The 72,089-nt window shown below is 34.5% G+C and overlaps 1 pseudogene; it reads left to right on the forward strand.

The window, feature by feature from the left end:
- The first annotated feature begins 25,172 nt into the window (after positions 1-25,172).
- LOC141548848 (cleavage stimulation factor subunit 3 pseudogene) lies at positions 25,173-27,317 on the forward strand (annotated as a pseudogene).
- Positions 27,318-72,089: the final 44,772 nt, after the last annotated feature.

Here is a 72,089-nt window from a genome sequence, read left to right on the forward strand (position 1 = left end):
CTCTCTCTGTTATTACTTGCTTGCATTTTTGTTTTCCTTATCAGGTTTTTTTTTCTTTCTTTCTGGATCCGATTTTTCTTGTGCAGCAAGGTAACTGTATAAATATATATACATATATTGGATTTAACATATACTTTAAGATATTTAACATGTATTGGACTACCTGCCATCTAGGGGAGGGAATGGGGAGGACTAGAAAAGTTGGAACAGAAGGTTTTGCAAGAGTCAATGTTGAAAAATTACCCATTCATATGTTTTGTAAATAAATAACTATAATAAAAAATACAAAAAAAGAAAAAATATGTAAAAGCATAAGAGAATGGGATAAAGAGAAATATATAACTAATTGTCCCAAATGTGAATATAAATGTGATAAATTCACTTATAAAAGGAAAAGGATAGAATAATGGATAAGAAACTAGAATCCAAAAATACGATATTTACAAGAAATACATTTGAAATAGAAAGACATTGAGCAAAATAAGGAGCTGGAGCAAAATCTTTTATGGTTCAGGTGAAGTAAAAAAGGCAAGAATGGCAACCATGATCTCAGACACAGCATTAGCAAAAAACCCATTGAATTAAAAGAGATAAACAGGGTAAATACATTTTGCTAGGAGGCATTATTGCTGTTTTTTAGTCATTTCAGTCATGTCTGACTATTCACAACCCCATTTGGAGGTTTTTTTTTTTTTTTAACAAAGATATAGCAGCGATTTGCCATTTTCTTCTCTAGCTCATGTTACAGATGAGAAAACTGAGATAAACAGGGTTGACTTGCCCAGAGTCACACAGCTAGTAAATATCTAAAGCCAGATTTGAACTCCCAGAGGTGAGTGTTCCTATCTCTAGGTCTGGCATTCAGTCCACCTAGTTGTACTCCAGAAAGCACTTCTATGAATATCAATAAGAAACATGCACTGAGCCAAAATGTTTGTGGCAAACCTTTTCATAGTGGCTAGAAACTGGAAAATGAATGGATGCCCATCAACTGGAGAATGATTGAGTAAATTATGGTATATGAATGTTATGGAATATTATTGTTCTGTAAGAAATGACCAGGAGGAGGAATACATAGAGGCTTGGAGAGACTTACATCAACTGATGCTGAGTGAAATGACTAGAACTAGGAGATCATTATACACTTCAACAATGATATTGTATGAGGATGTATTCTGATGGAAGTGGATATCTTCAACACAGAGAAGAGCTAATCCAATTCCAATTGATCAATGATGGACAGAATCAGCTACACCAAGAAAAGGAACACTGGGAAATGAGTGTAAACTGTGAGCATTTTTTGTTTTTCTCCCCAGGTTATTTTTACCTTCCGAATCCAATTCTTCCTTTGCCAACAACAACAACAACAAAATTCGGTTCTGCATATATATACTGTACCTAGGATATATACTATATACTATATACTATATACTATACTTATACTATAAGATATTTAACTTGTATGGGAATGCCTGCCATCTAGGTGAGGGGGTGGAGGGAAGGAGGGGAAAATTTGGAACAGAAGGGAATACAAGGGATAATGTTGAAAAAAAAAATTTACCTATGCATATGTACTGTCAAAAATGTTTAATTTACATGCACTGAATGCTAGGATATCTAAATGGTTAAAGGAAAAGAACTTTGAAGGACTTAAGAATCTGATCAAAACAATGACCAACCATGATGGTAGGGAACGCATGATGAAGCATCATATCTGCCTCTTGTGTGATGGACTCAGGGTGTTGAATTCAGAATTCAGAAACATTAAAAGAATGTTTGTTCTACTAGACATATTTGTCACAAGGTTTTTTTTCCTTTCTTTTTCATTAACGGTAGGAGAAGAGAGAAAGAAGATAGATTTTCATTGATTGAAAAAAATGAAACTAAATATATATATATATAAAACTTATTTATTATATATAGTCTAAATAAAATTTATTTATTTTAATTATATACTCATATGTATATGTATAAAGACATAGAGAAATAATCATTTTCCTATAAAAAATTCAAGTTTCTGCCCAAAAGACTATCAAAAATGTGCATACATTTTGATTCAGCAGTGTTTCTACTGGGCTTATATCTTAAGAGGTCATAAAGGAGGAAAAGGGACCCACATGTGCAAAAATGTTTGTGGCAAGAAACTGGAAACTGAGTGGATGCCCATCAGCTGGAGAATGGCTGAATACATTATGGTATATGAATGTTATGGAATATTATTGTTCTATAAGAAATGATCAGCAGGATAATTTCAAAGAAGTCTGGAGACACTTACATGAAACAATGCTAAGTAAAATGAGAGCAGAACCAGGGGAAGATTGTACATGCCAACAGCAAGATTATATGAAGATCAATTCTGATGGAATTGGCCCTTTTCAACAATGAGATGATTCAGGCCAGTTCCAATGATCTTGTGATGAAGAGAGCCATCTACACCCAGAGAGAGGACTGTGAGAACTGAGTGTGAATCACAACATAGTATTTTAATTCTTCGTGTTGTTTGCTTATATTTTGCTTTTTCTCATTTTTTTCCTCTTTGATCTGATTTTTCTTGTGTACCAAGATAACTGTATATATATATATATATATGTATGTATATATATATATATATATATATATATATATATATAGGATTTAATATATATTTTAACATGTTTAACATATATTGGACTACTTGCCATCTAGGGGAGGAGGAAGGAGGAAGGGGGAAGAAATTTGGAAGACAAGGTTTTATAAGGGTCATTGTTGAAAAATTATCCATGCATATGTTTTTACAATAAAAAGCTTTAATTAAAAAAATTCAAGTTTATAAACAGATTTCTAGAAAATAGCCAGTTTTTAATTATGATTCTAATATATGTTAGACTTCTCAGTCTGCAACATTTGGCAATATGTTTATTTTGTAGCTACAATGTCTATGCCCTTTTCCTTTAAATACATGCCTATATGGGGCAGCTAGGTGGCACAGTAGATAAAGCACCAGCCCTGAAGTCAGGAGGACCTGAGTTCAGACACTTAACACTTCCTAGCTGTGTGACCCTGGGCAAGTCACTTAACCCCAATTGCCTCAGCAAAAAAAAATACATGCATATACTTCTTTTAATTTTCATCTTGTTTATTTTCAAAAAAAAATTAGATACATAATGTTCTTAGCTTTTTTATTCAAACAAAATAAATATATTATTGCAATCCTTTTAATAACAAAAATCTTAAACACACAAGAAAATGTATATATTGTAGGAAAAGTATACAGAGTGTAGAAAAAATCTTACTGATAAAATCCAGCACAATTTTGCAATTTATAAAAATAATATGGTGAGAGGTGGGTTAATTTTTCAGCACAAAGTTCACAATAGTGGGGTCACTCACTGTAACTTTGTCACTTAGTTTTTAATATTGCTACTTATAATTCTTTTTCAACCACTAATCATCAATACTTTATTTTTGTAATAGAAACTTAACATGACATGTGTAGAATTGACCTCCATGCTTCTGGTCCACTACATATGAATATCTCAACATCAAAGGTCTGACACTTGTGAATATTAAACTCACCGATTGGTTCTTACCAACCAAGTATGTTTCAGCACTTTTTGAAAAGGTAAAGTGTCCCCTTACTGACTGACCACTGAGAAGGAAGAGCCAATGACTAAGAGAACATTTAAAAAGGCAAACCATACAGATGGAATCAAATAATGCTGAGACTTTTTAGAAGGCTAAGGGGATACCTGACTTCTATTCCAGAAGAAATAACAACGTGCAGGACTGATGGCAACTAAAGTACAAATCCTGTCTAGGCAAGCTAAGCCAGGGTTTTAGGTTGTCACTTTGGTGTTTCCTCTTTCTTGACCTTAGGTGAAAGACTGTTGATTTGAGATGGACATGTGCAGGCTTGAGGCCACTTTGTGAATTCCAGGGATCTGGTGGATCATCAAGCAGAACTGACTGGCAACAAAAGTTCCTACATTAGAGAGGATAACAGGAGAAGGAAGTTTTTGCTTCTGAGAGGATTCACAGATTATAAGAGCTTAATCCAGGGCCTGCCTTACCAGATAACATGGACTTTGATGGAGACAGTGCCGACCAGAGGCAAAATACCAATTGTTGATTGAAATTGGGTAACTTCTACATTTATGACGGGGGAAAGAATTTTTAACAAAATAAGAGCAAAAGACCATAAAGAATAAAATAGACCATTTTACTACAAATATAGCTATAGCATGAATCAAGTCAATTTAGACAGAATTAGAAAGAAAACAATAAGGGGGGAAAATTCATCAGACATCATTAAAAAATAATAGTTAAAATATGCAAGGAATTGACTCAAGTACTATTCCACAAGAATAGATATGAATATAAAAGAATATCATCATGCTATAAAAATGAAAAGATAACACAACTAGGGTAAAAACAGAAGCTGTCAACCAGAGGGAAAAAAATTTTAAGCCAAGCATAAGGTAATGATATTGAAGACATAAAGAACAAATACTAATATAACACCCATAGTCATTCTCCAGTGGGTAGGTGATCAAAAGATAAACAAACAGTTCTGATAAAAATGTCAAATTGTTACTATCAATACAAATGATTTCTCCAAATTACTAATAATCAGAGAAATTTGAATCAAAATACCTTAAAGATTTCATCTCACACTCAGCAACTTAGCAAAGATGACAAAAGATAGAAACAGCCAATGTTAGAATGGTTGTGTAAAGAAAGGCACACTAATGCATTGTTGGTGGAACTGTGAATTGATCTAATTGTTCCATTAAGCAATTTGAAACTATGCCCCCATAGTTACCTAACTGTGCATATCCTTTGATCTATCAAATACCTACTAGGATTATATCCTTGAGAAAAATAAAAAAAGGAAAGAAACCATATGTACAAAAATAATTATAGCAGTATATTTCGTTTTAGCAAGAAACTACAAACAAGTAGAGTGCCCAACAATCAGAGGATAGCTGAATAAATTATAGTATACTAATATAATGCAATATTATTATGCTATACAAATGACAAGAGGAATGTTTTCAGAGAAATATGAAAGGACTCATGTAAACTAGTAGTGAAATGAGTAGAACAAGGAGTACAATTTATACAATGGCTACAACATTGGAAAGGAAAACAACTGTGAAAGACTCTAATCAATGCAATGACCAATTAGTAGTCCAGAAGATTCATGATGACTCATGCCTCCCATCTCTTGATATAGAGGTAATGGATTAGATGTGTAAATGCTACACATTTTCATCAGAAGCAAATGTGGATTTGTTTTGCTTGATTAGATTTATTTGTTATAAGGCAGGGCTTTTGAAGGTCCAGGGAACAGAAAGGAATGGGAAGGCTAGAGATACCACGAAAAGTAGAAAAGAAAGAAAATGTTGTCACTAAAACATTTAAGGAATACAGGGTAGTGAGTAAAACAAGTTCCAAAAAGGATATAGACAAACAAGGTAGTGTTGAAACTACTGAGTTTAAGACACACTTTTAAAAAGCATATAATAAAGATTTATAGTGTCAAATTCTGTCCTCTTTTTCTACTTTATTTTGGGTAATGAAATGTTCATGTTTATACCTATCAAGTAAATAATAACTGACAAAAGTCAAAATATATAAAAATTTATCAAAAACCTATTAGACACTAGTCACTTGGTTAAAAAAGAAGACAACTAGATAGTATAGGACTGGAATATTGCTGTGGCATAGGAAATGATGAGTTAGTGGATTTAAAACAATATTTAAAACAATAAATCTTCTGAAGGAAGATGTTATCCCCTTTCGGAGAAACAGAGGAGAAACAAGGATAGTATAGTCTTACATAGATGTATGTGGAGGTATATGTGTATTAATGTGAATAACTATGTGTGTGTATATATATATATATATATATCTTTGTATATGTATATGCATGTATATATAAATATAGCTCTACCAAATTATGTCCTTCTTAGGGGTAAGGAAGGGGGAAGGGGAAAAAAAGAATTAAGTAAAAAGTATGCAGAGAAAACCTATAAGGAACTAAAGATAAGATGGACAATTCTGAACACAATTGTACTATTTATTATCTAATCTTTCTTGAAGGGAAATTTGAAATTGTTTTATATTTTTAAACTTCTTGTGATCTGCTGTGCATATAGCAATTTCTTTCTTTTGCTATTTTGTATTTAATTTTAAATAAATAAATGGGTAAAAATCAACAATCACCAAGTATTTTTAAAAAGAAGACAATTAAGAATTATTCCAAGAAAATGACTAAAATATTGATACCCTATGACCCAGAGATACCAAGCATATACTCTAAGAAAGTCAAATTTTTAAATACCCTATGGGTCCAAAATATTTAGAGTATTACTTTTTAGCGAAGATCTAGAAACAAAGTACATCACCATTCATTAGGGAATGACTAAATTATACTGTAACATAAGAAACAACATGAAGTACATATAGAATATCACCAAAAAAAGGATGAATTGAGGCAAATTAGTACTAGAATAAATTGGAAAAAAATATTCACAGTGACTCCAATGATGTATATGGAAAGAATAAAAACCAAAAAAAAAATTTAAACTGAATGCTGTGAAATTGTAATTGACCAAAATTGGTTCCAGAAAAGAGATAGGAGAATGTAACTTTTTCTCTTATTTGAAAAGAAAAAAGGGAGTACCTGTAGGTACTGATTTGTTGGTTTGTTGGTTTTGCTGAACAGTTTTTTAAAATTATTATTTGTACTTTTCACTGCTATTCACAAGTACTAATATTGATGGAGGAAAAAGACAACTATTTTTGCACTGTATGAGGGCTTTACTGCCAGTAGCATTCAATGTAATAAACTGAAATAACATCTTTAAAATATACATGAGTAAATAGCCAAGCAAGTAAATTTTTCCAGAGAATACTTGATGCTTTTAATAAACATTTTTTTCAAAAACCCCATTTATGAATCAGAAGTACTGCTTACACAATATAAAGATGCTTTAAAAATTACAAAGAATAAAATGCCTTACAGAATAAGAGAAACATTGATACTACCTGAAGTTAATGATAGAATTTAAATTCTTATCTTTGAATAGTTCCACTTAAATATAACAAAGTAGGAAGAAAAAATTTCCCATATATCTAAAAAGCTTTACCTTCCACTGAGAAAGTAAAATCATTCTATTTAGTGCTGCAAATAGATGAAGCAACAGATGTAGTTAAAATTGCTCAATGGATTAAACATGTTATAATAACAAATATATGTAACAATAAAAATAATAAAAGTTGATGCCATAGAAAGTTTATTATTTTGCATACCAAAAAAGTAGAAATTAGGAAAGATTTACAGATTTAAAGCACTCAGAAAATGAAATGAATTAAAAATCAACAGAAGAAAAGAAAAAGCCAACACATGATATAGTAGTATAGTTTAGGATTATCAAAAAAATGCTTTCTATTTAATAAAAACTACTAGGAAAACTGGACAGCAGTCTGGCACAAATTCAGCATAAAAAAACAATTTGCACCACTTCACCCTAATCCTAATTATATTCCAAAATAAACTACAAATGAATATATGACCTAAATATAAAATGCTATAAATCATAAACAAATTAGAGGAAAAGAGGAGGTCCCTTTCAAAGCTGTAGATAAGAACAAAGTTTTTAACCAGAAAAGAGAAAAAGATAAACACAAAAGATAAGGACAATTTTCATCATGTAAAATTAAAAATTACATGAACAAAATCACCATAATTAGAAAGGAAATGGTAAAGTAGAAGAAAAAATTGTAGCTAATATTTCTGACGAAGGGTAATTAGCAAAGAAATATTTTTAAAACTGATATAAATAACTAAGAATAATAGCCATTCTCCAATAAATGAATGGTCAAAGGGTATGAAGAGGTAGTTTTCCAAAAATAATGCAAGTTATCAACAAATGAAAAAGTAATTTATCATTAAAATTAAGAAAAATGCAAATTAAAATAACTCTGAGATTCTACCTTATACCTATCATATAGAAAAGATGATAAAAAGGAAAATGAGTATTAGAAGGACCACAGGAGGAAAGTAATACTAATTCACTGTTGGCAGAGTTGGTGAACTTAGCTTAACCATTCTAGATGCAACACGGGTGCTCGCTTCAGCAGCACATATACTACATGCAATACGGAACTATCAATAAGCAAATATTTATGAATGATCTATTATGTCCCAGACATTGAGCTAAGCACTGAGGTTATAGAAAATAAAACAATCCCTACTCTCAAGGAACTTACATTCTAATAGAAGAAAACAAGTACATATATAAGTGCATATAGAATAAAGAGAATAAATAACAAAGTATGGGAGGGAGGGAGAAAAAAAAGGGCAATTGAAGTTAAGGGCATCTGGAAAGGCTTACATGAGTTAGAGTTAAGTCTTAGATAAAGTAAGTATATCAGGAACAGTGCTAAATGCTGGATATAGAAATACAAATAACCAAAAATAGTCCATGTCCGAAATGGGCTTACATTATAATAAATGAAGACAATATATAAAAGGGAGTTAGAAGGTGAAGGTCAAAAGCACGGTGTGTGTCATCAAGGTCTGGAGTGGTCAAAATGCGCTGAAAACTCACTTACTAAAGCCTAGAGTCGTTCCAAGGGGAAAATACAAAATTCCTTAGATGAGGAAGTGGGAATGATGGCAGAGGTGCTGGCATTGATTCTTTTGTAAATGGTCAGGAATTTACTCCACGGGACATCAATGTCTAGTCGTAGCTTCTCTGAATTCTTTAAATTTACTTGAAATCTTCAGACCCTTATATCCTTTTTAATCTTTAGATAATTCTTGGTTCTTTTTACGACAGAGGTTACTCTCCATTTTAAATAAATAACCTCCAAGGTAAAATGACTTATTTCAATATTATTTATTTTTTCTCGATAATTAGACTTTTTAAAGTTGAGTTTCTATTGCTTGAGGTGTTTTCAAGTCAAATAATCAATTCAGGCATGTGAGTCTCATTCTTTCTCTTTTTTTTTTTATAGCTGAGATGACTTAAATACCTTTTGGTTAAAGTCCCTCATTTTCAAGGCTTACATATCAGCAATTTTTGTTATAACAAATAACTGGAAGCTAAGTAGGCCCTTGTCAATTGAGAAAACAGGTGACTAAATCATACTATGTGAATGTAATATAATATTACTATACCATAAGAAATGAAGAAAAGGACAGATTGAGAGAAATCTAGGAAGACATATGTGAACTGATGTAGAGAAAAGTGAACAGAACCAGAACAATTATACAGTGACAATACTCAACAATGACAATACTCATGGAAAGGGAGTAATGCAATGCCCAATTGTGATTCCAGAAAACTAGTGTTGAAACAGAACTCTGATCTTTTGGCAGAGAGCTGAAGGAATAGAAGTACAAAACTGAATGAGAGAAGTATGTTCAAGCATAGCCAGTGTATGAAGTTATTATGCTTGTCAATACCCATTTGTTTTAAGAGACGGCTTCTTTAAGGATGGGAGTAGGTACTAATAGTTATATAAAAACAAAAGAAAGCAAGAAAAGAGCATAAAGAATACATTTAAAATACACAAAAGAAAACAAGGAAATCCATAGTGGTACAGAGACAAGGAAAGCAAATTCATATTGTGATAAGATTAATATATGCTTAAAATACTTAACAAATTCAGTTTCTTATATAATACTTACTCTGTTCTTTGAATACTGAAATGCTCATGCTTGTGTGTCAAATTCAGGATAAAAGCAGCATTAATTTAAAAATACATGGATTATATAGAAGCTAAAGAAATGTATCTAGAAGATAGCATGTGCATAAGTAATAGCAAAGATCTCACAGAACATAACAATTTTTAAAAATTGAATACCAAAATACAAGAAATACCAAAAAAACTGTCTAAAACTTCTTAATAAGGATAACAAAACATCAACTGAATCTACAGATCACTACCAGAAAAAAAAATCCCTTGCTGAGTGAAATGAACAGAACCAGAAGATCGCTGTACACTTCAATGTTGTATGAAGATGTATTCTGATGGAAGTGGATATCTTCAACATAAAGAAGATCCAACTCACTTCCAGCTGATCAATGATGGACAGAAATAACTACACCCAGAGAAGGAACACTGGGAAGTGAATGTAAATTGTTAGCACTAATATCTGTCTGCCCAGGTTACATGTACCTTTGGAATCTAGTACTTAATGTGCAACAAGAAAATGGGATTTACACACATATATTGTATCTAGGTTATACTGTAACACATGTAAAATGTATGGGATTGCCTGTCATGGGGGGGGAGGGAGTAGAGGGAGGAAGGGGATAATTTGGAAAAATGAATACAAGAGATAATGTTATAAAAAAAATTACTCATGCATATATACTGTCAAAAAAACTTATAAAAAAAAGACCAGCATCCCAATTAAAAAAAAATCCCTGATATTCAAACTCATAAAAATGAGTGATTAAACTTAATATAGACGACTAATAATTTTAGACGCTGCCAAGAAAAAGACTTTCAATTATGAAAAAATGTTAATAACACAAGATCATTTTGCTTTCATGAGAATTCTCAGAGGGGAATTAAGTAGTACTATAAAAAGTTAAGGAACCTAAATTACAAACCAAAAATGACATACAAACCCAACCCTACAGGAAAAAGATGAATATTTTCATTGTGGTAGGTTTGATCTTGGCAAAGTCTGCACATTTGGGAAGCCACATTTGTCTGAGAATGTATTAGGCCTCCAAAGACTGCATTTGGCTCCAGAAAAAAAAGACTTATAATTTCCTAGGTGCAGAAGAATATAGTGCAGCTGAGAAGACATATGATTTGATGCTAGGTGAGTAGAATGAACTAAATTGAAAATTTATTGAAATATTTAAATTTATATATTAATTTATAAATTAAATTTATTTAAATATATTGGCAAATATATCAGAGACATTTCCTTCTTAGTCTCATTTTACGGATGAGAAAACTGAGGCAAATAGGGTTAAGTGACTTGCCAAGTGACACACAGCTAATCAGTATATGAGGCCACATCTGAACTCAGGGAGATGAATCTTTGTTCCTTCACACCCAGAATTCTATCCACTGGGCCACTTAGCTGCTCATTTCTTAAACCCTTACAACATATCAAACACTGTGCTAAATGCTGGGAATATAAATACAAATAGAAACTTTAAAAGGAATTGAAAAAGAGTGGAGCACATATCCTCCAATACAGAAGCATAATGACAAGAAGCACTATTTGAGGACTAAAAAAGACAAGGCAGAACTACTCCTACCCCTCAAAATGGAGATTCTAGGAAGAACTATCCATTATCAAAAACTTTATATGCTACCATATACACTTGCTTTGTTAGTTATCTATACTCAACCGCTTTTATTTTTCATTTTTCTATTTTATTCTTTATAATAAAGGTGGTGGGAGAAGGGAAAGGCAATATACTAACAAGATATCAATATAATTTAAAGGAACTGATGATAGGGGAAATTTGTTATTTTGCAAGCCCATCAATAGCTATTTCACATCAAAATAAAAATTTCAGTATAATTTACAGACTGTGGGAGCACTGAATTGAACTCTCCTACAAAAGAACTTAACCAATGCCAAGTTGAAACACAGCTCTGCAAGCTCTAGTGGCAGATGTGGCCTTTTGTTAAATCGGGTCACATTGCATGTTTCACAAATCACCATTCATAGTAGGAAAGATGACTGTTATAAGAATAATCAACTTTATTTTAAAAAACAGTCTATGAATGGGCAGATTTTTAAAATTTAACAAATTGCCTGATAATATCAGAGCTTTATTGTGTCTTTCTTGAACCAAAGTACTTAGATATTTGAAAATGTCATTTTTCTCAATGATGATAATAAGGATGCAGCAGAATCATTTTTTAAAAAACTCTTCCTGAAACCTGCATATCTAGTAGATATTTGTAAAAAAAAAAAAAAAAAAAAAAAAAAAACCCACCAACAACAAAGTATTCTAAATAAAGGAATATAAGATCTTCAAATTCATTACCTGATTAAGATTGATAAAGTGATTACACTTACCAAAGAGCTATAGATACTACATATTTGGGATACTTCCCAACTTTAAAGTGAAGGCAGGAAAAGCAGCATGGCATAGTAAGAGCTGGCCTTAGATAAATGAATGGATTAAAGTGCTACTAGTGATACATAAAAGCCATGTGATTCTTGTCAAGTCACTTAACTTCTCAGTGTTTTAGGCCAGAGATCCAAAACACACAACCATCAGCATACAGACCACAATACTCCCAAGTACAGGCCAAACCAAATTAAAATATAACTGGGAAATAGTTAACAAAATAAATTAAAATGTAGTAAAATACAGACATGCTACATTTTATTTTATTTTATTTATTTTTGCTTTGTTTTATTTTATTTTTAGACCCAGGAAAATAAAGTTTACATATGGCTTGAACCTCAGTTTCTCCAAATGCAAGTGATGAGGTCTTCAACTCATATTCAATATACAATATGGGAATTGCATTTGAGATAGACATGCTACATTTTAAAACTAAGACAATCTGTAGCCCACAGGGATCTTTATATGCTGTTTCATGACTCTTGTTTCTTTTTCAGTTTTATATCCCTTCTCTGGCCAATCCTCTAATATTTCAGAAAAAATCTCTGACTTTTACTCATGGATGATGTTTTCTTATCCTTATTCTAATAAAATCACTATTTAGTCCCTATCCCTTTACCAATTAAAAAAAAAAACCTGCTTTGCAAGTGAAATATAAAAAATTAACATACCAATTTTACATACAAGAAAATTAATAATGATAATATGATAATGTTATGATAATATTGAATCACTTGCCCATGATCAACCCCCAGCAAAGATTAGAGGCAGAATTTGCACCTAGGTCCTTCAAATCCAAGCAATTTCAAACTCTAGCTCCTGTTTAGCTCGATTCATATTACATGCCTTGAGACCTAAACTCCTGTATTTAACTGCTATTATCAAAACTCTCATGACAGTGAAAATGCAATACTACCTAAATGAATGGGAAATGACCCTATTATAAATCAAAGAAAGAAGTCTGAGTTATAGATTATATGTTAACATCATCTTTAAATTAGTTTATTTTGCATTCATTAGCTTGTTAAGAAATAAGAAGCAAAAAGGCAGGACCAATTTGAAACATGAAAATTAGCATCTTTTATTTCCATTGCACTAAGATTATAATTTCTTTTCCATACAAAAATTTACCTTCTGGGATTGGTATATTGTACTTAACTACAAAACGTCAGGCAAGAGAAAACACTATTAAGCATCGTCCTTTAATAATTTTTTCGACTGCAAATATCAAAATCATCTCTAAATAAACGTGTTACTAAATTACTGCTTATAAATTTCCAAGTTTTCTAGTCTCCCTAATATATACCCTTTTTTTCTTTATAGATTACACATTAACACTCGCATAGGAAAATTATAACATTACTGAAAGCAAACCAAAATACTCTGTCATTAAAAAAACAAACAAACAAACAAAAAAAACCTCAAAGGATTGTAGGTCATTATCTTCCACAGGTCCACAGGACAATTGCCTCTCAACTTAATTCCCTGCTCAGATAGAACAACAACTTGTCTATCTATGGCCACTCAAGAGGCAAAATTACTTGATAAAACTTCACAAACTTCTCCTTTTCTCTAGCTATAAATTTCAGTTTAACATAAAAATTTAATTATACCATAAATATTTTCTAAGGGCTCAACTCAACTGTAGTAAAAGTTTAGTCAGAGTTCATAAAATTATGCATCATCATAGAGATAAAGTGTTTCTTGAAAAAATTAAAATGTTCTTCACAAGATGGGAAGGGCTATTTTAAGGATGCAAATCTTACAATGTCTAAATTGATATATAAGCACACAAGCTAGAGTTAAATACCTTTTTTTTCAGCAAACTGAAGGATATTTTACAAAATCAATCAAAAATCTAAGAATCCACTAAAAATCACTTTTAGTAGAAGCATCCACTTTAACAATTTAATGCAATCAATAATTATGGAACACATATCCATACATCCAAAAACTTTCTGGACAGATTTAATCTGCTGAGTTAAAAAAAATTCCTATGAGTGATGACATCTAACATCTCTCCCACTGCAGGAATTTCAGTGATTTCATGTTATATTACAATGCATCTACAGACTGTTAGTATTTATAGTTAAGAAAACTGAGGCTTAAACAAATAACTCATGCAAAGATATGGAGCTTATTAAGTGTCTGAGCAGAAACATACACACATGGCTCTTGAGCCCAGAATGAGAGCTCTTTCTACTCTACCATACCAAATCATGCCTCTTCTCAAATGTAAAAGTGAGAAAGAGTAAAAAACATGCAAGACATTCCAGTATACAAATATAAGCATCATTTTTTTTCTACTAGTTTGCATTTACCAGTCTGGTGAATACAAACTAGTAGGAAAAAAAATTGCTCTTCATGTTTGCATAATATCTGGTAAATACTAACTAGTAGAAAAAATTGATTTTTTTGTATTTGCATAGCACCTGTTAAATACTATAGTAGAAAAAGTGATTTTTATATTTGCATACTAGAATCTGTTGCATGCTTTTCACTCTTTATTTTGTTTAAATTATTGTTCAAATATTTACAAATTCAGCTAACATCACTTATTTGTAGGCACTAAAATATTTTCATAGAGAAAAAAGACAATCCAGAAAAACAAGATTTTACATCCACAAGTATAATCCTTTTTGGATTCAGAAGTTCAATTCTTTTAATGTCTTATTTCTCATCTGAAGTGAGGTCTGTGTGCATCATACTTATACGGAAACAATATTTACAGAGACAAGTGTACAGAATTTGTCTTGCACTATCTTCTGTTTTCTCTCCTTTTCATCTCCCAATGCACCCTATAAAAATCTCTGAACTTTGAAAAACAAAATATATTCATCAAATTTTCAAGAGCAAAGAGATGTATTGGGGAAAATCCTTTAAAATAAACAAATTAAAAGTTCAGGAACAGAAATCCAAAGAGCTTTAAATTTGAATTAGCTTAACTACTTTTGACACTTTTACACATGAAAGACATCAAGATTGGATGTAGTACTTGCTGGCTTTAAGAAGTTTCATTCTGGCTAGCTATATAAGAAGTTTCAGCCAAACACTAGACAAATGCCCAGTTTTTTTTGTGTTTTTTTTTTTTTTTTGAACCCTGCTTTCAGCCTGACTTTCTCCCAATTGAAATTCAAGGCTCAATGGCTGGTTTTTCTTGGTTCTAAATGTAGATAAAAAAGGATTTTCTCCACTCCCTCAATTTGATGTGACAGCCTCCTGACATGAATAATGGAAGCGTTTCTTTCACAGGCAAATCAACTTAACTTAGCATGCCTTTATACTCTTAGTGGGCAAGCCCCAGTCCTGCAGATTCCACTGGAGCCTTTAAGGTGGAAGAAATCTTTAGAATTCACAGAAAACGGTCGAAAGTAAACAGTACTTATTTTGTCACAATACGAGAATAAGTCTGATGCCAGAGTCCCTGATGCCAGAGTTCCCGATGAATATATCACTTCCTAATCAGATCATGATTTACAAGCAATTTGGGATGAGCCCTGCCCCTCCCCCTCAGCCTAGGGGATGAAGAACGTGACTGGGGCACCCTGAAGCTCGATCTACGGCTAGGGGGTGTCAGACTGCCCGACCTCCCCTGGCAGAGTCGGGAAGGAAGTTCAGCACTGGAGGCTGCTCCCAGAAGCAGCGCCAGGTAGGAAGAGGAGCCTGGAAACAGTCATAGGTCCTTGAAACAGTCTTAGGCCCTAGATTCCAGGCTTGCTTCGGCTTCTTACCTCCACTGTGACTTTGGGCAAAGCCCAAAGAGAGGATTAGGAGTCCCTCCCTCCTAGTGCTTAAACTCCCTTCCAGCTATAAATCTCCATTCCGACTCCCTTCCTAGTGCAATCACCTTTCCGGGTAGCCAGTGACACCTGACACCTGACACCTGACCACCTGACACCTGACACCTGACACGGAAGCCTAGACCTCCGGGGAGAGAGATAGAACCTTCCCGCTTTCCCCCCTCCTCCTCCCCCTCTCTTTCCCCTTCCCCTTCCTTCCTCACACTTCCGGCTACCTGACATCCGTTCCCAGTTTGAGTGGGGGAGGGGTGGATGGCGACCAGCCAATGAGAAACGAGATAGCTCAGGTAAAACTCGCGAGACTTGGGTGGTGTTTTCACACCATTCCTATAACACACGTGAGTCTTCGAGGCAAAAGAATCTAGAAGGAAGGGGCTCGGGTAAGTTACCGGCCAAGAGGCGGGGGGAGGGGTCGAGAGGGAAAAGGGACGGGAAAAGGGAAGAAAACACCTCGCCCAAAGAATGTGGGCGGCTGCCAGTCTCTTAAGTGTCCAAAGAGCCTACAAATTTTTTTTCTCTGACCAAGGGTCTGCAAAATAAATACCTTTTTAGTCCCTCACAGCAGCCATCTTGGGAATGGTCGTAGGCCATCCACATCTGATCCACAAGGTAAAATTTGTAGTGACAAAAGGAAAAAGGGAAGGGACATGAGGAAACTATGTGATGCAGTAAAAGGGACATTGGATCTGGAGTGAGAAAGCATGGCTGTGAATTTTGGCCCCATTCTAAGTTTAGGACTGCCTAGGTTTTTCCTTTGGAATATGATAGCGAGGGAGGGCAGAATTAGTGACTGTGAAGAATACAGTAGCTTGCCCAGCCAACTAAATGATAAAGACTTGGGAAGCTCAAAAAACCCAGCATCCCATTAGAGTTAAACTTGAACTTCCCCAAACACCCTTTTTCTCTCTCCGCCCTTCCACCCTTCTGCCCTCCCTCCACCGTAACACCCCACAGTCCCCACTGCGGAAAATATAAATGTTGTCTAGTTACTGATTTTTTCCCATTTACTCCCTAGTGCCCATCCTGAATTTGACCCCTATCCCAGCCCTAAAGTCCACTACTACTTGACCTTAAAAAGACTACTATTAAAAACGCATTATTTTAATCATGTATTTAGTATGTTGTTCCCCACCCCCCATTACATGTAGAAAAAAAGGTTTACCTTTTTTTTTTTTTTTTCCAAATTTTTGCATTCTAAATTCTCTCCCTCATGTGCAGGTACGTAGTGCAGCTGGATAGAGTAGAAGGCCTTAGAGGCCATTAGTCCATGTTCAAATGTGATCTGGGACACCACCACTGTGATCTTGGGTGAGTCACTTTAATCCCAATTGACTACATAAATAAATGTAAATAAATATATGAATGAATGAATTAATGAATGAATAAAAGGCAAGCAATCTGATATAGGTTATACACGTGCAGTCATGCAAAACATATTTCCATATTGGTCATGTTGTAAAAGAAAACACAGATCAAAAAATAAATAAACCAAGCAAAAAAATGGAAAAAAGTATGCTTGTATTTGCATTCAGACTTCATCAGTTCTTTCTCTGGAGATGAATAGCATTTTATATCAAAAGTCCTTCAGAATTGTCTTATGTGGTTATGTTGCTCAGCATAGTTAAATCACAATTGGACATAGTATAGTCTTGCTGTTACTATGTACAGTGTTCTCTTGATTCTGCTAATTTCCCTTTGCATCAGTTCATGTAAATTTTTTTCAGGATTTTCTGAGAGTATCCTGCTCAGTATTTTTTATAATACAATAGTATTCCATCACAATTTGTTCAACCATTCCCCAAATGATGACCATCCCTTCAACTTCTAATTCTTTAACACCACTTAAAAGAACTGATATAAATTTTTGCACATGTATGTAGGCCCCTTCTCTTTTAGTTATGTTTTTTTTTTATCTCTTTGGAATATAAATTAAATAGTGGTATAACTGAGTGATGGTCTTACAGCCCTTTGGCCACAGTTCCAAATTGCTCTACTGAATGATTGAATCAATTCACAATTCCAGAAACAGTGCATTAGTGTTCCATTTCCCTACAACCCTCTCCAACATTTGTCATTGTCCTTTTTGGTTATATTAACTTCCCATAAATGTAAGGTAATTCCTCAGAGTTGTATTACTTTGCATTTTTCTAATCAAAAGTGATTTAGAGCATTTTTTCCATATAACTATAGATAGCTTTAATTATTCTGTATAAAAACTGCCTGTTCATATTCTCTGGCACATCAATTAGGGAATAGTTCTTATTTTTTATTAATTTGACTAAATTCTATATGTGTTTGAGAAATGAGTCCTTTATCAGAGCAACTTGATGTAAAATTTTTTTCATGGTTATAATCATATCATATTAATATATTCTCTATTATGTGACATATGATATATGATATTTTATATTACCATATTATATAATAAACTGATATAATGATGAATTAACAATGCGTTATAATATTATAATGTGTTATATTTAAATATAATAGAAATATGATTTTATACAAATATACATATAAAACTTATAATACAGTTGTATTTACTTCTATCATTTTCTCCCATTTATCTTTTTCTCTCCCTCTTTTCACCCTGTCCATTCTCAAAAGTGTTCTGCTTTAGACTTTTACTTTTCCCAATCTACTCCCCCTACTCTTATCTCTCTTTCCTCCTACTGTCCTGCATAAGATAGACTCCTGTACCTTACTGTGTATGTTAACACCTTCTCTGAGCCACTTCCAATAAGAGTAAGGTTCATGTACTGCTCCCCACTTCCTCCATCTTCCTCTCCACTGTAAAAACTCTTGCTCACTTCTTTTATTTGAGATAATTAATGCCACCTCTTCCTCTCATAACTTTACACACCCTCATGCCACTTGAAGAATTATACTCAGCTTTGGTAGTGTAATCCTGACTCCTTTGCCCTTGAGAATATCATAGTACAAGTTCCCCAGTCCTTTAATATAGAAGCTGCTAAATCTTGCGTTATCCTGACTATGGTTCCATGACTTTTAATTTTTTTCTTTCTGGCTCTTGCAATATTTTCTTGTTGACCTGGGAGTTCTGGAATTTGACTACAATATTCCTGGTAGTTTTTCATTTTGAGTTATTTTTCAGGAAGTGATCAGTGGATTCTTTCAATTTTAATTTTATCCTCTAATTTTAGAATCTGGGCAATTTTCTTTGATATTTTCTTAAAAGATATGTGTTAGCACTTGTTTTTTATCATGCGTTTTAGGTAGTCCAATAATTTTTTTGTAAAGTCATTTCATTTTTAAACAAATTATTTTTAAAAATTGTTTTCTTATATTTTAAGTTTTGAACTATCATCTTCTTTCTTCTCTACCCAGCACCAGAGAGGGTCACCATTTGACACAGATAGAGAAGTAGATAGATAGATGTAAAACTATACTATGCATCCATCTATTCGTCAGTTCTTTCTCTGGAAGTGGATAGCATCTTCCTTCATAGGTCCTTTGTGATTGATTTGATTATTTATAATACTCAAAAGAATTTAGTTGTTCTTCAAACAATATTAATATTAGTACATATTCTCTTGGTTCTGCTCATTGCACTCTGCAGTATTTCATGCAAGTTTTTTCATGTTTTTCTAAAATCAACCAGCTCATTTTTTACATTGCAATAATGCAATCTCTATATCATAACTTCTTTAACCATTCCCAAATTGATAGACATAACCTCCATTTCCATTTTTTTTTGCTACCACAAAGAGAACTACAATTAATAATTAGGAACAAATAGGTTCTTTTCCTTTTTCCTTGATCACCTTGGGAAACAGACCTAATAGTGGTATTGTTGGGTCAAAGAGTATACACAGTTTTATAACTCTTTGGGTACAATCCCAGATCGCTCTCTACAATTTTTGGATCAGTCCACATTTCCACCAACAGTGTATTTAGTGTCCCAGTTTTTCCAAATCCCCTCCAGTATTTATTATTGTCCTCTTCTATCATTTTATTCAGTCTGATAGTAAATCTTAAAGTTGCTTTAATTTGCATTTCTCTAATCAATAATTATGTAGAGCATTTTTTCAAATGACTGTATACAGTTCTGGTTTCTTCTCCTAAGAACTGCCTATTCATATCTTTTGAACATTTATCAGTTGGGGAATGACACATATTTTTATTAATTTGAAAATGTTCTCTATATATTTGAGACATGAATCTTTTAGCTGAGAAACTAATTATAAAAATCCCCCTATCAAAGTTCAGGTCCAGCCCCTTATAATAAAAAAAAATCTCTCTCTGGCCTTCATTTTCTTAAATATGTATTGTCTTCCCCACTACCTCCTACATTCTCTTATTTATTCATAATCAAGTACCTGCCTGCTATAAGTTCCTACTCTTATTGTTAGCCTATCATGCCATTCCTCTTTTAAAAGGTATAAAAACTGTGAGCTTACCACCATAATTGTCTTTGGTCTAAGAGAGAGACAGCCAAATGATCATCTTTTAATTAAATTGCTGGCATTGTTAATAAATGATTAAATTGCCCAGAAATTATGTCTTCTCAAACCATTTCAAACATCACAGGGCTTAGAATACTCTGTGTCAATCATTGTCAGTAAGCATCATGTTTAACAAATGTTTGTTGACTTATTGACAGATCTCTGATTTGTAAAATTTAGCAGTTGAACCCTTAAAAAAATCCCCCCTGGTTTTCTGCTTTCCTTCCAGTCTTTGCGACATTGCTTTTATTTGTACAAATAAACCCTTTTTAATTTAATTTAATCAAAAGTAATCATTTTACATCTCACTGTTGTCTTTATTTCTTCTTTATTCATAAATGCTTCTCCTATCCATAAGCCTGATAAGTAATATGTTCCATGTTCTTCTGGTTTTCTTATGATATCTCCCTTTATATCTAGATCATATATCCATTTTGACCTTATACTGATAAATTGTAAAAAATATTGGTATATAGCCAGTTTCTGTCAGACTATTTTCCATTTTTCCCATCATTTTTTAAATCAAATAATGAATTCTTATCCTAAAAGGTAAAATCTACATCAGTTAAACCCTTAACTAATCATTTACTACTATGTATTGTATAGCTACTCTTTTCCACTAATCCACCTTTCTATCTACTTTCTATCTACTAGCCAGGAGTAGATATTTTGATAATTACTGCCATAAAATATAGTTAAAGATCTAGTAGTGCTAAATTTCCTTCTTTTATATTTTTTCATTAATTCCTTTGGCATTCTTGACTTTTTACTCTCCTGCATGAATTTTGTTGTTATTTTTTTAGCTCAATAAAATATTCCTTTGGTAATTTAATTCAGGTACTATTGAATAAGTAGGTTAGTTTAGGTAGGCAATAATTCCTAAATTGTTTCTTTTTGATCTGTTTTCCCAGTCAGTTGTTTTTCTAATGAGATATATCACATTTTCTTCTATTTTCATTCTTTTGATTTTGTTATATTGCTTCTTTATGTCTCATGTAGTCATTAGCTTCCACTTGCCTAATTCTAATTTTAAGAGATTATTTTCTTTAATGAGGTTTTGTACCCTTTTTCCATTTGGCTATTTCTAAAATTTTCCCTTATTTATAGATCTGACAAATAACATGTTCCATGATCCCTTGATTTACTTATGGTCCCATTGTTTTTTCTCTAAATCAAGTACTCATTTTGACATTATCTTGGCTTATTGTGTGAGATGTTGATCTATGCCTAGTTTCTGTCAAACTGCTTTTCAGTTTCCCAACAGTTTTCATCAAATAGTGAGTTCTTGTCCCTAAAATTTGGGTCTTTGCATTTTTCAAAGACTATATTACGATGGTCATTTATTACTGTGTACTATATACCAAATCCCATCTACTTTTCTACCACTCTATTTCTTAGCCAGTACAAAATAGTTTTGTTGATTACAGCTTAAGATTTAATATGGCTAGGCCATTTTCCTTCATGTTGTTTTCACTGGTTCTTTTCATATTCTTGGTCTTTTGTACAATTAATTCCACTTAGTTATGATCTTTTAAATATATTACTGAAATCTTGTTAGTATTTTATTTTATTTTATTTTATTTTATTTTTTGCATCAGTATTCACTAGGGAAATGGGTTGATAGTTTCCTTTCTCCATTTTTACTCTTCCTGGTTTAGGTATCAGCATTGTTTTGTGTCATAAAAGAAATTTGGTAGAACTCTTTCTTTTTCTGTTTTTCCAGATAGTTTATATATTATTAGAATTAATTTTTATTTAAATGCTTGATAGAATTCACTTATGAATTTATTTAATCATGGGGATTTAGATTGTTAGATTTATTGGACTATATATAGACAAAATAGTTCTTTATAAATGCTTTAAATTTCCTCTTCATTAATGGTGAATTCAACCTTTTAATTTTTAATATAGGTAATTGGGTTTTTTTAATCAAATTAACTAATACTTTCTCTATTTTATTGTTTTCCTCCATAAAACCAGTTCTTAGTTATGTTTTATTAGTTCAAGGGTTTTCTTATTTTCAACTTTATTTCTCTCTCTTTTCATTTTTAGGATTCCCAATTTAATGTTTAATTGGGGATTTTTAATTCATTCTTTTTCTAGCTTCTTTTAGTTGTATGCCTACCTCATTGAGCTGCCTTTTTCTATTTTATTGATATATGTGTGTACAGCTATAAATTTTCCCTTTGGTTGCATCTCATAAATTTTGGTATGTTGTTTCATTGTTGTCATTCTTTTTAATGAAATTATTTATTGTTTCTATGATTTGTTCTTTTTCCTTTTCCTTTAGGATTAGATTTAGTTTCCTATTAATGTTTAATCTATGTTTCCATGGCCCTTTATTAAATGTAATTTTTATTGCATAATATTCTGAAAAGATACCTTTAATATTTCTCCTTTTTTATATTTGGTGGCTAGGTTTGTATGCCTTAATACCATGGTCATTTGTGTGTAGGTGCCATGTAGTGCTAAGAAAAATACACATTCCTTTCCCATTCATTTTTCTCCAGAGATCTATCATTTGTAACTTTTCTAAAATACTATTCATACCTTAACTTCTTTCTTGTTTATTTTTTGGTTATCTTTATCTAGTTCTTATGCCCAAAGAGCTATCAAACTGTGCACACCCTTTGATCCAGCAGTTTCTACTGGGCTTATATCCTAAAGAGATGAGAAAGGGACCCGCATGTGCAAAAAATATTTGTGGCAGCCCTATTGGTAGTGGCAAGAAACTAGAAACTGAGTGGATGCCCATCAGTTGGAGAATGGAGGAGTAAGTTATGGTATATCAATGTGATGGAATATTCTATAAAGAATGATCAGCAGGATGATTTCAGAGAGAGCTGGAGAGACTTTTACAAACTGATGCTAAGTGAAGTGAGCAGAACCAAGAGATCATTGTACGCGGCAACAAGAAGATTATATTATGATCAATTCTGATGGACATAGCTCTTTTCAACAATGAGATGATTCAGGCCAGTTCCAATGATCTTGTGATGAAGATATCCTTCTTCACTGAGAGAAAGGACTGTGGGGACTGAATGTGGATCACAACATAACTTTTGTTGTTGTTGTTTGCTTGCTTGTTTTTTTTCTTTCTAATTTTTTTCTCTTTTGATCTGATTTTTCTTGTGTAGCATGATAAATGTGAAAATATGTTTGGAAGAATTGCACATATTTAACCTATATTAGATTACTTGCTGTCTAGGGGAGATGAGGTGAGGAGGGAGGGAGAAAAATTTGGAACACAAAGTTTTGCAGGGGTGAATGTTGAAAAGTATATTTTCATGTATTTGGAAAAATAAAAAGCTATTATTAAAAAAAAAGAATTGTGACCCAAGACTTTGACCTAAATCTAAATATGCGCAGTACAACAGTGTCCTATATCCAGTGGCAGGCAAGGATACTCTGTTATCTCCTTCTGACAAGTTCTCTGACCACCTTATTTTCTGTAGTCCAAGAAGAGGTCTAGATACAGCTGTTACAGACACTGATTTGGTTGCCCCCAAGGCCTTCTCTGCTGGTTTGCTAAGATACTCTCTGCAGTTGAACTTTGCTCCATTTTCACTTCAGTGGGACAGTCCTTTTCCATCCACTTTCTAAGTTGTCTTGGACTGGAAATTGTTTTACCCCATTATTTTGTGGGTACTACTGTTCCAGAATTTGTTTGAGACATTATTTGAAGTTGTTTGGAGGGTTATTTAGGTGAACTCAGATGAGTCCCTGCCTTTTCTCTGCTATCTTGGCTTCCCTGCCTTTAAAACCCATCTTCTTTTCCTCAAAGTAGGTGCCTGATCATCCAGGACTGCAGAAGACTTCCTCACTTTCTCAGTGTGTCCATTCTCTCCAACCACCTCTATACGGTATGAATATCTTCCACTGATAAAGCCGTAGCCCAAGAATGAAACTAGAGATCAGTAGCCACAGTTAACATTCAACTCTTTGATTTAGGCAATATATAGAGCAAGAGCTAAATTGGGAGCCATGTGCCTCAGCAGCAAGTCCCTACAACTCCTTGACATCAGGGTTGTTATTAGCCACTCCTAACTATGTACTCATTGGATTTTTCCCACTGGCAACACAAGAGGCAGATAATGGAAGTGGTTGTTTACAAACTCTGTGTTAGATCAGTTATTTAGAAGGTTGCTTCCAGTTCAGATCCTGTGAATCTAGACCAGCTTACCCAAGTGAAAATGAGCCTCTTGGACTTGTGAATAGAGAAGATACCCACCAAAAGCACTTCCATTAGACTGGTTGTTGTCTACTACAGGGGCAGTAAGAAGTGGTAGGATTGAGTTGCATGGAGTTATGCAAGACCCAGGTTTAAAACCTTCTCTTCTCTCATTACACACACAAACTAGCTGTATGGCCCTGGGTAATTAGCTTCTCTCTAAGCCCTGGTTGCCTCATTTGTCAAACCCTAACCCTAAATAATCATAGGTAAGATTGTTAAAGACTAAATAAGAAAATTTATTTAAAGTACTTTGTAACACTTAAAGCATGTATAAATTTGAATTACCATTTTTATTAAAAGATCTTGTGGTTTATATCGTCTGCTTGCTGTGTGAGGGCACTGGTTCCCCAGATATTCTCCCTTCAAGGCCATGACAGGGAGTAGGTGCTGCTATTTTGACTCTCTCAGAATAGATAATGTCAGCAATAGGTGCTAGTGGTCTACAGCTGCCATTGGGGGGCAGGGATCTTGCCCTGACTTTGAGTTTCCTTTTTCTTTTTTCTTTCTAGTCCCATACTGTGGACCAGCTTATACATACACTTTCATCAGGCACTCTAGCACGATGTCTAGCAATGGTGTCACCGATGTGGTTGCTGAATATGTCCCAGAAAAAGTGAAGAAAGCAGAAAAGAAATTGGAAGAGAATCCATATGACCTTTCTGCTTGGAGCATTCTGATTCGAGAGGCACAGAATCATCCTATAGAAAAAGCACGAAAGACATATGAACGTCTCGTTGCCCAGTTCCCCAGTTCTGGCAGATTCTGGAAGCTGTACATTGAAGTAGAGGTCAAATCTAAACATTTTGACAAAGCTGAAAAGTTATTTCAGAGATGCCTTATAAAGGTTTTACATATTGATTTGTGGAAATGTTATCTTTCATATATCAGAGATAATAAGTCAAAGTTACCCAGTTACAAAGAAAAAATGGCACAAGCATATGATTTTGCTTTAGATAAAATTGGAATGGAAGTTATGTCTTATCAGATTTGGATGGATTACATCAATTTCTTGAAAAATGTAGAAGCTGTTGGGTCTTATGCGGAAAATCAAAGAATTACAGCTGTTAGAAGAGTTTATCAACGAGGTTGTGTTAATCCAATGATCAATATCGAGCAGCTTTGGAGGGACTATAGCAAATATGAAGAGAGTATCAACATACATCTAGCTAAAAAAATGATTGAAGATAGGAGTCGAGATTACATGAATGCAAGGCGTGTATCAAAGGAGTATGAAATAATAATGAAAGGTTTAGACCGAAATGCCCCTTCAGTACAACCACAGAATACTCCCCAAGAAGCTCAGCAAGTAGAGATGTGGAAGAAATACACTCAGTGGGAAAAGAGCAACCCTCTCAGAACAGAAGATCAGACACTCATAACCAAAAGAGTTATGTTTGCATATGAGCAGTGCCTGCTGGTGCTAAGTCATCACCCAGATGTTTGGTATGAAGCTGCCCAGTACCTGGAACAGTCCAGTAAGCTGCTGTCTGAGAAAGGGGATATAAATAATGCTAGATTATTTAGCAATGAAGCTGCAAATATATATGAGAGAGCTATCAGCACCGTATTGAAGAGAAATATGCTTCTTTATTTTGCATATGCAGATTATGAAGAAAGTCGAATGAAATTTGAAAAGGTCCACATCATATATAGTCGACTTCTGGCTATCAAGGATATCGATCCTACTCTGGTATATATTCAGTATATGAAGTTTGCAAGACGAGCAGAGGGCATCAAATCTGGAAGGGTGGTATTTAAGAAAGCAAGACAAGATACGAGAGCACGCCATCATATATATGTTTCTGCAGCATTAATGGAATACTACTGTACTAAGGATACCTTAGTGGCCTTTAAGATTTTTGAGCTAGGGTTAAAAAAATATGGTGATATTCCAGAATATGTATTAGCCTATATTGACTACCTTTCTCACCTGAATGAGGACAATAATACACGAGTTTTGTTTGAACGAGTTTTGACCTCTGGAAACCTGCCACCTGAAAAATCTGGAGAAATATGGGCCAAATTCCTAGCTTTTGAAAGTAGCAATGGTGATCTGGCCAGTATAATGAAAATAGAGAAAAGACGGTTCACGGCATTCAAGGAAGAATATGAAAGCAAGGAAACAGCATTACTGGTCGATAGGTACAAATTCATGGATTTGTATCCTTCCTCCCCAAGTGAACTGAAGGCTCTTGGCTATAAGGACATGTCTCGAATCAAGTTAGCAGCGATTCCTGATCCTGTGGAAACTCCTTCCACAATGCCTGACCTTAAAGATGAAACTAGAAAACCTGAATACCCGAAGCCAGATGTCCAGCAGATGCTCCCTTTTCTGCCAAGACATTTAGCACCTCCAGGCTTACACCCTGTGCCTGGTGGAGTGTTTCCAGTGCCACCTGCTGCTGTAGTTTTAATGAAACTTCTTCCTCCTCCTGTCTGTTTCCAGGGTCCTTTTGTGCAAGTAGATGTGCTGATGGACATTTTCCGAAAATGCAAGATCCCAAGCTCTGTTGATGAAGCTGTGAAGATCATTACTGGAGGAGCACCAGGTCAAGCTGAGGAAGGGAAGGACCCCATACAAGACAGTGCTACTCTCAACAAAGGAGTCAAACGTCCCAATGCCAGTGTGGAGGAGGAAGAAGAGAAAAGTCCAGTGCCACCCATACATGATATCTACAGATCCCGACAACTCAAGAGAATGCGGTGAGACAAATGCAGAATTCTACTGCAAATGATAGATGTCTGTATAGCCATTCCTTTTGAGGAGTGTTTAAAAGAGACAACACTTGTCACAAGTATCAACAAAGTTATGTTGTCACCAGTGCCGCTTTCTAATAATTGTTCTCAATAAAACTGAAAAGCCAACTAGAAAGGAGTGTCTTAAAATGTTGAACAGATTTATGCTTTAAGCAAAATTAGGATTTCAGAAATGGGGAAATAGTGCAAAATGTCTGAACCACATTTTATTTGCTCTTCAGTGTGTCTAGGTGACTCACTTTAAGCTCAATTGATTTTCAAGTTTTATTTTAAAAACTGGATAACTTATGATTGTGAAACATTTTAGTTTACCTATTTGCTAATATAAAGTCATGAATTATTATTTGTTTTTATTTATGGTAGAATGTACAGAATATCTTCTATAGTTTTAAAATGTACTTTGTTTGATTCTTCTTTGGAAAGGCCCAAGACTTTCCACAACTGAACAGTGAAATGACAACCCAGGAGAATCCCTCCTATCAAAAGGTCTCCGTATGGAAGGTGACAACATTCCTGACTCAGGCCATGTACTGTAAGTTCAGCAGCTCAAACTTGAATATTTTTGCTGGCAAATTTTGAGAAATTTCCTTTTTTCTCAAATCCAAAGGGCTGGATTATACTTACAAAAGTGAAAAACAAACCAATTGTAAACTCCTAGGAACAGGCTTTTTGTTCCGAGTTCTCTCTTATTGTCTACTTCTGGGGACATTCTAGAATAATGAGGTGAGTAAAATCTTGCCTGTTTATGTTTTACGTCTAGAGTTTTAACTAAGATTTCAAAAGAAAGTACAGTAATAGTAATTCTAGGACAATAAATGTACTTTTAATAAAGCAAACTACTGTGTTCTTACTCTTTGGAAATCCAAGCATTGGAAAAAAAAGAGAATTAGCTATCTTAATATTATGCTTCTTACTTCATATCCACTTGTATTTTAAGATTATGAAATAAATAAGATGACCAAAGTTGTTCCACTGAGATTGTGATGCACTAAAATTTAGATACCAAAGCCCATGAATAGAGAGCTATTTGTGCATATTTTTCAGCTATTTAAAAAAAAGCAAAAAGAAAAGATGTTACATCTCTTTAAGCATCTCTACTAACTACTCAGCCAGATAGAGCACTACTTTTGCTTACAAGAGTAAAAATTGCTTTATACTCAAGGCAGAAGAAAAAGAACATTTAAGAACCATAAATGTCACAATTCCACTGTATGAGACAGTAGGACTATCTTCAGAAATTTAAAATCTTTTCCCCCATCCATATTAAGTAACAGTGGGTACTGTGTTATCCAGTCATAAGTCCTGATAGAATCAAATAACATATTCAATCACCATGGTAAAGCAAATATTTTGCGTATATCCCTAAGATTTTCTTTGGCTTAAATGAATATTTTTAACGTATCAGTGCAAATAAAGGCTATATTTTCCCAGCATCATCAACAGGTACAACTTCTATAAAATTGCAGGGAAATAATTGAAGTTAAAACGGTCAAATTTATTTTTACTTCCCAATGCACTTGTTATTCAGAATTCCTGTATCAGGATACATTTACTTAGGTTTTTTGTTTGTTTGTTTTGTTTTTTTTTTGCTGAGGCAATTGGGGCTAAGTGATTTGCCCAGTGTCACACAACTAGGAAGTGTTAAGTATCTGAGGCCAGAATTGAACTCAAGTCCTCCTGATTTCTGAGCACCAGCTCTGGAAAGCCTGCCACCTGAAAAATCCGGAAAAATACAGGCCAATTCCTAGCTTTTGAAAGTAGCAATGGTGATCTGACCAGTATAATGAAAGAAGAGAAAAGAGGGTTCATGGCATTCAAGGAAGAATATGAAAGCACGGAAATGGAATTATAGGTTGATAGAGGCTCTATCCACTGCATCACCTACCTGCCCCCTACTTAGATGTTATTATTCTTGTACTTTGCATCCTACTTTTCAGGATGGCCAGAATTCATTTCATTTTCCCCCATTCAGTGAGCCATCCCATGTTACATGGAATAAAAGGATTTCCACTGTCCCTGCTAGTATATGCAAATATTCTAGGCCCACAGTCTCCCCCCTGTAATAGGTGTATAATAGGATTAAAAAAAAGTGCTCACATCCTACAGATACAAAACTGCAACTAGTTATGCTGTGATAATTATTTTAATTCTCTCTTCTGTCACAAGCTGACTAACTTCAGAAAAGGCATTTTACCTTACTAGCTTCAAGATAAGCATATCTATGAAATGGAGTAAATGATATTGGCAAACTCTCAATGCCCAGGATTCTCCTGAGAATCACATATGCTAAAATAAAGTGTTTTGTAATAATAAAGCACTATGTAATGATAAAGCACTATGGATGAGAATAGGTTATATAATATGTAATATGTAATATGGATGAGAAAGAGGTTAAATGATTTGATTTGTCTAATGTCATACAGGTAAAAAGCAACAGTAATGGAGCCCAATTCATTCCACTATTGCAGTGCCTCTTAAAAAAAATACTGTATGATTGTCAGCTACTGTGCACAATGAAGAGTCTGGATTAGATGTTTGGTTTAGGGTGGTGATGATTGTTTTTTAAGGTAATTGTAATCAAGTGATTTGCCCAGGGTCTCACACCTAGATAATGTCTGAGGATGGATTTGAACTCAGTTTTCCTGACTTCAGGATCAGTGCCTTATTTACCATGCTACCCAGCTGCCCCTGAATTAGATGTTTTAGAACCAAAATGTTATATAAATATTAGCTGTCATTTTTCATTTCTAAAATTTCATTATCATAATCTCTTTCAAATAGCTTGCTGTTTCAAGAAGGGGGAGGAGTGGAAGGGAAGAAGAGAATTTGGACCTCAAAATTAAAAAAAAAAACCTTAAATTTTTTTTATTCAATTAAAAAAAATAAAATATTATTTTAAAAATTATATCCTTCTGTGTCCAAATGTCTTATTGTAGTCTTTGTTAGATAATATATATTTAGAGAAATCACAATTATATAGAATTACCAGGCAGTAATAAATGCTTTTAATGTAATTTTCCTCTTGAGTTTTTTCAGTTATCTTTCAATTAATTTGCTTGGAAGAAACATGTTAACATTACTCTTTAGGGGAAAAAAGAATAACATTTATTTTCATGTTATAGGTTAAAGGTTAACACAGCCTAAGTTATATTTTCTCTCATTAAAAGTGTTCATTTGTTCATTTAAGTGTACATGAGATGGTAATAAGATCCTCAACATAAAAGGTTGTGACCCATGCCAGTAGATTTTGCTGTTTCTAGTGTTTTTTTATTAATTGGCTGCATTAGATGTCTGGTTCTCATACATCTTTGTTAAAGTTGATGAAAGTTCAAAAATCTATTGAGGGGATGGGGGATGGGGGATGGGGGAATGGGGAAAGAGGAGAGGGAAAGAGACAGAGACAGAGAGAGACAGAGAAAACACAAAAACAACCCACAAGCAAAATATCTTTTGCATAACAATGATTTTTATGATTGCATTCATTTGAAAGATGTTACTTTTCAAAAAATCATGTGTATAGGAAGGAAATTATCCCATATATTTAATTCAGAATGAAACTAAATTTAATCTTTAGAACACATATTTCTAAAACTTGAAATTGGATTTAAAATGTTTAAATCAACCTTGCTAATTCAAAGTACTGACCTCTATACTAAGGGAACCATGCAAAGATGTACTTTTTTCAGTAGTGCTGTAACAATTGTGGTTAGGGTAAGCTTTCATAAATCAATTCTCCTGAATCACCCTCAGGGAGTCCTTTTTTTTTTTTCCCTGAGGCTGGCGTTAAGTGACTTGCCCAGGGTCACACAGCTGGGAAGTGTTAAGTGTCTGAGACCACATTTGAACTCGGGTCCTCCTGAATTCAAGGCTGGTGCTCTATCCACTGCACCACTTAGCTGCCCCCAGGGAGTCCTCTCTTAAAGGAAACTGGTGATGATTATCTTTTTTGTAAAGGCTGGATTCTGGAATATCAGATATTCTTAAAGCAATATACACTTTGCATGGGTTTTTCTAGAGTGCTACAATAACTACACAATAAAATAGACATTCAAAAGGATCATTAAATTGGGTAACTTTGTGGCTGCTTAAGAAGAAGCTTTTCATGAAAGAAAACCAGTTTAAGAATCCAGTGACAAGATACCTACACTTGAAAGGAAGGAAAAGAATGAAGTCATGTTCTCTCAGAAATGCCATAAATTAGTCCATCACCATCTGTGGTTCTTGCTGAGAGTGTCACCAGAAGGTATAGTGTGAAAATTTTACTCCATGCTTACTTGAATTGAGGAAGGACCTATTAGCTTCTTTAAGAATGGGTGATAACATTTATTTAAACTCTCTTGAGCTCCTTTATATTTTTAGCCCAAAGAAGATCTTGGAGTGATAGGTGATATTTATTTATTGTGCAAAGAAATACATCCTTTTATTTGTCTTTAAAACACATCCTGTAAGTTTCAAGTAGTGTTCCCTCTTCTTTCCTGGATTTTCGTGAACAGTCTATAATGCAACATTGGATCGTGTTTATATTCTTCAGGAAAAAATGGACGAGTAAGTCATTGGCAATGGAATCCCATCCCTTTCCCTGACACAGAAGCCAGTGATCTCATGATGACAGATATTCCTAGCCCAGACTTAGCCATTAACAGCAATGCCAAAAAAAAAAAAAAAAAAAAACTTCAAAAAAGGTCAGCAATGAGGAGCTCTCTGTATCACAAGTAGACAACCCAAATGGGGGCAATCTAGAAAGATGAGAAAATGCACACGTTTCTGCCTTAACCATCCTGAAAGTAAGTTACTTTTTTCTCACTGCATAGAATTTAGATATTTAAAGAAGTGAAAATGGAAATTCCAAATACTATGCTCCAAATAACTGTTAGGTGGCATAAATCATGATTTTTTAATGAGTAGAAAGACAACAATGTCTTTTCACAACACATGAGTATGGAATAAAAACCTTAAAACCCAAATATTTTGAAAAGCCAAACACTACAAGTGCTGAACAAAGTCTGCTGAAGAATAAGAAAGATTCAGAAAATTCTGAGGAAAAAAACAGTTTGCTTTTCTTTAAGAGAAATGATTCTCAGTTTCTAAATTGTAAATTTATCATATTTAGGTAATCAGGATGCAATGACTGATTGAAAGGTTTTTAAAAGGCACACTAATATGCTGTTAATGGGGCTGTGAATTGGTTCAACTCTTATGAAAATGTGCCTTAAAGTCATTAAGCCATGAACACATACCCTTTGACCAGTGATACCACTTATAAGACATATATCCCAAAGAGCTAAAAAAAATAGAGGAAAGAACCCATGTTACAGAAATATTCATAGGACCTCTTTCCACAGTAGCAAAAAGCTTGTCAAATAAGGGGCTGCCCACCTTTTGGGGGAAAACAAATTATGTTCTATGAATGGAATGGAATATTGTTGGGCCATAAGGAGAAAAAAAAGAATGAGTGGTTTTAAAGGAAACTGGAAAGACCTGAATAAACTGATGCAAACTAAAGTGAATAGAACCAGGAGAAATATTTATACAATGATCGTCTAATAAAGAAAAACAACTTTAAATGACTCAAGGACTTTAATTAGTGCAATTTGGTTTGGTCCTTTCAATTGAGTCCAACTCCTAATGACCCCTTTTTAGGGTTTTCTTGGCAGAGATACTTTAGTGTGCTAGCCATTTCCTTTTCCACTTCATTTTACAATTGGGAAAACTAAGGCAGTGGTTAAATGACTTGACCAGAGTCATGCAGCTAGTAAATATCTAAGGCCATGTTTGAATTCAGGCTCTGTCTACCACACTTGCCTGATTCTAGGGGCCTACTGATAAAGCATGCTATCTACCAGAGTGGATAGAATGAGACATACATTTTTGGACATATCCAGTGAGAGAATTTGCTTTACTCAACAATGCATTTTTGCTATGAGAGTTTGCATTTTCTTTTTTCATGTTCATCAGGGGATAAGGAAGGAAGTGGGAAAGAGAGAAAATGAATGTTTGTGATTTTAAAAAATAATAAAATTAAGTTTTAAAAAAGAGAACAAAACTTAGGCCAGAAGGAAACAGATAAGTAAGACAGCTTTAAACATGTTATATACTTAAAAAGAAAAGTAAGCTTTATAATAGGAATTTCAACAGTTTTATGCATAACTCTCTTTTCCTTCCATTTCCTTATTTGAGTGAACCTTATCTTCTTCTCCAAAAATTAGGGTGTTGACTCTGAGGTACTTCCTCACACCTGTCAGATTAGTTAATGTGACTGAAAAGAAAAATGATAAATGTTGGAGAGGAGGTGGGAAAATTGGGACACTAATGCATTGTTGATGTTACGTGTGAACTGATCCAACTCCTCTAGAAAGCAATTTGGAATTATGTCCAAAGGACAACCAATAAAGGACAACCAAAAAGGCATACCCTTTGATTCAGCAATACCCCTACTTAGGTCTGTATCCCAAAGAGATCACAAAAAAGGGAAAAGGACCTATATACACAAAGAATCTATAGCAGCTCTTTTTATGGTGGTAAAATATTGGAAACTGAGGGGATGTTCATCAGTTGGGGGATGGTTGAATAAGCTGTGGTATATGAATGTAATGGAATACTATTGTGCAATAAGAAATGATAAACAGGTGGATTTCAGAAAAACCTGGAAAGACTTACATGAACTGATGCAAAGTGAAATGAACAGAACCAGGAGAACACTGTCCACAGTAAAAGAAACCTCGTGCAATGATCTATGAATATCTTAGCTCTTCTCAGCAATACAAAGATCTAAGATAGTTACAAGGGACTCATGATGGAAAATATTATCAACATTCAGAATAAGAACTGATGGATTCTGAATTCAAATCAAAGCATACTATTTTTACTTTTTTGGTGTTTTTTCACAACTATAATATGGAAATGTGTTTTACTTGATTGTATACATATAACTATATAGAATTGTTTACAATTTTAGGAAGAGGGGAGGGGGAAAGGAAAGGGGAAAAATTTGGAACTCAAAATTTTGAAAAAAATTGAATGTTAAAATTGTCTTTACATATAATAGGAAAAAACAAAATACTATAAGTAAAAAAAAGTCTAAAAAAGATGAGTGTTGAACCAGATAGTCTTCAAGCATTCAGCTTGTAAATTCTCTATGAAAAGTATAATTACTAATTAATGTCAAGACTTTTAAAAATGCAAGAAATTATAATAATTCATCTCATCCTAAGGGAAATATAAGTGCTGAAATGAAAACAAAATTCAGTAGCACAACTTCTTCAAAAATGACAAAACAAAGGTAAGGGCCACACACCATCAAAACAAATGATCAATTAATTCACCAGTTAGTGGCAGTTATTTTTTTTTAATCATTCAATGTGGGCATCTAGCACTGCAAAACAAATTTTCAGATAGTTATGTGGGCATTATTACAGTAGACACTGGCATGATTACTCCTGCTTCTATCATCTAAGTGAACAGGAAAAATCATGTCAAATTATAGAAAATTTGAGACAACTGGACTTTTTCACTTCAGCTTCAGTTTGTACAATATTAAGCTACTCTCAAATTGAATAGTTTCGAAAATGCTCTCCAGATTTGTTTCCACCTTTTTCTTTTCTTCATTATCAGGTCCTTATTGCAATGTAGTTACGGCCCTTCTAGTTGTCTAGTTCAAATCCTTGTTCATGCTGTTTGCTAAGTACTTGTTTCTTGTGACAGCTTTCAGCCAAACAGAACACACTGAATGGCACATTCCAAACTCCTTGGTCCTGCTGGGCTCTGAGTGAAACAAACCCTTCAAATTCCATCATGTGAACTTTTCACAAGGAACAATTTCCTTCAGACAATTCTTTTCAGAGATATTATCCGTGAAACGGGGACTTGGAAGAGGTGACATCACTGGCTTCCTCCTTTGGCAGAGGTCATGACCACCAAAGTTGTATTTGTTGAGAAGCTTCCATGTGCTTTGGCACATGATTTTCTTAATTATCTAATGTTCTCTTCAAATCTTCCATAGCCTTTCAATGTATAATTTCCCTATTTAAAGGTGAAAAGTAAAATATTGGCACCTGGACAAAATGGAATTTCAAGAATTTAAAAATAAGAGGACTTCTCACAAGAGATGATTTATCAGTTTTGTGAGATATTTTGGGATTCTACGTTAAGTAGGAGATACAGATTACAATATGTATCATGAACATATGCATAGACATCCTATGCATTTGGGGATAATAAAATTAAAAATCTGTTAAAAATTCCATCTACCAAGGGTTTTAAAAAGTTAGGAATTAGAAGGAAAAAGAGATGACAGACTTGTAAAATGTCAAAGCTGGTAGTTCTTTAAGTAATCATCTCTTCCAGTTTGCATTTTGCAGGCAAGAAAGTTAAAAGCCAAAAAAAAAATGAAGCAATTGCCTCAAGATTACATAGCTCCTTAGCATCAGAACTCTTTCCCCTTAACAATGAGTTCAATGGTCTTTCTGATGTATCATGTTTAATGAATGTTTTGGTTTTGGTTTTCAATGCCCAGGGTGAGTAAGGAGAAGCCTTCAAAGTAGTGGGAAGGAGTATCACAGAGAGAAAAGTACCACCTGTCCTTACTGGTACAGAGAATAGAATGAATAGCCTGGAGCAGATTCAACTGAAGCTTAAGTAATTTGGGTCTCCTCTCCAAAAGAGCTACTTCACAGTATCCACAGAACAAGATAGAAGCATTCTAGAGATGTTGAACCTTTGGAGAATTATTCATTTATCCTATATGTTTTAGTTGCAATTTTGTTCAGAGTTGAGGATTATGGACCAGGGTTCAAGATTCCCTACATTTCAGTGTGCCTATAAACTTATCTTTGTGAGTGTTTTTACTGGCAGTCATCACATTTTGCATCTGCTGCTCTCTATGGTTTCAATTCCAGAGAACAAAATGTCCCTTTACCTAATATCCCTGGTGTCTCATGTACCTCTACCGCCATACTTTATTCCTTCCCTGCCTCCTATTAGATTATAAACTCCTTGAGGATAAGGATTGTCTTTATTAATTGCATCTCCATTGCTTAACACAGTGCCTGGCACATAGTAGACACTTAATAAATGTTTACTGGCTTTATTGGTTTGTATTAGTGTGTGAACCCCGCCCCTCCCAGCATTTTGTCATCTGCAAATATAATGAGTTTACCATGCTAGGTCATTGATAAAAGGGCGAAATGAAACTTAGGTTCAAGCACAAATCCCTGGATCGCTCCACTGAAAGCTTCCTATCAAATTGTCATTAAATCTTTAGCAACCATTCCTTGCTTTGGGCCATTCAAACACTTCTTATTCCATCTAATTCCATATCTCTCTACCTTTTCTATGAGTAGCATAAGATACTTTATTGAATATTTTGCTAAGATAATTTTAGTATTAGATGTGAATATTAATAATATTAATAATAAAAATGGCTCTATGTACCCAAAAATATTTAGAGTAATCCTTTTAGTGGTAGAAAAGAATTAGCAACAAAATAGATGCTCATCAAGTAGGGAATGACTAAACAAACTTTGGTATGTAAATTTGATAGTTTATTGTGTTGTAAAAAAAAATAAAGGAAGAATATAAGCATTTATATGTACTATGTGTGGGGCACTGTGCTCAACACTTTATTTCATTTGATTGTCACTAAAGCCCTGGAAGGCAGGTGCTATTATTATCACAGTTTTGCAGTTGAGGAAACTGGAGGTAAAATGACTTGCACAATATCACACAAGTGTCTGAGTTCACAACTGAACTTAAGTCTTCTTGGCTCCATGTGCAGCACTCTATCTACTACACCACCTTGCTGCCTCTAGGACTAATGTGATGAATACAGGGAAACAGAATGATTTACATGAACAGATGCAAAATAAAGTGAGCAGAACTAAGAAGGTATAACAATGACTACAGCAACATAAATGGAAGAGAAAAACAATCAAAATTGAATGTAGTATGATTATAAAATTATATATATACAATTATAAAGCTTGGCCCGAAGAAGAGAAAAAAATCAGTAGAATTAAGAGGATTTAGGGCTTCCTGTTAAAGGTAGAATTTTAACTGGGACTTAAAGGATGGATGGATCAGAGGAGGCAGAGCATTCTAGACAGAGGACAGCTAGGGAACATATCTGGAGCAGAGAGATGCCATGTATTGTTTGTAGAACAGCCAGGAGACCAGTGTCCATAGATCAAAAAGTACACTGTGGGAAGTGAGGTATAAGAAGACTGAAAGGGTAGGAGGGAGCTAGGTTAGGAAGGGATTTGAATATCAAACACAACATTTTGTATTTGTTCCTAGAGACAAGAGGAGTAAGGGGGTGACATGATCTGACCTGAATTTTAGGAAAATTCCGTCAGTAGTTAAAAATAATAAATGGAGTGGGGAGAGACTTGAGAGGCAAATCCAACAGCAACTATTGCAATAAATCAAGTATAAGGTGATGAGGTGGCAGTGGCAGAGAAAGGGAAATATTTGAGAGATGTTGTGAAAATGAAATCTATAGACTTTGGCAACAGCTTGGATGGGTGCAGGGTGAGAGAGAATGAGGAATAATCCAGGATGACTCCTACATTTTGAGAGAGTGGGAAGAGGATGTTTCTATCTATAATAAGAAGAAAGGTAAGAGGGAAGGGGTGGGGAGTAAAGGAAAAGATAATGAGCTTTGTTTTGAGTTTAATATTTCTATTTGACATCCAGTTTGAGATGTATGAAATGCAGTCAGAAATGTGACATTAGCAATCAAATAAAGAAAGGTAGATCTTGGAATCACCAGCAGAGACCCCACCCTCCTGTAAAACAGTAGCTTTCTAGGCAAGTAGGCAGTCTGGGCAGCAGCAAAGCCCCACCACAGCAACCCTACCCTCAGCACAAGCCACTAGCCAGGCTTTGGCACCATTATTGACTGGTAGTGAAGCCTAATTCTGGGGTTGGCCAATAGCAACACCCCAGCCCTGGGGCCTATCAGCAGAGATACTCTGTTTCCATAGTTTTCAGCAGCGCCCCATACCTGGGGTAGACCAGCAACAAGATTATTCGTCTGGTACCAGACATCAGAAAGACTATTGCCACAGCAACCCAGCAGCAAGACCCACCCCGGAGCAGGCCAGCAGCTAAACTGAAACCTAGGGGAGACCAACAAGGAGGCCTCGCTTCCAATACAAGCCAAAGGAAAGCCTACCTTCCACAGAAAGGGAGAAATTAAGCCCTGAAGCTCAATGAAAGCCATCAGAAAGATCCAAAGCTCCAGCACAAAAGGCTTGTGTCAGTGCAGGACCAAAGTCCAACTATCACATAAAAACATCAAGTCACAAAAAAGGCAGGAACAAATAAGCAAGAATAAAAGAAGTTATTATAAGAGCAATTAGAATATATGTAGACAGAGAAAGTGAATGTAATGTGACTTTGATGGGATGATACCCCTTCCCCTCAAAAATTAAAGGGGTGACAAAGAAAATTGTATTGGAAGAAGGATGGGGAAGATTGAATGGGGTAAATCACTGTACATAAAAGAACTATTGTAATACAGAGAAAGATGGGAGGGTAGTAGGCAAAACATAAGCTTTACTCTCATCAAAATTGGCTCAAAGTGGAAATAACAGATACCAGAAATTTATCTTACCCTATAAGGAAGTAAAAAGGGGGGATAATAGAAGGGGGAGGGGAGAATTGATAAAAAGGAGGATATATTGAGAAAGATAGTGATCAGAAGTAAAACATTTGTTAGGAGGAAAAAGGTTGGAAGTAAAGAGAGGTAAAGATAAACAAGCAAAAAATAGCATGGAGGGAAATACATATTTATCATAACTATAAATGTAAATGGGATGAAGTCACTCATAAAATGGAAGCAAAGCAGAATCCTACAATATGTTGTTTACCAGAAGCACATATGAAGCAGGGAGATCCACAAAGGGTAAAGGTAAGGGGCTAGAGCAAAATCTATTAAGCTTCAGCTGAAGTAAAGAAAGCAGCATTAGCAATCGTGATCTCAGACAAAGCAAAAGCAAAAAATAGATCTAATTAAAAGAAATAAAGAAGAAAACTATCTTGCTAAGGATACCATAAACAATGAAATCATATCACTACTAAATATATATGCACTTACTCTTTGACCCAGCGGTGTTACTACTGGGCTTATATCCCAAAGAGATCTTAAAGAAGTGAAAGGGACCTGTATGTTCAAGAATGTTTGTGGCAGCCCTCTTTGTAGTGACTAGAAACTGGAAAATGAGTAGATGCCCATCAATTGGAGCATGGCTGAATAAATTGTGGTATATGAATATTATGGAATATTATTGTTCTAAGAAATGACCAACAGGATGATTTCATAAAGGCCTGGAAAGACTTACATGAACTGATGCTGAGTGAAATGAGCAGAACCAGGAGATCGTTTCAAAAACAATACTATATGAGGATGTATTCTGATGGACGTGGCCCTCTTCAACAATGAGATGGACCAAATCAGTTCCAATAGAGCAGTAATGAACTGAACCAGCTACACCCAGCCAAAGAACTCTGGGACTATGAACCACTACATAGAATTCCTAATCCCTCTAATTTTGTCCACCTGCATTTTGTATTTCCTTCACAGGCTAATTGTATACTATTTCAAAGTCCGATTCTTTTTGTACAGCAAAACAACTGTTTGGACATGTATACATATATTGTATTTAATTTATACTTTAACATATTTAACATGTATTGGTCAACCTGCCATCTGGGAGGGGGGGAAGGAGGGGAAAAATTAGAACAAAAGGTTTGGCAATTGTCAATGTTGTAAAATTACCCATGCACATATCTGGTAAATAAAAACTATTAAAAATATATAAACATATATATATATATGTATGTATGTATATATATATATATATATATATATATATATATATATATATATATATATATATATATATATATATATATATATATATATATATATATATATGCACTAAATGGCATAGCATCTAAGTTGTTGAAGAAGTTGAATGATTACAGAAGGAAATAGATAATAAAACTATCCTAGGGAGGGACTTCAACTTTCCCTTCTCAGAACTAGGTAAACCTAGTTTATTTTTTAAAATAGACAACAAAAAGTTAAGGAACTGAATAAAATTCTGAAAAAGTTAGATATGTTAGATGTCTGAAGAAAACTAAATGGAAATAAAAATGAATATATCTTTTTCTCAGCTGTACATGGCACCTACACAAAAAGTAACCATGTATTAGGACATAAAAATCTCACAACCAAATACAGAAAAGCAGTAGTAAATGCATCCTCTTCAGATCATAAGACAATAAAAATTACATTTAATAATGGATAATGGAAAGAGAGATTAAAAATTAATTGGAAAGTAAATGATCTAATCCTAAAAAAAATGGGTCAAAAAACAAATCATAGAAACAATAATTTTATTTTAAAAAATGACAACCATGAGACAGCATATTAAAATTTGTGATATTTAGGGGAAATTATATATTTCTAATTGCTTATGTCAATAAAATAGAGGAAAAGTAGAACAATAAATTGGGCATGTAACTAAAAAAACTGGAAAAAGAACAAATTAAAAATCTCTAATTAAACACCAAGTTGTGAATTCTGAAAATCAAAACAAGGAAACAATTGAATTAACAAAAGTAGATGGTTTATGAAAAAAATTCACAATAAAATACATAAGCCATTTGATTAATTTGATTTTTAAAAGAAAAGAAAAAAACAAAATACTATAATCAAAAATGAAAGGGGTGAATTCACCACCAGTGAAGAAGAAATTAAAACAATTGTTAGGAGATATTTTGTCCAGTGGTATGCCAATAAATTTGACCATTTAAATGAAATGGATATCTAAAAGTATAAAAATTCCACTGATTAATAGAAGTAGAAATAAAAGACTTAACTAACCCCATTAAATAACCTTAGAAAAAGAAATTGAATAAGGCATCAGTGAACTTTCTTTTTTTATATATAGTTTTTATTTAATAGATATATGCATGGGTAATTTTGCAACATTGACAATTGCCAAACTTTTTGTTCTAATTTTTCCCCTCCTCCCCCTCCCAGATGGCAGGTTGACCAATACATGTCAAGTATGTTAAAGTATAAATTAAATCCAATATATGTATACATGTCCAAACAGTTGTTTTGCTGTACAAAAAGATTCGGACTTTGAAATAGTGTACAATTAGCCTTTGAAGGAAATCAAAATTGCAGGCGGACAAAAAGAGAGGTATTGGGAAGTCTATGTAGTGGTTCATCGTCATCTCCCAGAGTTCTTTTGCTGGGTATAGCTGGTATCAATGAACTTTCTAAGAAAAAAATTCCCAGGACCAGATGATTGACAGGCCAATTCTATCAAATATTTAATAAATAATTAAATTCAACAAATAATTATTTAAGAAATATCAATTCATTATTTCTTATTAATAAATAATAAATATTTACTAAATAATCACAATACTATATAAAATCTTTGGAAAATTAGGTGAAGGAGTCCTAACAATATCCTTTTACCACACAAATATGGTGCTGAAATCCAAAATAGAAAGAACCAAAACAGAGAAAGAAAATTATAGACTAATTTCCCTAATGAATATTGATGCAAACATTTTAAATAAAACACTAACAAATAGATTACAGCAACACTTCACCAGGATCATTCACTATGATCAGGTAGGAATCATACCAGAAAGATAGGACTGGTTCAATATTAGCAAAACTATCAGCAAAATTGATCATATCAGTTACAAAACCGACAGAAACCATATGATTATCTCAATAAATACAGAAAAATCCTCTGAAAAATATAACACCATTCATATTGAAAACACTAGAAAGGATAGGAATAAATGGAGCATACTTTAAAATTATAAATAATATTTATCTAAAACTATCAGCAAACATTACTTGTAATGGGAAGAAGCTAGCAGTCTTCCCAATACTATCAGGAGTGAAACAAGGATGCCCATTATCACCTCTTTTATTTGATACTGTACTAGAGATGATAACTATAACAATAAGAGAAGAAAAACAAATTAAAGGAATTAGAATAGACAATAAGAAAACAAAGCTATCATTTTTTGCACATGATATGATGTTATGCTTAGAAAATCCTAGAGAATCAACTACAAAACTACTTGAAAGTATTAACAACTTTAGCAAAACTATGGAATACAAAATATACCCCCCAAATCATCAGCATGTCTATATATCACCAACACAGTCCATCAGGAAAAGATAGAAAGAAAAATTCCATTTAAAATATTGGTAAACATATCAGTCTACCTGTGAATGCAAATTCAGAAACTATATGAATATAACAATGAAACACTTTTCACACAAATAGTCAGATCTAAAGAATTGGAAAAATATTAATTGCTCATGAGTAGGACTAGTCAATATAATAAAAATGACAATTCTATCTAAATTAACGTATTTGTTCAGTGTCATACCAATCAAACAATTAAAAAATGGTCTTATAGGGCTGGGAAAAATAATAAAATTCATCTGAAAGAACAAAAGTTCAAAGATATTAAGGGAATCAATTTTTTAAAATGTGAAAAATGTGGTCTAACCATACCAGATCTCAAACTGTATTATAATCATCAAAATAATCTGGCAAAGAAATAAAGTGGCAGACCAGTGGAATAGATTAAGTTTAAATTACATTATAATAAATGATCATATTAAAATTCAATATTTCACAAAAACTGCTAGGAAAACTTGAAAATAGCATGGCAAAGACTAGGTATGCAACAACATCTCAAACCACATATCAAAATTAGGTCAAAATAGGTATATGATTTACATATAAAGAGTGATATCATAAGCAAATTAAGGGAGCATAGAATAGTTTATCTGTCAGATTTGTGAATAAGGGAAGAAGTTAGGATCAAAGAAGATATAGAAAGCATCACAAAATACAAAACATAATTTTGATAATAAATAAAATTTACAAGATTTTTGCACAAACAAAACCAATAGAACCAAAATTATGAGGAAATCAAAAAACTGGAGGGGTGTGGAATTTGCAACAAGAATCTCTTATAAAGGCCTCATTTTTCACATATATAGAGAAGTGAGTCAAATTTATAAAAATACAAGTTATTCTGCCATTGATAAATGGGTAAAGGATATAAAGAAGCAATTTTCAAAGAAATTAAAGCTATCTCTAGTCATATGAAAAATGCTCTCAAATCACTATTGATCAGAAAATTATAAATTAAAAAAACTGAGGTTCCACCTCACATCTATCAGAATGGCTAATACGGCAAAAAAAGGAAATGGTTGCAGAGTATGTGGAAAAAGTAGAACACTAATGCATGGTTCACAGAGTTGTGAACTAATCCAACCATTCAGGATGGCAATTTGGAATTATTCCTAAAGGGCTATAAAACTTCAATCTCCTCCCACACCCATTCTCTGGGAGGAGATCTTCTGTGTCAACTGCCGCCAACTCTGACCTCGTGTAGAGACTCTTTCTTCCTCCAGAGAGCCACTCCAACTCTGGCCCAGACAAGACTCTCAGTCTCTGGAGTGACACCCTCTTTTATCCTCCCAGAGAATGGGCGTGGGATAACGCAAGGGCTTCTGGGAAAAATTACTTGAACCAATAAACTTGCTCCTCCTAAGCATGTAAGCTCCTCCCCAGGAGTTCAAAGGGGTAAAACTCCCAGTCATGGCCGGAACTAGAGAATTGTTAAGTACTGACTTAGCACTTAGTAAGAACCTAATATCTCATTATCTCATAAGCACTTAGTAAGAACCTAATAAGTGAGGGAGAGAAAAAGGAAAGGAAGGATAGAATTTGGAATTCAACAGTTTAAATAAACATTTTAAAACCAACCTGGTTACACTCTTCTCTGAGCACCAGAGTTAGTCAATCTTGAATCAATGGTCTCCAAAGTACATAAGAACTGTTCTGGAACCAACTTGTACTGCTTCCTGGCCGCAGACACTTAACATTTAATAGCTTTGTCACCCTGGGCAAATCACTCAATCCCAATTGCCTCAGCAAAAAGAAGAAGAAGGAGGAGGAGGAGGAGGAGGAGGAGGAGGAGAATGAGGAGGAAGAGGAGAAGAGAAATATGCAGTGACAAACGCTTGTTGAAAACTGATATCTGGAAGTGTTTCTATCATTATATGATTTTTTATTGCCAAAAATAATATAAAAACTCTAAAAATCATTCTTCTAACCTATTAAAAATTCTTCCAGATAAACAATTTCAGTTGGTTTTAGAATGCTTTTGTCAAAAATATGAAAATAGAACACCTTCTAATGAATTCCTAGAATGGCTGATGGAACTCAGAGAAGATAAGAAAGTAGAACTGAATTAGCCCAAAGGAAATGGGAAATATGCAAAATTAGAGAAGAAACCCCAGTTGTTCATAGGGCTGGCAGAACACTCCCAGCTTGTATTGACCTGATGAGCCACAGTCAGACCCATTGTAACTCCACTCTAACATAGTGATGTTATTGTGGTGATATTAAAAAATGAAGAACAACAACAAGATATTTATTAACCAATTTTTAACAAAAAAAAAAAGCTATACATCGTTGGTGAATAGGATAGAAATATGGTTATGATTTAGTAACTATAGCCAATGATACATTTCTTCTGTTAAGAGCTATAGATCTTAGAATACCATGTGTAGAGTTAGAAAAGACCTCAGAAACCATCTAGTCCAACCCCCTCATTTTTTTCAGAAAAGGAAACTGAGGCCCAAGGAATTGAAGCAATGTTCCATTGATCACACATAGGCTCCTATATCTAGAGATGGAAGGGACCTTAAAGATCAACTCTCATTTTATAGAAGAGGAAACTAAGGCACAGAGAGGTACAGTGATTTGCTCAAAGTCACACAACTTATAAGTGACAAAGGAAGGATCTGAATGCAGTTTTTTGGACTACAGATCCCAACATACTTTTTTTTAAATGAGGCAATTGGGGTTAAGTGGCTTGCTCAGAATCATGCAGCTAGGAAGTGTTAAGTGTCTGAGGCAGGATTTGCACTCAGGTCCTCTTGACCTATCCACTATGCCATCTAGCTGCTCCCCTCACATATTTTCACTGTATCTCTGTGTTGTATTTTTTCGGCTGTGATAACCATTAAAACCAAACTTCAAAATAAACAACTCAGAACTAAGCAACAAATTAAAAGTTTCAATATTCAATAATCTTACTCATATTAAAAATTGTTATTATTACTATTTTGTAACATATTTAAAATAAAAATGTAAAAGTATCATCCTTAATATTTGTTTTCTAATTTGCAAAATATTTTAATACAATAATAAATTCCATAATTTATAAATAGACCTATCTTGGGGGCATGTGCTCAAAAACTTTTTATTGCTAGGAATGTAACATTAATAAATATGGAAACCTCTGATCTGGACTCTGGCTTTCAATCTATTCAGTATTGAGGTAATTTAGCTTTAGGCTGTAGTTCTGTTTATATATAGGGGCTGTCAGGAGGAAAGAGAAGACAGCATTCATTCAAAGCAGGTAATTGCTCTGTCAACATTCTGCAAAGAGTTTGCCTGTGTGTGGATTTCCCCATCACCATCCTCACTACTACCTCCCATAACTCTGACTCCAGCCTCAGTTACTCTCTCAGATCTCTGAGGCTTTTGGGGGTGAGGAGGGAGGATTCTACCTAAGTAGTCTCAAAAATGGTAGCAGGACTGAGATTGGCTTTTTCCCCATATTTCCAATCCCTGTGAGTCAAAACTATATAATATTTTAAAGTTGTATTCAGATATTATGCTGGCCAGATTTAGGGAAAAGTATAACCCATATCTCACATATTTGAATATAAGGTTGAAATGGTGTTTTTATTTGATTCCACTCTTATCTCTGCACACAGAGGTCCAAAATTCAAAAGGGCAGCAGGGGTTCTTAACTTTTCTTATGTCATGAACCTCTTAAGCAACTGGTAAAACCTATAGATGGATGCCTTCTTGTAATCACACTTGTAAATGCACAAAATACAACTCATAGGATAACAAAATAAATTAAATATATTGCAAGAAAATTATCCAAAAAAAAATTTTAAGCAAATTCAGGGACTCCAACTTAAGAACCCTTATAATAGATCCATCTCAACCTGGAATTTTTCAGTGGAATGCCAAGGCTCTATGTTTTATTCTAGTCAACATTTTTATTACCTTGGATAAAGGCTAAGAAGTCAGATGAACTCAGGGTCACAAAATTAAGAGGGTTAGCCAATAAGGCAGATGACAGAACTGTGATCCCAAAAGATCTTGACAGGCTAGAACAATAATTCTGATATACTTAATAAAATTTAATAGAACTAAATGTAAAATTCCCATAGATTCAGAAAATCAGCTGCATCAATACAGAATGAAAGAATCAGGGAAAAACCACTATTCTTGGGGTAAAGCCCTTAGGGAAGTAAAGGACTTCAGATTCAAGAGAAATACAAAGTGTACTGAGTCAATCAAAATAGCTAATATAGTTTTTAGGTGGTGTGAACAAAAGTATAACCTCCAGCATGAGCAGGGTGACAGTCTTGCAGAGTACTCTGTCCTAGGTAGAACACATTGGGTTTATTGTACTTAATTCTTAACTCTAGTAGAAAAAAATGGTGTCTTTTTTCCAACATCAATAATTTCTTGATATATCCTTCCTGTTACATCATGTTGAATCATTGGCCACCTATTCATTCAGATGAATTTATCTGGCATGTGAATGCCAAGAAGGCTGCTGGATGGTATAGTGCGAGGCCGGGAGTCAAGAAGAGCCATGTTCAAATAAAGTTTCAGATATATACTAACTGTGTGACCCTGAGTAAGTTACTTGAAATCTGTTTGCCTCAGTTCCCTCGTCTGTAAAATAAAGGTAATAATTGTACTTACCTCCCAGAGTGCTGTGAAAATCAAATGAGATTTCATGATCTTTTCCAGGCTTAGATTATTTCTCACAAGGTATCTCCTTCCTGTAAAGGGCTGAAACTCTTAAAAGGTGTGCTTGAATCAGACAACCGAATACTTAAGGCTAATCCATTCTTTAATTTTCTTTTTATGATATGGTCTTTTGCATTTAGATTATCATATTTAGTCTGTGGATAGAGTTGTTCTTGGAGTTAAGAAGACCTGAGTTCAAATTTTTCCTCAGTCATTTAATTGCTGTTTGATTCTGGGAAAACCATTTAACCTCTCAGCATTAGTTACCTTATCTGTTAATTAGGGGTCTTAATTGCACTTATCTCCAGGGTTATTGTAAGGATCCAATGAGATAACATGTAAAAGGTTTTGAAACTATAAATCATTATATAAATGCTAGCAATTATTACTAATCTATTTGTATCTTACTGTGGTATATGCTGTAGAGTGATGGGTGAGACCTGTTTTGCCCCCAGTACTTTTATAGTTTTCCATCTGTGGTCTAATAGGAATCCTTCTCCTAATAGTCTAAATTCTTACATATATCAAATAGTGGGCTATGACTGGATTCAACTGATTTTTGAGTCTCAGTTATCTACTTGTTTCCATTGTTAATACTTTTCTATTTTTTAACTCATTCCAAATAGTTTTGATGCTTACTTCTTTATTATTTAGTTCGAAATCTGGGAATGCAATGCTTTTTTCATCAGTCTTTTTCCCCCTTGAGAATCTTGATCTCTTATTCCTCCAGATGAATTTTGCTATTTTGTCTGTCTCTACAGTTTAACAGTTTGGCACAGCAACAAAGCCAAACAAGAACTTAGATAACAAAGATATCCTTTTGGTTTGACTCAATGATAGACAATGAATATTTCTCCGGTACTCTAATTTTGTTTCTGTGAAGTAACTCCCTAAGACAGTACCTTTTAGAGAGGACACTGACAAGTTAAAATGTGTCCAGATGAATCAGCCAAGATTCAGAGAGGACTCAAAAAATGTGCCAATCCAAGATTATTTGGAAGAATTGGTCATGTTTAGCCTGAAGAAGTTAAAGTTGTCCATCATAACTTATTTGATGGTTTCTCATATGCAAGAGCAATGAAACTTCATCTGCTTACTTTACAGAGCAAAACTAGCAGCTATAGAAAAGTTGGGAAAGTCAGGTTCTACAGCGAGAAGGGATCACAGAGGTCATTTCTTCCAATCCCCTCATTTTACATTTTGGCTCAGCGTAAGGAATAACCTCCTAACAATTAGAGCTGTCCAAAAGAGGAATGGTCCGCCTAAAGAAGTAGCCATGTGAGTTCCCCATCTGTGGAGGAACTCAGGCAGAGACTGCATAACCCCTGCTTAGAATATTGTAGAGGACATTCTTGTTAAGGTACAAATTTGACCTTTGAGGTCATATTCTAATATTTTACCAGTGCAATAATTATAGAACAGAATTATAAGAGAATGGTAAGCATACATTTATTTGTATCTGGCTAAACTTGGGAGGAAAACATTTTGTAAAAATAAAGAGCTATATTGCCGATATTATTTGACAACTATATTAAAAGTTATTCTGGATACTTCTGTTATGTTTATTTGCTAATGGCCCAGAAATAACTGCAGTGTAAAGAAGACATTAGAAGTTCATCCTTTTGGAAAGGTATATTTCATAGTCTATAAGTGAAAATTAAGAAACAAAATAAAATGACCTCTCTTATCTGTCCATTTTGCCTAAAAGGAGAAATACATGTTTCTAAGTTAAAAAAAGAAAAAGATAAGGGGGGAGGGGAAGTAGGGAGTTTGTGCCCTTTTTCTAAAACTGGGCCTTTTCACGAGTCATTAGACCCTTTTCCCATATGTGTAATTGGACTCCTCTCATTTACATGCATGAGGGATGAGGCTAAAGAGCGAAGATCAGCCCCAAAGGGGAGATGTTTCTTGTTCAAATTCATTAAAAAACACATACACATCACAACCACCATTTATAGAAGAAAAACATAAAGATACCTGCTCTCTTCTGTCTTCAGAGAGGCATTACTACACTATATACTAGTAGTAGTCCAGAGCTTCAGAGTTTACCCATTCTAGATTCTGCCTTAGTTTTTATCAGTGTCTCATGTTTTTAGCTGATATTTCCTAATTTAAGAGACTTGGGCTGAGATGAATGACAGTAAGATACCATATTCTCCTTTCCATTTCTGAATGGCTTAAACACCAAGAAGAAAGACTGTAATGCTTTTTAATAATACAGCCCTCTGCTTAGGCTGCAGTGGTCTGGCTGAGATACTCTATTCAGTTTCAGCACCTGATTAATTAGTTAATTAGTACTTATAGCAGACTAGCACTAATATATAATTTTCATTCCCTCTTTGGTGAAATGTTGAATCCAACATTGAAATTTCTAAAAGTGAGGAGGGACAAAGAAGTACCTCGTGCCCTAGTTATCACGGTACTAATACCTAGACAGCAATGTAGAAATACTTTCTTCTTGAGAAATGTGTTTTTACTTTTGCTCTGCCAAGTTTAAGTAAAATAATAAGAAGACAAATTATGTTTCAGTTAATTTTCAATTCATTTTGTGGGTGTGGGGGGAGGCGGGAAATGGAAATGGTTTCATAGAGTTGAGATGTGAGGAAAAAATGTCCCCAATGCTTTCTGTGATCCTCAGATGCCAAAGACAGTTTGCTTCTGTTTGTATGCCCTGCTTGGCTTTCATCCAAAATACACCAAAACAGTAAAAAATGAAAGTTAAACAAAATAAAAATAAAAGGCCATAGTCAAGGTCATTAACCTTGCTGAAAAGAGTCATTTTGGAGTCCCTTGGTATTTAAATGAGGTGAAATGTTTTCAGAATGTTCCTCCTGTGGAAAAAACCCAAGCATTCCTGGGTCTGGGTCCTCACTCTTCTATCCACTTCATGTCATATGTAAGGTGAAACAGCAATATTTTAGCAAAGTGAGCATCAATGCAAAGTTAGTCTGTGAACTTTGTGTTTTAAGGTATGTCTCCGTCAAACTGCTAGCGTGTCCTTGATTTTCAATGTTAACAGTAGTTATTTTCACAAAACAACAATTCCTATATATTTGAAGTTATCGCCTGCGATTGTAGGAGCCAAATGGTACACACAACTGGATCTACAATCAGGCTGAACAGGAAATGAGGAGCACTGAAAGCAAAAGCAAACATGGACCTTGGGGAATGAAAGAAGTTAAAAGATAAGTGTTAAGGACCTTATTCTTTTTGGAGAATCAAACAAGATTTAGTAGCTTTCCACTTAATTCCAATGAAAAGAATCACTACCTTACATATTGCAGTGATAATGTAATGGGGAGAGAAAACAAAGAGTTCTTTGTGCCAGTGACATCTACTAGAGTTGTTGTGAAGAAACTTTTCCCCTTGGTATCTGCTAACAAATTCTAATGAATGCTGCACATTCCTTTACTGAAATCATTTAATGCGGAACAAGGGGGGAAAAAACAGAAATTCTGAATGCTCATGATTGCCCCGGTTAGAATGATGGGAGTGAGAGCCTGGGGCCCCAAACTTACTGTCTATGAAAGCCCAGCTTTGAAAAAAGAAAGGCAACCTACAAAAGCTGTCAATCTTCCTTGCCCCTAAAGCCTGGGTTCACATGGATTCAAGTGACAGCCCTCCTCCCCCGTGCACAATACATCAATCTGTCTCTCCCACAGGCACCCACAGCCCATTGTGCTGGCTGCAGGTGCTTATTATAGCACCCATGGCTGCCTCCTGCGGCTCCGCCCCTGAGAAACAGGAACTGCAGACAATAGGACCCTGTGGGAAGATGGAGGTGGGTATTTGGAAGGATAACAGACAGATGGTAAAGGGTATAGGGTAGTAAGGTAGTTTTAAAACAAATGTCAAACATTCAAAATTCTCTCCTTGTTTGCCTCCACTTCAATCACAAGCTGTCATAATTGCAATACTACTTACCTGTCATAAGGAATATCTTGCACTTTATTTTGTGCGCGTGTGCGCGCGTGTGTGTGTGTGTGTGTGTGTGTGTGTGTGTGTGTGTGTGTGTGTGTGAGAGAGAGAGAGAGAGAGAGAGAGAGAGAGAGAGAGAGAGAGAGAGAGAGAGAATGAATATGGTGGTGGCAAAAGGGAAAGGGCTTAAATATGAAGCCCTCCTCTAAACTTGGAGTTTTATAGGCTCACCAACTGAAGAATGGCCTAGCCTACATCAATAAAAATCACAGGAGTTGGAGAGAATGATTTGAAATATCTTTTTTGCTTGTGGAAACAGAGGGTGTGATTTTGATGAATATCTCCTTTCTTTGTGGAAGTGAGAGCTGGGGTTTTCATTAGGGACATTTAAGGGAAAAGTTTAAAAAAACCAGTTACTTTTTGGCAAAGTCAAACTGATTCTATAACACCTATAAAATTTTATGATTGTTATCATAACTAGCCATTGGAATTAAGCCACTTATGTTCTTCCACAGTAAAGAAAGAACAATCATGTGAAATACAATTAAAAAGTACTCTTCCCTTTCCTTCACTTTATTCACATAAATAAGGACAAAAAGAAATCATTTTGAGAAGCATTTTTTCTCCTCCTTCAAATATCATCCACTAAAGAAGATTACTTTTGGAACATTGTTTTACAAAATGTTATTTGTAATTTATGAAATGTAATTCTCAATGCAATTTGTTTCTAGAAAAATTAATGAGAATTAAAATATCAGACAAAAGTATATACAATTAAGCACAATTACTTAATTTGATGTAGGCATTTTCCCCTCTCACATTGCTATCACTTGTTTTCTTGATCATACACCTGTTTCATTTTTCCATACCCATTCCAAGTCATCATCAGTAGAAAAAATCTTCACTGGTTTGAAGCACTACTTTTAAAATATAGCTGTACAAGATAATTGTATAAATATGTGTATACATATTGGATCTAACATATATTTTAACTTTAACATATATTGGATTACTTACCATCTGGGGAGGAGATGGGGGGAAAGAGGGGAAATTTAGAACACAAGGTTTTATGAGGGTCAATGTTGAAAAATTATCCATGCATATGTTTTGAAAATAAAAAGCTTTAATAAAAAATAATATAGCTTTTATATATAATAAAGCTTTAATAAAAATAATATAGCTCATACATAACAAAATACATAAATAAGTTCTTGTGATTGGCAGTCATGATTATGGAGGATGAAGGTTAGGGCTCAAACTTTTTAGAATAATATTTAGAAGCAAAATTTCTAGCTCCCTTGGATCTCCACATAGTTCTCCTCCTTCAGTGCCTCATAGTCATCTAGAGGTAACACTGGCTTCTTAAAAGCTTTATCTAAAGAGCACACTCTAACGGGTTCTACCATCCTGGAAAGACTTGAGGTATGGTCACAGCAACACCCTGTCTGCTTATATGAACTGGCATAGCTAATACAAAGAGGCTTATCACCAGTAGACTGACCACTTCGTAATGAATTCTTTGACCATGGCAACCTATGAAACAAAGAAAAACATACAAAATGACCTTCAGTCCTTTTCCCACCCTTTCTTATACTTATGCAGCAATGGTGGCAGAAAAGAGACCTGAGACTCTTAAGAATCACAGATTTTAGGTCATCCATAGCAAACTTTTTGCCATTCAAATTTATGTTGTTTTCCCAGCGACCAATGAATAAACATATTACTAGAAGAATTGAATTGAGGCAGTCTTGACACTCTCAATATACATGAAATCAGATAACTAGAAAGATGGTCTGATTACCTGCTGAGAGCAAGGTATGATGAATGGACAAACCCTCCTGTTCCATTGCAAAGTCAAGAGAACTCAAGGAAGACCTCTAGTGTGTCAGGCGGTTCATCTGTAGTGAATTTATGGAAATGATGTAGTCAAGAATTGCAAAGGGTGGACAGGCACAGAGCAATTGCAATCTGTATTCTTAGAAGAAATATCTGCACTGATGAGTTTAGAGAACCAATGGAGTTCTCCAGGAGCAAATAAGGGACTCTAGATTTCATTACTTAAATTAGAAATTCCAAGTTTCACTCTAAGCAGACCTTATTTAAAAAAAAAACAATATAAATATAGGGGCTATCCTATGAAAAAGGTCTTAACTAATATAGTTTGGGTTTGTGTTATTGACACTGTAGCCAATAAGAAATTAAAGCTATTCAAGGGTTCAGTGTAGCATAAAACTGACTTTTTGCATGATCAATTTTCACATTTTATGAATGATTTAGATCTACATTTGGAAATCTTTAACTTCTGTCACAGACATACAGCTTGCAGATTATTAGAGAAACAATATTTACCCTACGCAGATTAGACTAGCTTTTCTTTTAAAAAAAAAGTGTTGAAATCATCTTTGAGACTTAATCATAATCCAGGGGCCTAAGGCATGCTTAGATTCCTGATCACTTAAATGCAAAAGGAAGTATAGCAAGAGTTAACTTCTTCCCTAAGGATTAAGACCCACTTCCAAATTATTTTCTACCATGGAAAATATAGAGAAACTACACTCAACTGAATTAATGCAATATCTTTCCTAAATATTATTCCAATGTATTGCTAAGTAAACTTATTTTTGTTAGATATAAAAAGGAAACACTCATGGGCCATCTATTTTAATCCTGAGTGTTAACCATATGCCTTATGTCCGACATAGTCCAAAACATCTGACAGTGTTAGCAAGAATTGTATTAGAAAGACTTCATGATCAAACTGGGGAAAATACAACATGAAAGAGGAGTTCTTATTGATTGGATGGCCTAATGCCTTTACAGACTCTGGCCAAGGTGCTTCTGACCACATACTAGGAAGAATCCTTTGCTGTTCCAGAGAGATTAAAAAGAAAACTCTCAATGGACATACAGTGCTTAAATCAGACATGAATGTAATCCTTGGGTCTTTAAGAACTATGCCCTGAGGATAAATGTTGTCAACTGTGATTTTTTTTAAAAATTGGATAACTCTGTATTTGGGGATGATACTGATTTCTAGTACTCTTGGCTTTGGTTAGCCTGAGCATTCTCTGAGGACTGTTAATTTGGAAATTGTTTAGAAATTGCTAAGTGAGAGACCAGCCAAGATAGCAGAGTAGGAGGAAACAGTATAGCCCAGCTCCCCTCAAATTCTCTATTACTCCAGCAAAGGCCTAGAGAAACACCAGACCAAGTCTTTCCTGGAAAATCCAAGGAAAAATCACAGTAATTTTCTAACTCAGACTGACATAGAGAGTCAGATAGGGATCTGCAGATACTAGGAATGTAGTCTGCCCAGGAAGTTGTCCACACATGGAAACTTCAGCAATGAGACTAAAATTGTCCCTTAGGGCAAAAAGAAGTACTGAATCCTACCCAGATGGACCTGATAGTGTATGAGAAGAAACAAAATGTGCCAACTACCAGCTCTGTCTCTTGTATCCAGAGCTGGGTCACAAATCCAAGCAGACAAATCCAAGGGAACCTGTATTTAGAGGTTATAAATCAGGAAGCATTCTCAGGTCTGAAGTTGTATACTAAGATAAGAAATTAGAATAGAAAGTAGCATCAGCTATGTGGCTCTTACTTTTGAGCAAGGTCTCAAATCTAGCCTCCAGTTCTGTCAGAAGCCTACAGTTAAATAAGCTAGGAAAGGGAGTCAAACCAAGGGAGAGCCTTTGTATTCAAATATTGTCTAATAAGCAGTGTTATGATTTCTTAGTTAATGGAGGGTCTTGGAAAATTGAACTAGGCTCATAGTAGAAAATATCAATTGTTATCCTTCTATCGAAGATGGTTATTTCATTAAAAAGCAGTTTCCATCAATGTTATGATACTTTTCACAAATAATTTTCTATATTCCATCTGTTTGACTGAGGTACAGTAAGATATTCTTTTAATCAAGTAAGTTTTCCTGCCAAAGCTTGTTATTCAGCACACACAAAAACCCTACAAACCAAAGCAAGGTTCTTGCTGTGCACCTTTAGAACCTTCTAGCTAACTTAAAGTGACTCGAACTCCAAAAAGGAGAGAACCCCCAGTTGTATTGTCTAGACCCAAGCCCAGGTCTTGGGAGTTTGCAAAGCTCAGAGAAGGAAGGAAGCAATCAGACTTCACTCTGAATCAGACAACTGAGGCTACACTGAAAAACTTGTAGGTCTCCAACCTGAGCCATCTCTGAGATCCTGTAGGAACATATCACTCAGTATCCACAAGACAGCAGCAGCACACAAAAGAATACAAAGAAGATCCAAACAAATGTCAGAATACCCTCCAGAAGCATGGAGAACCTGGCTCTAACAAAAAGTCCTAATTTAGAAAATAAGACTGGAAGAATGAGTAAAAAAAATTAATAATTCCACCATAAAGAGCTATTGTGGTAACAGGATAACTCCAATACATCTCTCTACAAGCAAAACTTCAAAGAAAAATTCAGTTTTGACACAAGTTCAATTAGAATTGCAGCAAGGAATGAAGCAAATGTTTTTTAAAGTGATTTAACAAATGAAATAGAAGAAAAAAAGAAATGAAAAAATATGGGAAATAGGGAAGATAGACTTACAAAGAGAATTAAGAGCTTACAAAATCTTACTCGAGCAATATGCTCCTTGAAAATTAAAATGGACTCAAAATAAATGAATAACTCCATGATCCAATAAGAAATATTAAACCAAAATCAAAAGTGTAAAAAATTAAAAATTAAGATATTTCTTATTGGAAATTTTGACTATAAAACATGTTAAGAAGAAAGGATTTAAGAATCATGGAACTGCCAAAAACCATGATCAAAAAAGCCTAACTATTATGTTTCAAGAAATCATGAAAGAAAAGTATCCACATCTATTAGAACAAAAAGTAAAAACAGTGAATCTATCAGTCATCTTCTAAGGGAAAAAAACACCTCAGAATGACAACTGCCATAGCAAAAATCCAAATAAAAAATACTCAAGTAGCCAGAAAGAAAGAATTCTAGAAGAACCCACAGACAGGATAACACAAGATTTAGTGGCCACAACTATACATTAGTCGAGAGCTTGGAATTTTTCCTCTAGACAAAAGATATGGACTTACTATGTTATTCAACAAAACTGCATATAATTCTATGGAGAGAAAGTGAAGCTTTACTAAAACAGAAGACTTCCAAGCATTAATTTATTTTTAAATTGCTGGGGGGGTTGTTTTTATATGTCCCAGATTTTTTCCAATAGCCCTCCCCTCCTAAATAGCCATACCACATAACAAATATTTTTTAGTACCAAAACTTTAAGTCAAACCTATTTCCATAGGTTCTTTTCTTCTCACTCTCTAACACCTCCCCTTTGTGATAAATTTCCCTAGTTTGGAAGTTTTATATAAATTATCCATTTGGGTTTTTTCATTTTATTCAATGTTCTTTTATTTCCTCTCAGTTAAGTATTTTATGTCAAAAAGCATTTATCAAGCACCTGCTGTATATCAGGCATTGTTTTATATCCTGAGGGTACATGGAAAAAAAATGAAACAATCTTTACGATCAAGGATCTTACATTGTTTTGAGGAGAGAGGTGACTGACATGTATGCATATAAATAACTGCAAATTATATAAAAATTACTTTCCAGAGAGAAGGGTACAGATCTAATAAGGGTAGTTTGCTGATCTAATAAGGATTGTAGGAAACACAATATTCACATGGGGAGAGTGGGATAAGAATGCTATGAGGATAGAACTGACATAGTTGGGTTTGAAGGATCAAAAAAGTAATTAGGGCTTTGATCTTGGCAGTAAGAACAGGGATTCTGAGTGGAAGAAAGAGTAGATTATCTGACTCTTCCTAGCAGCAAAGATAACATTGATTTATTAGTCCTTGAAAAATAAGCAGAAGGTATAAGAAGAGATGAACTACACCTAAGTGAAGGGTAGATAGATATCTAGTCCCTGATCCTAAATGACTGTCAAGGCTGGAGTTGCTGAAATACTGCAGCTAGCATTATTAGAAAGGGGTTAGGAGATTTTCAGTTATTACTTCTCAACCAGTCAGCACTGCCCCAAAACTCATTCAAGTGCCAAATAGTATCTTGTCCAAGGATACAGGAACATCTTTGTTTCTGGACTGGTGGCTGGTATAGAGTGGCAAGGGCTATGAAGGCAGACATTCACCGTGTAAAAAGAACTAAGTATTTAAGTAAAATATCTCTTCCTCAGTTCTTCTTCAATTTCTTTTGTTAGGCAGTTTTTAAAAATTTTTTCTGTGAATTTTTCTGAAAATTATTTCTTTAATTTCTTCTCTTCATTAATTCTCATTCTATTCTTTTTTTCCCCTGAGGAAATTGGGGTTAAGTGACTTGCCCAGGGTCACACAGCTAGGAAGTGTTAAGTGTCTAGGTCAAATCTAAACTCAGGTCCTCCTGACTCCAGGACTGGTGCTCTATCTACTGTACCACCTAGCTGCCCCTCTATTCAAAAATTTTATTCTCTGATTCATGGATCTTACATTTTACTGATTACTTCTGTAGTCTCTGTTTCCTCATTAATTTAAAACTACGAATGTGCCTAATTTTGATTTCCCTCTTTTAAACAATTTCTATATTATTACCTTGTAGATCTTCCCATAATTTCCTTTTAGTTTCTGTTGTGCCTCATTCTTAGAAGTGTTCAATTACTACAGGGGATAATTATGATGGAAGTAATATCCCATGGTAAAAATTACCTTGTGTACCTAATTGTGTGGCTCATTTCTGTCCCCTTCTCTCCCTATGATCATTTCATAAGAAATCTCCTCTTTGGATCTATGCTTTCCCACTCATCTGGATGTTTATTGCCCCAGGAGCTCTTATTTCTCTTCCCTTGAGGTAAGATGCTCTCCCTAGATGGCCACTGTCTCAGACATATTGGTCCCATGGAACCCTAAGTTTTTGTAAATTAAATCCATCTCCCATTACATAAAATAGTTCCCCCATGTGAATGTTCCTGAGTTTGACCTCTATACTACTAATGAATTGAGGTTTTTTCCTTCTTTCCCATTTGTTCAAATCTTGTTCTTTGGCATCTCATTCATTTTCCTTATACCTCATTATTTCTGAGAGGATATAGGAGTTATTTTCCCTATATTGTTTACTATTGACTTTATTAGAGTGCAGCACAGATTTCTCTTCCTTCCTTTTCATCTTCTGTCTTCCCATTCTATCATTTAGTCTCACAAAAATTAATTTACTTATAGTCAGAGTGTCTTGATCAATTGCATCCAATTGCATGGTGTTTCAGGTCTGTTCCTCCATCATCACTTATTCCATTTAAGTTCCACTTTCATCCGAATCACCTTGTGTACATTTAGAAAGAAATCTCTTAATGGTCCTTTTGTTAGTTTTTGCAGTTGCTGTTATTCTTGTTGTTTAATCCCTTGTTTAATCTTTCTCTTTCTACCTTTTCCCATTTTTCCGGGCTAATTTGTTTACTTTCTTATGCTTTTCTTGGTGGCTGTATTTGTTTACCTTTCTAGTGTTTCTGGTGTCTCACTAGTTTGCAAAGTGAACAATCTGCTCATGTCTGGGGTTTCTTGGTAGGAATGTTTCAAATGCTTCTATTTTATTTAAGTCCATCTTTTTTCATTGATGATTAAGCTCAGGTTTACAGAGAATGTCACTTTGAGCTACATCTTTAACTCTTTTTGCTTTTCAGAACACATTATGCCATTTCCTTCTGTGGTTTCAATGCTTTCTGGTGGGTGCAGAGCAGTCTTTTGTTAACCATTGCTTTATATTTGAAAATTTTCCTTGATCATACCCAGAATTTGTTGCCAACGTAATTGTTAAATTCCTGTTCATGTGAGCAACAAGATAGAAGACTAAATATTTTTTCTGATCCCCACAACCACTCAGACTTCTCTAAAACAGAAATCAAGTGACAAAGATAAAGAAACTTCAGCTGTCCCCATGGTCTGGGACATGTACAATCCAAAAGAAAGTTTAAAGAAAAAAAAAAAACTATGACCTGAAGCTCACTCTGTACTTCTTCCCTACTTCCTATATATGTGATAGAGAAAAATATGGAAAATCTGTATTAACTGATTGATGCAAAGTGAAATGAGCAGAGATAAGAAAAAAATATACACAGCAATTCCAACAATATAAGTAGACAGAACAACTACACACCAAAAAATCAAAAGTAAATTATAAAGAAAATTATAAAGAAAGGGAAAAAGAGAGAGAAAATTTTGAAACTCAAAATCTTACCAAAAATGAAAGGTAAAAAACTATCTTTACATGTAATTGGAAAAAATAAAATACTATAAAATAGAAAAAATTTGTAAAGATCACGTAGAATGTGAATGAAGAGATATGAGAAGATACCCCCAATCCACCCCTTCATGGAGGTGGGAGGTACACAAATATTATACATTGCACATGTTATATGGGATGACTCTCTCGGAGGGAGAAAATGAGGAATTACTTAGGACAATTATGATGACAGTTTTCATACATTATGTATTGCATTATATTATTTAGGTCTTTTAATCTGTAAACCTATGATCCTTAATTTGTCTCTATGAATCCTGTCTTTGAGATCAATATGTTTTGCTTTCATAGAAATGATTTGTTTTAATTATATTGTTTTTTACTTCTCTTTTTCTAAATTATCCTTCATTTATGTAGATTTGTAGCTATTTTCTTTTTTACTTTTTTGGGAAACCCTTGCCGTTGTGGCTTAAAGTTTTTCTATTTTGCAAATTATTTCTGCTGTACAATTAACAAATTCTGCTCTCACGAAGTGTATTTCTTGTTTGAACCATTAAGGAATATCCTGTTGTGAATCCATGCTCTCTTGAGAATCTAAAAATTCCTCTGTCTTATCAAGGGATGGTTAAATTTCCTTTGTCTTGCCATATTTACTCAGAAATATTTGGACTCTTTTAAGTGTCCCGGTTCCATATTCCTTTCTGTTATTAGTAGTTTAATATCTATATAGTATGCTTGTGCTTGAAGTTTTTTAGATGAGCATCCTTCATTACAGTTCTTTTCACTTATATTCTGCCATTGCCCACTTGCCATCTTTATAGATCTCCTGAAAGCTGTAATTGGAAACTGTCTCAATATCCTCCCATGTTAGAGAATTCATTTTCCACATATGGCTATATGTATATATATATATATATATATATATATATATATATATATATATATATATATATATATATATACACACACACACACATATATATATACATATATATACATATATATATATATATAGTACATATAGCCATACATTGCAGCCCCTGACAGCACATGCTTATGATTTCTTATGTTTCTATTTTCTTTGCACAGAGATGGGAAGTGAAAACGGAGGATAGCATAACTGAGTCTGTTTATTGGTACAGACAGTGGGGTGGGGGAAGAGGCAATGTTTGCTGCCAGAAATTACAGCAGCAGCAAGGAAACTGCTAAGTGGATCTCATAATACAAGCCATTCCCCAACTGATAAATGGTCAAAGGATACAAACAATTTTCAGAAGAAGAAATTAAAGCCATTTCTAGTCACATGAAAAATGCTCTAAAAGACTATTGATTAAAGAAATGCAAATTAAGACAACTCTAAGATACCACTATACACCTCTCAGATTGTCTAAGATGACAGAAAAGGATAATAATAAATGTTGGAGGGGATGTGAAAAAACTGAGATACATTCTTTGAAATGATGTAAACATTCTGGAGAGCAATTTGGAACTGTGCCCAAAGGGCTATCAAACTATGCATATCCTTTGATCCAGCAGTGTCTCTACTGAGTCTGTATCCCAAGGATATCATAGAGGAGGGAAAAGGACTAACATGGATGAAAATGTTTGTAGCACCTCTTTTTTTGTAGTGGCAAGGAGCTGAAAACTGAATGGATGCCCATCAGTTGGGGAATGGCTGAACAAGTTAGGGTATATGACTGTTATGGAATATTATTATTCTATAAGAACGATGAGTGGGCTGATTTCAGAGAAGCCTGGGATTTGCATGAACTGATGCTGAGTGAAGTGAGAACACTGTACACAGGAATAACAAGATTATGTGATGATCAATTTTGATGGATGTGACTCTTTTCAACAAGGAAAGTGATTCAGGGCCAATTCCAATGATCTTGTGATGATGAGAGCCATCTATACTCAGAGGACTATGGAGACTGAAAAGTATTTTCACTTTTTTTGTTGTTGTTTGTTTGCTTGTTTTTTTCTTTTCTTGTGTTTTTTCCCTTTTGATCTGATTTTTCTTGTACAGCGTGATAAATATGGAAATAGGTTTAGAAGAATTGCACATGTTTAACCTATATCAGATTGTTTGCTGTCTTGGGGGGAAGGGAGAGGAGGGAGGAGAGGAAGAAAAATTTGGAACACAAGGTTTTGCAAAGGTGAATGATGAAAACTATCTTTGCATGTATTTAGAAAAATAAAATACTATTAAAAAAACTTCCTTTCAGTTAAATGTTAGACCATGAATGTCTAGTTTCCTTTTGGTTCTGAAACTGAATCACCAGACTGACCCTAATAATTCTTGCTTGTCCTAGATCACATGTGAATGGCTGGACATTAAAATGAGGAAAAGAAGAAGGAATTTAAAAAGGGAAGAAAAGGGGGGAAGAAAAAACTTTAGAAACAAAAGTGAGCAAGATTTCTACTGTCACCATATCTCTACTTAGATACTGGATCAGAGTTAGAAATTTAAATAAAACTATCAAGATAAACCATCACAATGGGGGTCGACCAAAGTGAAAGCAGCTGAACAGAGTGTCTCCTTCAGAACTTTGGTGGAACACTTACAGATGAGCAATTAAAGTGTTTTGTAGTCATGCAAATTATATACATTTACATCCATAAAATATTATGTGGTTGATTGAATTATCACCTCCCACACTGAAATGTTTCTTATTCTTTTGCTTTACTCATACTTTCTCACAAAATTAATTTGGATTTGTTCATTTAAATGCCTATTTACTTGTAAAATTAAATAACACAGACAATTATCCTCTCTGTCTTAAACAATAGATGATAATTCCAAACAGTAGGATGAAGGCAGCTAGATGGCTCAGTAGAGTTCTTGACCTCAAGTCAGGAAAATCAAGTTTCAAATCTAGCCTTAGACACTTAATAGCTGTATGGTCCTGGACAAGTCCCTTAATTTCTGTTTACCTTAATCCAATAGAGAAGGAAATGGCAAGCCATTCTAGCATCTTTGCCAAGAAAACCCCAGATGGGGTCATGACTGTAACAACTGAATAAGATCAATGAACACTATGGAAAAAGTCTAAAGAATACAGTATTTCAGTAATGGCAACACTGTACAATGATCAACTATAATTGATTTAGCTCTTCTCAGCAGTACAATGATCCAAGACAATTCCAATATATTTATAATGAAGTCATCCATATCCAGAGAATTAACTCATGGAGTCTAAATGCAGATTGAGGTATACTATTTCCACTTTATTTTGTTCATGTTTTTTTTTTCTTTTGATCTGCTTTCACAACATGATTAACAGGAAACTGTGTTTTACATGATTGTTATATATATATATATATATATATATATATATATATATATATATATATATAACAATCATGTAAAAGACATTTTCATATTCTATATTATACATATATAATCTATATCAAAGGCTTACCTTCTAATGGAGGGGGAGGTAAGGGAGGAAAGGAGAAAAATTGGAATTCAGAAATTTTTTAAATGAATGTTTAAGTTTGTTTTTACATGTAATTCGAAAAAAATATGATTTAACTTTTTTAAAAAATAATCCACAGTGTTTGTCATCACCAACAGAGGTAATCGATGCTAGTCATAGACATCTCTAAAAATAGAATGATCGGGGCAGCTAGGTGGCACAGTGGATAGAGCACCAGCCTTGAATTCAGGAGGACCCAAGTTCAAATGTGATCTCAGACACTTAACACTTCCTAGCTGTGTGATCCTGGGCAAGTCACTTAACCCCAGCCTCAGGGGGGGAAAAAAATAGAATGATCAAATTCTTAGGTAATCTGTCATTTGAATTTCTCAAATTTTCTTTAATCTTGACCTTAGGAAAATCTTTGAAAATTTCTATGGCTCCATTTTCTGATTTGTCATATGAGGAAAGCATTGTATTATGTTTAACAGTGGTAAGAATGAGGATTACCTGTATTCAGGAGGTCCCAAAAGTCTCAGTGCAGTTTAAATCTATTAAAGCACTACAATTTCTGGGATGCCCTTTACAACGCCCATAAGCCTGAACTCTAAAAAGGCAATGATAACTAGTTACTACTTAAGAGTCTATGTCCATACTATGTTTTTGTAGAAAAGCTGAATGAACTTATAAGGACCATCTCAGAGAGTATGAGACCAGAATTCTCCTGGAACCTTGGGGTACTCAAAAAATATGGTGATCCATTGCTAGGACTTTTGGGGGAATAGCAAACTGCCTAGGTGTTTTTGATCACGTGATGACACAGTACAGAAAGAATTCAGCAACTTTTTAGAATACCGTGGAATGCCCTGAATTATTCTTTAGTCTCCCTTCTAAGTTTGAAAAGGGGAAGATAGTTTTTTTAAAAAAAGAAAACAAAAGTGGGTCATTGAGGGATTTTTTTAAAAGGAAGAAAAGTCTAGAGAAGAAGAGAGGAAAGAACAGAAAAGGAGAGGAAAAAAGAGAAGAAAAATAGAGACAGAGAGAGAAGGGAAGAAGAGAAGGAGGAAGAGGAGAAAAAAGAAGAAGAGAAGGAAAGCAAGAAAGAAAAACATGTAAGCAGGGCAGCTTTGAAAGCTGCAGGTTAAATATATATTTAAAGAGAAAAGCAAGCTTTATATAAAAGAGGTTAACAGTTTCATGTAAAATCTCCTTTTTCTATTCTAATATGGATATGAAAAATACCCATTTTATTTGTTGTGAAAGCTCAGAATTTACATACATACACACATATTCATCTCTCAGCATCAAATTCCTTGTTTATAAAATGGGGATAGTAAAAGCATCTTCTTCCCAGAGTTTTTGTGAAGATTAAAAGAAATAAAAGCCCTCCATAAATGCTAGCAATTATTATTATTTTTGTTGTTATCAGACTAGCATCTTTTTCATGAGCGTCTTAAAGCCCCTTCTTCTCTGTTCTGATGACAAATAGGTTACAAAGGAAGGGGAGGGATAGTGCTGTAATTTTGCTCCTGAAGGACATAAGAAATGTTGAAAAATTCAGATCACTTTAGGATAGGCTTGGAGACTGAAAAATACAGACTGCCAAAGGATGCTTTATGTCCAGTAGTTATGTCAAGGATGATTGAAAAATAAACTCACTTTTAGCCATTGCTTTCACAAGGCCCAAAGAATTTCTCTCTTGATGCCTAAGCTTATATATAATAACTAGTATATAGAATCTCAGTATTGTTCGAGGAACTAAGAATCAGTATGTCATGATGGAAAATGATTTCCAAATCTAGAGAAAGAACTGATGGACTCTGAATGCAGATAAAAGCATACTTTTTTTTTCACTTCATTTTTTTCTTTTTAGTCTGTTTCCTCTTTCCCAAATGTGACTAATATGGAAATGTGTTTTACATGATTGCACATATATGATTTATATCAAAATTGCTTATTGTTTCAGGAAGAATGGAGAGGAAGGGAAAGAGAAAAATGTAGAACTCAAATGCTAAAAATTGTCTTTAGATACAATTGGGAAAAACAAAATACTATTTTTTAAAAGTATGAATATGTCAAAACAGCTAACTGTAATTACTTCTTTTTTTTCCAAAACAACCTCACTTATCTTCAGTATTTTGGAGAGGATCAGAGAATTCAACAATATCTCAAATAGTCAACTTCACTATAGCAGACTCCTATTCAATAGAACAACTAAAGGACTATAAGTCAGGAAAGCTAACTACCAGGATTACAGTGGCAAGAGAAAACTTGGAAGGAATAATAGTGATGTTTTTTTTTAATCTACAAGTTCTACCATGGAAAAGAAGAATTACAACAATGGCGTATGTCTCCAATGAGAACTAACTTCTATCCAAAAAGAGAAGAGAGGGATTTCAGTTCAAAAATAAGGAAAGTAATAGTGAGAGTTGTTTTCTAAGATAGTAAATACGTCATCACAGGAAATATTCAAATAGAGACTGAATGCTCATCTGTCAAGCTTCTGAGAACTAATTCTTGCATTCAGTAGATATATGGACTATATCTCTGAAGTACCTTTCAACTCTGAGATCCTCTTATGAATATCTGACTGACTTCTTGAGCCACTGTCCAAAAAAAGGATGGCACTTAAATGAATATTCAAGTCTTTTCCAATTTTAGTCAATGTGGGGCTCTTTCTTATGTCAGCGTTAGAAGGCATGATATAGGCTCACTGTGTTATTTCAGGCTTTAGCATTATACAGTTATATTTTAACATATATTATTTGTTTTTTAGTATACCAGCAGTCATGTAACAATGAGATATGTTACAAGGAAGTTCCACTTTGTTATTTTTTTCAAAATTCTATCCAAAGGCCAGGAAAGCAGTGTTATTCTGACAGATTTTCTTGAATATATTTTTTATTAAATTCCTACTGTACAAAACATGAAAAACATTTGTAGTAGACTAAAAATGTCAATGTCAATGGTTTTGAGACATTAATTGTTCTACTTAGTAAATCAATTGACTTAATGATATAGTATGTTAATCTATACTTTAAAAAATTCTGTATTTTAATGATAGAACTTCTTTTTAGATAAAAAGAACCTTCCACAATAAGATAAAATATCTGCCTAATGAAAAATGGACCATTATAATTCATCTTAGTCCTTTAAGTATCATTCAACAGCTCTGAGCTGACGAATGGCTATTACATAAAATAGCTTTCTACCTTAATCTTTATTCTTTATCCGCATGATGGTAATACACAGTGTTTGTCATTACTGAGCACTGTAATACCATTCTAACAGAGGCAATCAATGCCCATCATAGAAATTTCTGAAAATATAATGATCAAATTCTTAGATAATGTATCATTTGAATATCTCAAATTAGAATTGTAACAGAAAGCTATATTTTATAGGTTGTATTAGGCTTTTATATAATCAAATACATTAGAGATGAGAGAGATTTCACTGAGTTAACCTAGATAAGCATTTTCTCTAGGCATCAAAGTATAGTAGAAAGAGCCCTGAAGCTTAGGAAAACAAGCTGGGTTTGATTCCTGGCCTCTGCCACTTGTTAGCTGTGTGATCTTGAACAAGTAACATCTCTTTGGGCCCTGGTTCCTTCTTTTATCAAACAAGGGGGTTGAGTAAATTATCTCAAAGATCCCTCTCAAATCTAAAATTTTATGATTTTACCAGCTCAATTTTGCTTCTGAAGAGTGTGGATTTTTAAGAGCTTGATAAATATGACTTAACTTTTTGTAATATAGTATAGTGTAGACAAAGAAGCAGCTCTGGAATCAGAGGACCAAAGTTAAACCTTATCTTAATTTCCTTCTTACCTATATTTCCTAGTTATTTACCTTCTCATGCCTCAGTGTCCCCATTCATAAAATTAGAAGGGTGGACTAGTTGGCATTCATGGTACTTTACAACTCAGTAAATTAATCAGTCAATAAACTTTTATTAAGCACTACTATATGTCAGGCACTGTGCTAAGCCCTAGGGATAGAAAGGCAGAAGACCTCTTTACTTTCTCTGTTCTCTCTCCCTTTTCCAGGAGGTCCCAGCCTAAGATCTACCCCTATGATCTTATTTCAAATAGGAAGCAGACCTATGACTTCATAGTTGGTGAGAAGTTTGTCTTTACTAATACTGGTCACCACGTTTTTTTATAACTAAAATTCTTAGCAAAGGGCTTTCTCACCTTTTTTGTGCCCTGGACCCCTTTGGCAATCTGGTGAAACCTGGGGATCCCTTTTCAGAATCATGATTTAAAATGCATAAAATAAAATATGTAGGATTATAAAGGAAAGTGATTGTATATAGTTATCCAAATTCTTTATTTAAAAAAATGTTCCCAGGCCTTAGGTTAAGAATTCCTGCCTTACAAAGAATTGACAATGGAGGGAAGGCCCATCAGTTGGGGAATGGCTGAATAATTTGTGGTATATGAATGTAATGGAAAATTCATTGTTCTACAAGAAATAATGAGGGGGCAGCTAGGGGGCGCAGTGGATAGTGGACCAGCCCTGAAGTCAGGAGGACCCAAGTTCAAATTTGGTACCTAACACTTTCTAGCTGTGTGACCTTGGGCAAATCATTTAACCCCAGCCTCAGAGGAAAAAAAAAAAGAAATAATGAGCAGGTAGATTTCAAAAAACTTGGAATTTTAGGCTTACATGAACTAATGCTGACTGAAGTGAGCAGAAACAAGAGACTATTGAACACAGTAACAGCAACATTATGCAATGATCAACTATGAATGACTTAACTTTTCTCAGAAATAGTGATCCAGGTAATTTCAAAAGACTTATATAGGGAAATGTCATCCACATCCAGAAAAAGAACTATGGAGACTGAATGCAGATCAAAGCAGACTATTTTCATTTTTCTTTTTTTCTTTCTCATAATTTTTCCCTTTTGTTCTGATTTCTTCTTTCACAACAAGAGTAATATGGAAATATGTTGAACATGAGTGTACATGTCTAGTCTATATCAGATTGCTTGCTGTCTTGGGGAGGAGGGAAGGAAGGGAAGGAAGGAGAAAAATTTGGAGCTCAAAATCTTACAAAAAATGAATGTTGAGAACTATCTTTACATGTAATTGAAAAAAAAATACTATTAAACAAGGAAAAGTTTTCTTAAATCAAAATAGGAAAAATATTTTTTTAAAAATTAAAAAGGGAAAAAAGAACTCCTTTCTTAGAAAATTCCTCTTGAATTTAATGGGAGGGGGGAGGATGAAGAAAATTCTCCAAAGTACTGACAAGTCAAAAGACTTGCCCAAGGTCATACAGGCAACAAGCTCTTGAAAAGAAGGCATTTTTCCTGAATTATAGGGGAAATGAGTTGTCTCTGAGTTGCTGTCTCCTTTGCTTCTCCTGTCTTGAATGATCTGAACTTTTCTCTAAAGCTGCTCCCCCCTCCAAGAATAAAACGAATGATTGCTGATTGTCAATTCCGTATTTTAGCCCTCAGTTCTCAGAACAGTGTCTGGCAGGTCAAGGTGCTTTAAAAGTACTGATTGGATTGGATTGGGTGATTTAGAAAGAACATCCACTTCTTATTGTTGCTAGTGACTTTTCTGAACATAAGGCAGAAGATGACTCAATATATGATTGCAAGTTCACCTTAAGGAATATATACTACACTTTCAAAAATAGACAAAACCATGGGATTTCAGGGGGAAAAGAATGCCAAAATTAGCATGTGAATAAGTAAGTATACCTACAAAGCCGTCTGTATTGCAGGGATGGCCAGAAGGAACATAAAAGCAGACCTTGTATAAAGAGCTTTTTATTTTTCTATTAACAAAATGCATCAAGACCTCTTGTAAGAAAAGAATTTAAACTTAGTATGCTGATTAGGTATAATGCCAATTTAAATGTAGTATGGAGCCTGTTTTTATACCTCCAAAGAAAAAACAAATAAACTCCTGGTAACTGGAGTTTATGCTCAATGTTGAGTTTAATTCTGATCACTTAAATTAAAGTTGATAATCAAGAAATATTCATCAGGTGCTTCCTATGTGCCAAGCACTGGACTACATCCTAGTAGACTTGTATACTGCAGTGCTTGTCCAGTTATTTAAAAGTCAAAACAAAGTTCTTAGTAATAAAATGATATTTGGTCCAAGTAGGGAGAACCCATAGTATAAAGATTTGAATTATACATGTATTACAGCTGTATTTCCAAATATAAGATTATATGCCTGTCTAAAATATCTGATTAATATAAACTCTGATACAAAGATGCCAAACAAGAATCTCCTTTCCCCTTCCATCTTGGAGTCTACTTTGGAATGTAGTCCATAGGGAATGCTAGGTGAGCTCCAGCCAGAACTGGTACCCAGAAGGGCCACTCTCCCCTTTTGTTTGGTGTCTTTATGGACACTCCTACTCTAGGATCCAGAATCACTGCTCTACTGTGCTCCTTCCTAAGAGTGGGCACTGTTTACCTCTGTACTGCCCCACCTCTGGGTAGGCATCTCACTGTTTCCTAAAGACTCTTGGGTCTTCCTTAGGCCTTTCACCCTTAAGATGTCTGGGTTTTCCATTTTCCCTATAGCTGATACTTTTTTTTATCTTATCTCCTCCAATTAGAATGTGAATTCTTTGAGAGCAAGGATTGATTTTTCTATTTGTATCCCTAGCAGGTTAAAACAGTGTTTTGCACCTAGTAAACACTTAGCCGGGGCTTTTTATTGTTTTTAACTGATCTTAAGGAAATATGTTACACCCTGGTGGATAACAGTTATCTCATTGGTCTGTGAATCAGGTTAAAAGGTGTAAATCCTTTTAATGCTTTTAATTAACTTTCTACCAGATGGACATGTCTTTAAGTTTTGCTTTTTGGCTTAAATTTATTACTTTCTTCCAGCTTGTGGTTTTCTGCCTTGGACAGGGAAGGCATTCTTTTAGCCAACTGTACCCTCTCCCTTTTCCAGGAGCTCCCAGTCTAAGATCTACCCCTATGATCTTATTTGAAATAGGAAGCAGACCTATGACTTTCCCCACTTGGGAAAAACTAGCCAGCTTCACAGGTTCCAGCAGTATTTCTGCACTGTGAAGACCAACTGTGGTTAAAACAGTAACAGCAGCAGCAACAATAGCATCCACCAGCATTAACTACAATAACACCAGCAGCACTAACTCAGACTTTTCCCTCTAGGCCCTGAACGTTATAAAAAACATAGTCCCTGGTATGTAAGTGAGGGAGAGTTAGGGAAGGGAATGAATTTTACAATTAATTTACAATTAAAGTACATTAAATACCTTGTATTACTCTTCACTAGGAGCAGTGGTCCTGACTGCCTCCACTTGTACTCCTAGTTGTTTAACAATGAGACCTGCTTTGCTTCTTGGTATTGAGGAGTCTGTGGTGATCTAGAACAGTTTGGGCTGCCAGTCTAGGCTCAGAGGGGATTGTACTCACTGTATTGGAGGTACACTATTGATAATTGTACCTTTCTTTGCCTATAATAAACCTTGCTTTAAATGTCCAGATTATCATTTCCTACACATCTTCTGCAGAGTACTGGTGGGATCTGTTGTTATTCAGGGGTTGTCTGATCCCTTTTGGGTCTTTCTTGGAAGAGACACTGGACAGGTTTGCCATTTCCTTCTCCACTTCATTTGACAGATGAGGAAACTGAGGCAGACAGCACAAAATGACTTGCCCAGGGTCACAAAGCTAGGAAGTGTCTGAGGCCAGGTTTGATAGTCTTCCTGATTCCGTGACCGATGCTCTATACACTACAGCAATCCCTAACTGCCCCTGCTGATGGGTTTATGAGGCTAACATAAACTGATACTCAAATAGGCTGTGGGAACCAAACTCCAGCTACTGTGGAACTATAATGAGAATGTGAGGCAAAGGTCTTTGATTTCTTTTGATCTTACAAAAGGATCTTGAAGGTTATAGCTACTCTGTGTGTGTGTCGGTCTGTCTGTCTCTCTCTATGTCTCAGTATAGATTTAGAAACTGAAGCTCCATCTGGGGAAATTCTTCTGTGTGGAAGTGAGCCAAGTTAGGTGGACCTGGCAAGGAGTGAACAGAGCAGTTGGAGAAAAAAAGGAGGGGGGATGAATCTTGGATTCTTTTCTCTCCCTTTTACTGGACCTTCATGGAAAATAAGCAAAAACAAATGGACTTTGTTGTGGTTATTATTTAAATCCAGCTCCCATGGGTTCAGTTATCTTGTCTATGCAGATCATTCCCAGATGTACACACATATCCAACTCCAGTCTCTTGCTGAGCTCCAACTATCATTCAAAGTAAATACCCAAAATAACACAAATCAACCAGACATAGGATTTTTTTAATGGCTAAAGTTTATCCTTTCAACAATGATCACTTTGAAAGCTGGATTCATTCAGTACCTTATTGTTTGGTGTTAATGTAATATCCTATACACATGAATTTGCTGTTAATTGTGTCTATACCAGTGTTTTAAAAGGCATTTGTAATTAATTTGGGGGGGGGGTTGGTTTTCTTTTTTTGTTTGTTTTCAGTAACTGCCAAGTCCAAAAGATCTCAGGGAAAATTTATTTGGCTTTTGACTGTGGGGGGGGGGGGTGGGTTAAAGACTAGAGGACATAGGAAAATACTGAACTGGTGGACTCAGAAATTCTTTTAGTTCAATTCTGAAATTTCATAAAATTTTAAATTGCCAAGCTGATCTCCTTCCACCCAGACAATTAGAGGAAGGAGTAAATGAATTTCTCTATTAGTATATGAATGTCCATGTGAAGGATCTAAGTCTTATAACTGTGAATCTAGTACAAATTATGATGGTAGGAAAAATGGGGTTTTGAGAGGACGTTCATTGGAACTGTTCCATTGGTTTTTGACATTTTAAATAAATGTCTTGGGGCATCTAGGTGGCGCAGTGGATAGAGCACCAGCCCTGAAGTCAGGAGGACATGAGTTCAAATCTGGTCTCAGACACTTGACACTTCTTACCTGTGGCACCTTGGGCAAGTCACTTGACCCCAATTGTCTCAGCAAAAAATAAATAAACAATCAAATAAATAAATATTTTGCATATTTTGTGTGTACTGATGTCTTTGGTTTTTCTTGCTATGGTATATTTCTGTGTGTAATTAATCATGGATTGTTGTTACAGACCCAGACTTTATTAACTTGGACATCTAATCCAGGGTTCCTACTTGACGTATCACCTTGAATGGGACAGAGCAATGATGGCATGAGGTTGTGCTCTTTTTCTATGGGAATCTCATTGGCTCCTG

This window comes from Sminthopsis crassicaudata, chromosome X, assembly GCF_048593235.1.
Source record: "Sminthopsis crassicaudata isolate SCR6 chromosome X, ASM4859323v1, whole genome shotgun sequence".
In the NCBI taxonomy this organism is placed as follows: Eukaryota; Metazoa; Chordata; class Mammalia; order Dasyuromorphia; family Dasyuridae; genus Sminthopsis; species Sminthopsis crassicaudata.